At 41.3% G+C, this 68,763-nt stretch overlaps 4 protein-coding genes across 8 annotated transcripts; 2 read left to right on the top strand and 2 right to left on the bottom strand.

Moving 5' to 3' along the window:
* The first annotated feature begins 3,095 nt into the window (after nucleotides 1-3,095).
* Nucleotides 3,096-8,153, top strand: cipca (CLOCK-interacting pacemaker a). Its single transcript, XM_080783066.1, has 4 exons — nucleotides 3,096-3,216; nucleotides 4,080-4,191; nucleotides 4,894-5,054; nucleotides 6,250-8,153. The coding sequence occupies exons 1-4, from the start codon at nucleotides 3,136-3,138 to the stop codon at nucleotides 6,970-6,972; spliced, it is 1,077 nt and encodes a 358-aa protein (XP_080639192.1). The 5' UTR covers nucleotides 3,096-3,135; the 3' UTR covers nucleotides 6,973-8,153.
* Nucleotides 8,154-10,278: 2,125 nt separating this feature from the next.
* On the bottom strand, nucleotides 10,279-12,063 carry zdhhc22 (zDHHC palmitoyltransferase 22; the record flags this gene model as incomplete). Its single annotated transcript, XM_080783186.1, has 2 exons — nucleotides 10,279-10,556; nucleotides 11,511-12,063. 2 exons carry the CDS (start codon nucleotides 12,061-12,063, stop codon nucleotides 10,279-10,281), a joined length of 831 nt encoding a protein of 276 aa, XP_080639312.1.
* A 2,852-nt stretch (nucleotides 12,064-14,915) lies between these two features.
* Nucleotides 14,916-53,562, top strand: tmem63c (transmembrane protein 63C). 5 transcript variants are annotated; one of them, XM_080783747.1, is made up of 23 exons: nucleotides 14,916-14,936; nucleotides 27,405-27,649; nucleotides 33,115-33,194; nucleotides 34,271-34,358; nucleotides 35,589-35,626; nucleotides 36,502-36,644; nucleotides 37,974-38,025; nucleotides 38,122-38,230; nucleotides 38,774-38,847; nucleotides 39,454-39,534; nucleotides 39,622-39,742; nucleotides 39,948-40,081; nucleotides 40,769-40,891; nucleotides 42,352-42,505; nucleotides 43,196-43,302; nucleotides 43,929-44,015; nucleotides 44,491-44,556; nucleotides 44,664-44,826; nucleotides 45,001-45,106; nucleotides 46,021-46,188; nucleotides 46,465-46,577; nucleotides 50,467-50,550; nucleotides 52,054-53,562. In XM_080783747.1, exons 2-23 carry the CDS (start codon nucleotides 27,440-27,442, stop codon nucleotides 52,279-52,281), a joined length of 2,529 nt encoding a protein of 842 aa, XP_080639873.1. In that variant the 5' UTR covers nucleotides 14,916-14,936; nucleotides 27,405-27,439; the 3' UTR covers nucleotides 52,282-53,562. The 5 variants fall into 5 exon arrangements, 3 of the variants coding, with proteins under 3 accessions (XP_080639873.1, XP_080639872.1, XP_080639874.1); XR_013965390.1 differs by lacking the exon at nucleotides 14,916-14,936 and adding an exon at nucleotides 21,874-21,992 and having other exon boundaries at nucleotides 46,021-46,127; nucleotides 52,115-52,129; XR_013965391.1 differs by lacking the exon at nucleotides 14,916-14,936 and adding an exon at nucleotides 21,874-21,992 and having other exon boundaries at nucleotides 46,021-46,127; nucleotides 52,054-52,108.
* Nucleotides 53,563-61,624: 8,062 nt separating this feature from the next.
* On the bottom strand, nucleotides 61,625-63,012 carry ngb (neuroglobin). The gene is made up of 4 exons (XM_080784208.1): nucleotides 62,857-63,012; nucleotides 62,223-62,319; nucleotides 61,969-62,103; nucleotides 61,625-61,852 (listed from the first exon to the last, which is right to left on the bottom strand). Exons 1-4 carry the CDS (start codon nucleotides 62,949-62,951, stop codon nucleotides 61,700-61,702), a joined length of 480 nt encoding a protein of 159 aa, XP_080640334.1. The 5' UTR covers nucleotides 62,952-63,012; the 3' UTR covers nucleotides 61,625-61,699.
* Between the last annotated feature and the right edge of the window lie 5,751 nt (nucleotides 63,013-68,763).

Here is a 68,763-nt window from a genome sequence, read left to right as displayed (position 1 = left end):
AATTCGACTGGTTATCAAGAGTCCCAATACACATTGGTCCTTTGAAGATAGCATCTATTCCTGTTTTCAAATTACAGCAGTTGTAGTTGTTAGATGCATTTCTAATTATGTCCTATTGTTTTAGTTTGGCAGCACCTAGTGGTTGTTTTTGGTGTTAAACCTGACCTATTAAAGACTCACATCTCAGGAACCTCTGTGAAGACTACATTAGATAATTGGCACTGGGTGAAAAGAAAACTGGGTTACAAAAATCGTGGGATAAAAAATTGAGAAAAAATAAAAAAGGCATAAAATTGGTTAAAAGGTGGCCTCAGTGGCCCATGAGGCCTTTAGGCATCACTTCCTGTTGTCAGCCTTTCAATTCATTTGTCAGTCTATGGGCCGGGGCACACCTTAGCGCACAGCCGCTGTATCCATGTCAATCTACAACATATATGTCAAACTCAAGGCCCGGGGGCCAAATCAGGCCCGTGAATGAATTATCTTTGGCCCGCGGGATGATATTTAATTAATATTAGAACTGGCCCTCTGGTATATTGCACGGACCACCATAATACTGTTTTAAATGCATTTACTTTTTTGCTATTTGCCTGGGACGTCCTCCTGACCGCGATGCCCGTGTGTTGAAACACAGTCCGGCCCTCGACTTCTACCAATTTCTTTATTTTGGCCCACCGTGTATTTGAGTTTGACATCCCTGATCTACAAGATCTCCCTCCACACAGCTGGTTCAAATTTAAATGCTTTTGACACTTGCTCTTATCCAAACTTTTCCTGGGCTGTGTGTGCTCCAGTTCCCGTCGATTTGATCCAATAAAAGCCAATGAAACTGGTCAGATGACCAATGATATCCAATGAAATCAACAGCAACTGGAGCACACACAGCCCAGGAAAAGTGTGGATAGCAGTGACTTCAGCTCTTGATGATATGTGCATCATCGTTATTGATCAATCATTTGAATCAGCTTTGTGGAGGGAGTCAGGGAGATATTGTAGGGTAAGTAAGTAGGCAGACTCCTATAGTATTGTTGACTGACATGGATAACTCAAATGAATGACTGACAACAAAACATACACACCCTTTTGCCCTAGTAAGCTCCCTAGGAAATGGGTGTGGAAATGGGTTTTTACTTTTAGGCCAATTTTAGGTGACCGACCATTGTGAACGACTTTACTCCAAAAGGCTTTTGACACCGTAAACCTCTCCATACTGATTAATACGCTAAAAGCAATTGGTTTTGATAACACATCAGTGAGCTGCATGCAATCCTACCTGGAGGAGAAAGATGGTAGAGGTGAACGGAGTGAGCTGTGGCATTCCACAAGGAAGCATACTATGAACTTTACTGTAAATGACATGACATCAGCTTGTGACTGCAATTTGTTCTTGTTCGCGCATGACTCAGCCCTGCTGGTCTCGGACAGAGACAAAAAGGCCCTCAGCTCTGAATCTGCACCTGGTTCGCTGATAACAAACTATCATATTACACCTGGGAAAAACTTAAGTAATTCTCTTAATCTCTTTGGATCAAATAGTAATCTCAGCAAGGCCGATGGGTTTTCAGTTGAAGTGGCGGGTTACAATGTTATCACAGAAAAGACGGAATTACCTATAGGTTCCATCCTGGAGGCAAATCTTTCCTCAAGTTTCCTGTGATAAAATGGCTACCAATGTATTCAAAAAAGGTCAACCAAAGAACAAGATTCCTGTACACTGTGTACAGGCTCTAGATCTCACTGGTCAGCAAAAATACTTTGAAGACCCTAACAGGACTACATGCACTTCAAGGTACCACAGCACCTCAAAGGCCCTTAAAACAAGGCTCCAGACATCCCAAAACAAACTGGTCAAACTACTTGGCCTTACTCCCAGAACCCACCTCACCTAAGGGTTAATGAGAGTACAGCAACTTGCAATGGGTCTGGTCTAAAAGATTCGCTATGGCTACACAAGATACCCATGTACTTTTGATGTACGTCAAAATACTTCCTTAATGTCAACAAAGTCCACAACACCAGAGGGAGTTCAACGAACCATGTTCAACCCAGATTTGGCTCAAACAAGGGGTTAAATTAATTTAGCTCCTATGCCACTCAAATGTGGAACGCCCTACCAACAGCCGTTAAGAAATGTGAATCCCTAGACTCTTTCAAACCGCTCTCAAAGCACTTCGAAACTGGCCCCTGTAAAAAAGTAAATGTCTCCCCCTCTATTTTGAGGGGTTTAATGTTTGTCTTTAGTTCAATGTTTGTTTTGTAAACACCATTGACAATGAAGGGGAAATTTACGCCATAATGTGCCATTTACGTCATATTGTCTCTTTATTGTTAATGGTGTTTATTGTTTGTGTTTGCACCGTTTGTTTTACATCACCATTACAGTACATCACCTAATCACTGTATCACTAATCACTAAAAACTTTAATATATTCGTGCCCCTCACTTCACACGGGTGTGCTTTTTCTATACTGAAGGCCTACACCTTTTCCAATTTTTCAAACTGTGTAGGCTATTTGGTGATTTCTTTTGCATAGATAGATCTATGTGTATATTTGTATGTCTGATGAATTGAAAATGGAGGACCCTAAGGTAAACAAGGTAGTGCAGTTTTTGCATAGATCATTCTGTAATTGAACTGTACCCATTCTGCAATCTGTTAATACAATTTTTAACCAATCAATCAATACTTCTACAACAGCAGTCTAGATCCCATTTCCCAGAAGGACGGTCACTTTGTGATTGGTTAGTCGGTTGTCAGAGTTTTATTTTATTTTTTATAATTTAAATCAGTGTTGTTGCTGTAGTGTACACAAAGTAGATTACACATTTGTCAATGCTGTTTCATTCATAATAAATATTCAATAGTAAATGTTTTATTTAGTTTAGATTTTTATGTCAAGCTAATTTAGCTAAACTAAATGAGGTTGCCTAACAACCAACAAGCCTATCACAGCGCGAACGGGCTATGAGACCTCTGGACTCGACCATACAGCACACGTTTTCCAAGTCAGGCTCGTGAACCAATCGGAACGCTCGAATGAAAGAAAACGACGCAGTCTCCTAGCAACGCCTGCGACCCATTCACGCCGTAAAGTGGAGGGACAGGCGTTGAAATGTGTCATCATCTTCTAATGGATGCTTTATGCTTTTGTAGATGGACATTTGATTTGTAAGACGTACGTCGACCTATTAATAGACCTACGAAAACCCGTACATGTAAGTAAATTAGCTTACCTACACGATTTCATTTGAATTGGGTTGGGAATTGGAAGCGAACTAACGTTGAACCTGCGATGCTGTCATTGTGATTTTTCTTCAGGCCAAGCCTTATGTTTAATATACCTAAAATGAAAAGCAAATATTTACTAGGAACAGTAGGCTACCTGATTTGCTCCAACGTTCACATTTGAAGTCCTGATCAAGTCTGAGGTTTAGCAAACGTTATTTTCATTTGAACTCCCTCGGATGAGGATGACCGGCTAGCGAGATTTCTGTCAAAGTATATTTCACTTTAATTTCATAGGCCTACCATTTACATTTTTGTGAAATGAAAGTGATCTAACAGAATCTTGCATGATCGGAATCGGTGTGTAGATGTGAAATGTGTAGATAGGAACCCGGCCGGCCCGTTCAGAATTGTGAAGTTGACGAAACGTCATGTCAATCCAAGCCCAAACTCGATATGTGGCAGTTTAATGTGACGAGGCCTACATAGCCGACATGAAAGGGCCTATGAATGGTGATGCATTTATTTATTTATTGTTTAAGATATTATTTTCATGGAAAACGAAAGGGTATAAAATCCTATTATAGCTGCATAGTGCATAATTAAATATATCTCCTCAGTTTACATGTAGGCCTATACAATAATTGTATCAGTGCAGTGGAAAACGTATATAGCCTAAATGTCTAGGTTTTTAATGGGTACATTTGGAACAGGGTGTCGATAAACAATTAACTAAGATGTGTAAACCTATCTGTGTCACCTGCAGAATCGTGATCGTGGATAATATTTGAGTTATCATTATCAATGTCAATGTGTTTGTTTGAACCTTTCATTCTCCACTCTCTTGGAACAGGCAAACATGAACAGTTTTACCAAACCAGAGGTCAACGGAGGACTGTTCTCCATGATGGTAACACACCTGAAAACATCTAAGCCTGAATCTGATAGAGATTCTGGTTACTCAGGTTGGTCTCAGTTACTTAGTTATTGATTGAATGAGTGACTGACAAAATGTATAAACAAAACATATATTTGAATTATAATGACAAAATGCATAGAAAATTATATTTATAGCGAATTGATTCAGAGGGCTACCCATATAACATTGATATTTAATGTTTTTGCTGTTGCACATCATCCCTAGGTGATTGCTTCCATTTACAAAAGCCACAGAAGCCATGAGAGCTCACATTTACAGTATGTTACTGTTTGTGTTTGCATGGTACTCATGTTATAGCCGAGATCAGTGGTGTGTTTTCTAGGGTCTTTCGGAGGGTATACCATAATTATTCCCACACACACGCGCACGGGCATGGCACGTGCACATCGAAACTCGATGTTGTAGGTCAAGGAAAACTAAAAATATTTGCTTTGTAGTCTTCTTGTGTTGCCAGACAATCAGAGATCTCTGCGTAATACGTCTGGTGACATCCAAATTCTGGGTGGACACTTGGAAATAAAATAAAAATAATAACTGCATCGCAACACCAATACAAAGACTTTAGAGTGGTCCTTCATGTGATGGTAATAGGATAGGTTGTCAATGCAGTGGGTTTGTCAGCAGAGGTCTTCTTGGCTGTTCAAGCCACTATACATTGAAGTTATAGTTCCTATCATCAGGGGGAGATCTCCGATCCATGACCCATGCTTTTCTTCTGCTTCCGCAGATGCCGGTTCCGAGTATCTGAGTGCAGTTGACCTGACTGATTCTGAAGACACGGGGAGAACCGTGTCTGCAGTGACCCGGGACCAGCCCAGCTCCCAGGTGGCCACAATGGGAGGCTCTTACTCTCCAATGATCATCCTGAATAACTTCATCTTAAAGCAGGTACAGTGTAGTACAGAACTACAGATATGTGTAAAATTCAGGTAATACCCATCGTAATATCGCATTTGTGTTATTAGAGTCATTACTGTGATTGGATACTTTGTGGTAATTAATCCTTTAAGCACTGTTATGTAGTTTCACAACATTTCTGAAATAGTTAAAGATGGAGTTTTGTATTTTTTCATGTGTTTATGAGGTGACAGTACTTCATTAGACCCCTTGGTGTGGTTGTCTATCTTCAAAATAGCCAATCTACAAGCTCCAGCTTGTACATCTGCTATTTACAGTAAAGAAAATAAATTAAAAAACGTTGCCTATAACGGCATGCCCAAAATGGGGACACCAGGTTGAAAGTAGTTAACAATAATGGAGTATACAAACAAGCTTTTTATAGGTAGAAATGAGCAGACAAAATTGGAACTGGAACTGAAATTGAAAGTACTCTCAACTGATTGGCAACACAACTGAACATGTATTGTATGTTTTGAGCTGGAGAGACAGGGAGTCCTCTGTTACTGATCACTATAGCAATGAACAATCAGAATCTAGTGGTTTAATATTTTAACAAAAAAAATCTGACTCGTTTCAGATAGCAAAAGTATTTAGCATTACATTCAAAGAGCTTGTGGGCTAATGAAGTAATAATACCATGGTGAATTACTTACTGTAGTTTTGTTTATTTTAATTTATTGTGTGTATCTTTAGTTTGTTCAAACAACTTAAATGTAATAAAGTAACTCATCATATATTTTTACTTAGCTTTTTACTAAAGCTATATAAAAACAGGCCATCTCACGCCCAATAATTGTCAAGTATTAACAAAGGTATATGATGCTTTTATGACATGATTGAATAGATCACTTGTAGCACTTTTTGTGAGTTTTGGACAATATCTGTAGGAGTATCAACTATCAAAGAAATGTGTTTTTTAAATCATAATTTATGTATTTTGGTCGTAAAGGTCCTGATTAGAAGAATATGCTTTGTGTATTTATTTGCAGGATTAGCTGTAGACAGTCAAACAGACATGGGCAAAAACATGATCTCCACACCTGCGTTCAGCAGAAATAATTATACTTGTGGCATTATATACTTATATATATGTATTTGCCGTCAAATGCAGTGGGTGATATTGCACAGTATATTGATGCATTTATTATATCAAGAGAAACAAAGACATATTTTGTTTCCCTAGACGGATCCTGTGGTTCAAGCAGCAAAGCAGTGGGGCTTTCCTTCATCTGTGGAAATGATACCGCAGTCCCAGGTGGTCCTTCTTCAACCTATGGTTCCAAATGCCAGCAGTAGCTCTCTAAAGGCTGCCTCAGAAAATCACAAAGAATCCAAGACCCGCCTACCCATCCTCAAGTCATATCCCAAAATTGCCCCTCACCCTGGGGAAGGCACATCATCTAAACGACATGGAGCCTTTGCGGTGAGAGGAGGTTCAAGACCCAAGAAGTGTCCACAGCGCCACAGGAGGCACCACCATGGCTATAGGCTGCACAGCTCAGCCAGCCACCGGCCAGTCAAAAACATCTCCAGCGTTGAAGCAGCAATCACTCAAGCACAGACAGCTGACTGCCAGGAGCTGTGTCTGTCTCAGTCTGTCTCACGTGACTTTAAATCGGGGCTAGTAACCAACAGGTGGCAAGATGACGAGCACCAGGACGTCTTCACAGTGCGAAGCAACAAACGAGAGCGTTTCAGTAACACCTACAATATTCTCAAAACGTCTGGTCTGCTGGGGATCACCCTGCGTACAAAACAGCTGATTAAAGAGAACCGGCGCACTCAAAGCCAGCTGCGTCAGCTCAGAGAGCAGACCGTTCTACTGACGGAGGCCCTGAGCAGCGGAGATCCCCAACTTTGGACGAAGCTCCAGTTTGCACTGCAAGAAAAGGCCACTTCACAGTAATGGAGGAGGAACAAAGCCTCAGAGTGATCTCATTTAACACACTAGCACAACTACAAACTTAAACATAATATGAAGCAGAAGTACATCCACTTTTAGATCAGTGTGAGTTTTAGAAGCACGCTTTCAGTTCAAACCCTTGCCTATAATGACATTTTCTTGCCTCTGCTGTTTCAAAATCTAATATCAGTTGTGATAGGGCTGTTGGCTTCTAAGTTGAACTTATCAATTAATGCATGCCTTACAGCCCACATATGGACAAGTAGCTTTCAATTCAATTCAATTCAATTTTATTATAGTGTCAAATCACAACAAGTTGTCTCAAGACACTTTACAACCAACAAAGCTTTAGTAGCTTTAGTAGCAAGTAGTTTTTTTTGTTGTGTACGCCTGGCTTCAATTTGACTACTGTAGAGTAACTGCAACTCTAAAAGCCTGTGTTAAACAGAAAGCTCAGTGTAATGGACACATGTGGCCTACGGTATATTTCTGCCCTATCAAGAACCAATGAGGTTCTGTAGGGAAACATATTTTTACTTCTACTGTTAAAAAAAAAAGAAAAAAGAAAGCTATTTTAAATAAGATGCGATACCATATTTTCGGCTGCATGTTTTCATCTGTGCCTACTGCCTATACTTCACTGTTTTCTCATCATAGAAGAATAAACTACAATTTTATAGCGAATTGATTCAGAGGGCTACGCATAACATTGATATTTGATGTTTTTGCTGTTGTATGTTAATTTTATTTATTTGAAATTTGTTTTGTTAAGTCCATATGATTAACTATGAATTTTCAGCTAGCTCCTTTTTAATAGAGGTAACTTAAAGCCTTGAAATAAGAACATATTTTATTGTAGCAACAATTGCTGTACCTAATTTATTTGCTAGCATGTTCTTTATGACTGTTTTTTTGTTTTCATGAAATTGTATTTATTGAAAATGTTTCTGGCTGACAAATTCAAAACATAATGGTTGTTTAGATAATTTGTGTTGCACTCTAGCAGGAATATGACTGTGATTACAAATTGTAGCACAATTTTACAGCTTGCATCACTGTTTTTAGTATGTCAATTTGTCAAAATGAAATTGGTTTTAACGATTGTCAAGTTGCCAGTGCATTTTGAAGATGTCCATGTGGATGCTTGGCTTAGAACCAAGCCAAGGTTAGTGTTTTATTTCTTTGAGAGCTTAACTTGAAAGACATTTCATTAAAACCTTCAAAGAATATTATGTTCCTGTGCAACATATTAAATTGTGATGGGCTCTTAATGCATTTAGCATCGGTAAACCTACAGTATATTGTAGAAAGGATCATTTATATTGTTCAGGGCAGAACTTCAATTGAACATGAAGGTTGATTTGACCAAAACTTTTTCAAGGGTTACATGACAGCCAGTCTAGCAGTTATATACTGTATATTGTGTTAGGCTTTCGAAGAATGTGGATAAGTGTTCAAACAGACAACAGAGTTCAACAAAGGACAAAAGAGTTCAACAAATGACTGAAATGTTGCTCATTGGTTTTGATTGATTCTGTTTTTTTCCCCCTCTCTTCTCAAGGAAGTTACAGGTCATTACATAGATTCTTTGATTCATTCTATATTTGTTCCACATTTTGCTTCAGTATAGGCTAGTAGCTCAGTGTAGACATGATTATACAACAGAACAGAGCTTGCTTGATGTCTTTGAATATGTTTATTCTTATAACAGGAATAGATAAAATAGTTCTACAAAGCAGAATTCTAGTACAGAATTCCACAAACTACATTTGTGGAATATAATAGCCCCCATAAATATCTCTTCAGAAGGTGTGAGTAAGATGTGAGTCCTTGCTCTGTCTGTTGGGTCAGGGACACAGATGAAGAGTAGTGTATTCGTTTTCTTTGGGGTCAACCTGTTAAGCATGTAAAATTTAAAGATGGAGTGCCACCATTTTTCTCCACCCTAAAACATGATCATCAGGTATTATTACAATATAAGGGGGAAGAACTTTTTCCAAAAAGTGTACAGTATTTGTTAAAATCATGCTTTTATGTGGACACGCCCACCAGTTCATTAAGTATGCCTGGTTTGCCTGGTGGGTGGTGATGGGTGGTGATCCACCTGAACTGAAGCCACACCCACAGCTGTAGTTGTATGATAAAGGGGGAGGGGTTAGGGGAGGGGCTGATAGTGTGGTGTCACTATATTACTGTTTACTTCATTGGCCCGTTTGACTGTCAAGGGTTCAGCCTCCAGGAAGAAACCCTAAATACAAAGTCAATACACAATTGCACATAAAAACAACTCCAGTCTGTCTAATTAAGTACTGTACAGTAAATTGTGGCACTCCATCTTTAAGGTACTTATTTGTTTGACTTTATCAGCTTTCTTAATTGAAAATAGTTATTTTCCACATACAGCAAAGTATAAATTAGGCTTTAGACATGCTCTTATGGCACATCATGGTTAATACCCTGGATCATCAATATAGTGTGTGTGTGTGTGTGTGTGTGTGTGTGTGTGTGTGTGTGTGTGTGTGTGTGTGTGTGTGTGTGTGTGTGTGTGTGCATGCGCGCGTGTGTGTGTGTGTGACGTGTACACACCTGACTTTCATTAAATTAGAAAATACACTGGATACAAAAGACATTGTCACTAAAACTGGTCGCCTATCAATACAGTTTTTTTTTTATATATATTTTTTATCCCACGATTTTGTAACCCATTTTTCACCCCTGTGTCAATCATCTACTCCTACTGTGCCTATCAATACAGTTGTCATGTTTGGCAGTTTTGTGCTGTGTCGACACAATTGCCTTTTTTGTATGCTAAGCTAGCCCTTGATGTCTGATTCAAATATCGTTGTGAAAACTATAACACAATTTTCCTGAATGGCTGATATTGTAGCATTCTATTTATATCTAGAAACCCAAAATATTAAAACCTATAATCTCAGACCACTGCATGGAACACGTGCTAAAACTACTAAAAATAAAGAAAATAAATAGTAAACTTGTGATAGTGTAGTCATTAAATGTTGACATAATAACCTGACATATGTCAAAAGGATCTAAAAATGGATCCACAAATCCTTTTTAATGCTATACAAAAACATGTTTTTTTTGTACTTGAAAATGGAAAATCACTTTACTTTATAATTATGGCTCCTGTCCTTCAAAGGAACGTGTTCTAATGAGTTCATACACTACTGCAGCAATTAATAAACATCCAATTGCATGCTTTTATACCAAATCAAATGAGTCAAACAACAAATGTCTTATAACCTCAGAATAAGAACAACTGAGAATGGTTCACATTTTGGTCATCACTCAGTCCAATTTGTGTGCAGTCGTGTCCTTTGAACATGCCTCCACTGTCTGCACAGGAACTACAAGCCCCAAGATCCAGCGGTTTCCAAACACATCCTTAAGGTTGTCTCTCCAAGGACTGCGGCTTTCAACTAGTTGACCGCGCTGCAGCTGACACCAGGTTTGTCCCCGGGCCACTAGCAGCATCTGCTGGCAACAGAACCCTGCACACACCAGGCCAATGCCCAGCCACACATACAGCATCAGCACCAGGAACAACTGCATGCCTGAGATAACTCCTGATGGGGAGAGTGGAGAGAGTGGACAGACAGAGCATTATGATAAGGTGGTCATGTGAGCCAGATTTCATTTAATCAACTTTGATCTATTCAGTGATTCCCAACCTTTGGGCTGGGGCCCACTGCTGGGCTGTGAGAATATGGCAAGTGGGCACCCAATAATTGGCAAAGCTTTTCGTGACAATAACATTAACATATTAACAAAATGTAACAGCAAAAAATGCCATGGTATTTATTTTTTTAAACCTTGAAAATGTTTCATTGTGATACTGATAAATAAGAACTTAAAATATACTATTTAGTTTAATTGATCAAAGCCGGGTCACGGATTGGTTGATCATTAAAATAAACATGCTCTAAAGATGCATGCAGCCCACCCATATCTGACCACTTAAAGGAGCACTTCAACCATATCTTCATATATAATGATGAAAATGAAAACCAGGTTTTATCATTTCAATTTTTTTTCCTGATATGTGTTCTATTTCAGCATGCTAACTTTCCAGGAAGAGAAAGTCTGTAGTATCTATTATTGGAATCCCCACACCCCAACTGTGAGACACAGAGTGAGTAAATTGCCATATTATAATGAGCATTAGTGAGGACCAATTTATTGATTGATTGATTGATTGATTGATTGATTGATTGATTGATTGATTGATTGATTGATTGGATGATTGAATACCTTATTACAGTTTGCAATTTGTACAGAGTAATGTTTTACAATGATTGTTAAAAGACTAAAAGTACACAAAAAGCTCTAGGGGCTTGTTTCCATTGTGGTTCTGTGAACCAATTATATGAAGATTGAAATACTTAAAGTACTTCTTTATCAGGGCAGCCATGTTAAGTGGGCACTATAGCAAACACTTTTGATATTTTCAAGTGAGCCCTGATCCAGAAAAGGTTGGGAATCCCTGATCATAATTTTATTTTTTAAACTAAACAACCTACCCATAAAGAAGTAACCAGTGGAGAGGGGTAGAAGAGTTAAGAAGGTCAATGGGTTCTCAAAGGAGATGGAATATTCCACAGTAAGATAGGCCACACCAAGAACCAAGGAGTATAAACAAGTGCATGATGTGTAGATGCAAAACATGATGAAGTAACGCATGTTTCTATTGCCAATGCAGTTCCCTGTAAAAAAGCAGTGGTGGTCCCTCTTGAGAATAACCTTCTTACAGAGTTTGCAGAAGTGACGGCCATTGAGGAGGTAGTGGGCGTCCACTCTGTCTGGGCAGTCCGGTGAACATACTGGAATCACAGTCTCATTTGCACTTTCAGAGGGATATTTAATAGTCATGACATAGTTCCCCAACGCATTAAGCATCAGGAAAAGGAAAACGACTGTATGAAGTATAGATCCGGTCAGTGATGTTCCTGGATGCGGGAAAATCGTTGGGATAAACATAAAGAAATGCAAAAGGAATGTGACTCCTGTAGCTGTGAAGAAGTATGTGGGTGCTACAGCATTTAAAAGTCTCAGTTTCAACATCCTGGTCAACATCGCTCTGTGAAAGTAAAGATACAGATGGCATCAATATTTAACAACAACACTGGATTTTTTTGTCTTTGTGTGTCTGTACTCAATTATTATTATTATTATTATTTTTATATTGTTTTAATGATGATGATAACTGTGGGGGGAGGGATGGGATGAGGGAGAAAATGGGAAAAAATGGTATGTTCAAACTGAATTTAAATTGTTGAAACCTGCTACCAATAAATAATGAATTGCATTTTTATAGCGCTTTTCCAAATGCTCAAAGCGCTTTATAATGGTTCATTCATTCATAGATTGGGAAATATATATATTTAACAACAACAACAACATCTATAGGATAACAAACAATGACACTAATAACTGGCTTGCCAGAAGCCTTAATCAGACCAGTAAGACGCGCAAACGCGGGGAAGAGAACGCAGCTGAGACCCTGCAGATCATGTCTGTCTGTCTGTCTGTCTGTCTGTGTGTCTGTCCCGCTGTTACTGTATATGTGGACCTGGCCCCTTCTGTGCCCATATATGGAGCTGTTGCCCATATATGGAGCTGAGTGATTGCTGATGCAACACACTCCATATTTGGACGTATAGCGGGACAGACAGACAGACACACACACAGACAGACAGACATGATCTGCTAGGTCTCATAGTAAGTGCTCACTGCGTTCGCAATAAATGTTGAAGCCCCTGTAATCTGTTATGTTAAGCTTTTTTGAAAGCCGATTAGAGAGGGGATAGATCATCATAATATTTAAAACCAATTAGGCCTAATTGTATATAGCCTATACGATTTAAATCAAAGTTATTTATGTGGAGCATTTTCATGGGGTTTCCCATGTTGTTCCTTTATAAGACTCCTGCATGCATGCATGCATGCATGCATGCCAAAGAAAATGTAGCTCTACAGAACAATAATACGCAGCATTGAGTTCATATGCCCTCCAGGCAAGGCACGGTATGTGATCCTTTCCTTTTACTGTCTGCAGCTGTTTTCTTAATTGTTTGCGTTCCTCTGATCTTCGACCAAGACATGTAGGACAGTCTAATTAAAATGTAAATTTCTCCTTAAATGGAAATACTCAAATTGTGAATGACGACACACTTAATGTAACGTTTATACTGTAGAAAATCGGTGACAGCAAAGTCAGCAAGCCAGACGGAATTGATGGCCCAGGACACACAGCAACCTCCTTACCTGCAGATGTGTCGTGAAGGAGCTGTCCTTTCAGTACCACGCAGCCCAGAACAACTCGTTAAAGCCCGATTCATACTTCGTCGCAAGACGATGTCGCGCGTCGAAAATAGCCGACCTACAAGCTCACAACGCGGCGAGGATGCGGCGCGTTGTGAGCTTGTATGTTGGCTCTTTTCAACGCGCAACACCGTCGTGTGACGGAGCATAAAGTAGGTTTCATTGGTGCCGATGATGCCATGGATCTGTCTTTCATGAGTGAAGCTGCCCGCTCGCTGCTGCGTGGCCGCTATCGTTCGTTAGCGCCGTCTACTGGTCTGGATGCGGGCCTGCGATTTGTTCTTGTTTTTTCGTGGTCGTGGAATTTCACTAATCACACACAGCACAGCACGTCATCTTCAACTAAAAGCTGGTTTTACAATTGGTGCACACAATAGGCTACACATCAAACCCTGTACAGTACAGGGTTTGGTGAGGTCAGATCAACATAAGGAATGTCAGAACAGGTCAGCTCATGGAGATTAAGGGTGGCAGCGGGGGCAGTGTCTTGAGTGTACAGGGTTTGATGAGGGCCCAGGTAGCTGGGCCGGGCCTTCATTTTCGGGCCTGTTGAGAACTCTACGGGCGCTGCTGTATTAATAACTTTGGGCAGGCCCGTCTAGAGTTTAAACAGGTGTCAGTCAAAAGGGAGACATTGAAGAGGAAAGATGGATGGGGAAGGATCAACATATGGAATGTCAGAACAGGTTCTGACTTATATCCATATATGGAGATCTAAGGGTTTGAGGTCAGATGTAGAGTTGCTGGCCAATATTGATGACATCAGGGATCTCCATATATGGGCTTAATTGCGACAGTAGGTCGTATTTACTATGACATCAGGGATCTCCATCCCTGATGATGATGTTGATTATGTCACGTGATGTCACGATCGAGACCTGCATGGGCTGCATGAGATTTTGAGTGATACACACTGACTGATCTGCGGTCCAAAATCTGCTGTCACGACCATTTCTTTAAGAATAGGAAATACCTGCCTTGATACGAGAGTCTTGTCATATCATTATGACCGATGGCCGTCTTACTCTTGACCCAAGGCTTGAAAATACCTTCATAGTGTACGACTGTACAGTATCTGAAACACTCGGCTTTGTTTTAGGAATTGCGGTAATGCCTAATGTCCAGCAGGTGGAGCTTTTACTTTTCAATTCGAGCGCAGTCAGAATTAATATTTTACATGTAGTATAGTAGCTATAGCCTAGTATCCATATTTTGTTTTATATTCAGTAACGCAGGCCCATACAAAACTAAATTCAACCGTTACTAACTTTTCGATGTCGTCTTGACACAACGACGTTGGTCAGATTCATCATTCAGATAGCCTACAATAACGATTTCGCCATAAAACTCGCACATCAAATACCGGTAGGCTATTATTTACTGAGGTTTTTTAATTAAAAAATAAAAAATAAATTAATTGCCCGTACAAATTTATGCAAGGCGGGATATAGCCTCCTATATAGTGCATTGAACATCCTCTTATTCAGCTTTTAACGCAGGTGTTTAATTTAGCCTAGTACAGACGGCCCCCGAGTAGGTGGGAGCTTCTCGTTTCTTGGTGGCAAGCAAACACGGCATCCTCTTCATCTGACGCTATAGGCAGAAGAACAACAACCATTGTCAAGGTGAGCATTGTGAATTCATTTCATTCCACAGGGGGAATACATGGATAGGGATAGTCATTCTGTGGTTTGTTCCGCATAAAATGTATGAAGTTAGACGCTATAGAGAAACGTGCATGGGCGTTATTGACTGTTCGTCCGAGTGCTGCAGTGAATGAAAGGAGACTGTCGAGAAATGTCTCTGTCACAGCAAGTGAATCACGTTACTGTAAATTCAACGGATTCTGTGCAACTACAACTGACAATGCCTCACCGAAGACAGTCACAGGAATTGTTTCAAGCTCCTATAGTGTTATTGCATCGTGGTTTTTATTAAATTTGTTTCTGAGAAGTGTACAAGTGCTGCAGTTGCTGTTCACATTATATGCCACCTACGTGGCGATCGCGTTGACACAATGAGGGGCTGTTGGCACTTTACAATCAGCCCTCAGAGTCAGAGCCCTGTATCAGATTTATATAGTATACAAATACATATACTCCTCCTTCCTTATTGGTAGGCTACGGCTACTCTTCATGTAGCATAACGAATGGTACTATACGTACAGTATATCCCCAGCTTGTTATCTAAGTAATTGGCCTGTCGTTCTTAGTTCTTGCAGGTTGTTGTTGTTGTTGTTGTTGTTAACACTAGGGAACTGGGCTATGGTTTACCAATCTTTCTACACTACCAATTCTAGTTATATTGTATTATTATTTTATTGTAACTAACTGCACCAGGGCTCTATGCTGTAGTACTCGGACACCAAGCCTTATTCTCATTGGGCTTCTGACCTGTTGAATCAAACAATAATTTACACTACTATACTAAAAACTTTGGGTCATGTTTCTGCAATGCCATACAGAAAGCAAACTTTAAAGGCTACTCAATGGCTTGTTTCAGAGAAATATTTCTCAGTTTAGTAGTATATGATAATGATAGTATATGATTTATGCTGAGTAGTACTTCTTTTGACTATACCCCTATATCTCCTGTGTGAATATTATTATTGGGAAAAACAGCAGTGGTTTAAACGTAATTAGGTTGTGGAAGGCATTGACATGTAAAACAAAATGTGTGATGATAACATGATTTCATGCAGTACATCACAATACGAGAATACAAATAAAAATACAGTACATTTACCCAGCCCCACAGGTTACTACTCTAGGCGAGGCACTTATACCAGTGTCCTCTGATGGTAGAAGTGTACCTTACAGAACTACGGCCTGGGTCTGTCAACTGACCAATGAGTCCATTCAGTGAGCGATCCAGCCTGCTCATGAATTTAAATGTCAAGTTAGAAAGGATGCAGGACAATGTTGTTTTGTTAGTCTCCAAGTAAAAACAGTTCAGAAGGGTCTTAGCTGACATTTAAAGATGATCTCTCCCTCACACTTCTGGACCAGATTACCAGTGGACGTGGTCTTCATAATTCTTAATAAGACCATGATTTGAGCATATTGTGGTGGAAGAGAGCTGTTCGTAAAAGTCATGAGAAACAATAAGCCTCTTATACAGACATAAATGTGGTTGGCTCATTTCGTTTAGTGTTTCAGCACTGTATGTATATGGACAGCTCCGTATACAGCACTGGCAATCCACACAGAATAACGGTAGATGAGGTGTAATCTTTTCTCTTTTTTTGCCAATGGATTCCCAGATTGGAAGAGGTGACGTGGCTTGCTGTTTGATTGTGTATTTATAACTGTCTTATATTATAAAGCATTATGGGATTGATTCTGTAGATCATTACAAGAAGAAGTAAATCTTTTGTCTTATTAGGGCACTGTTCTGTAATAATAATGTAAGTGCCCTTTATGTTTGGACTGCTCCTTGTTGTTGCACATTTGCTGTGAGTTGGGATATAAGATATTGTGTCAGGCAATAGCGTGCGAGTATAAACTGCACCTGAGCCTTATATGCTTTGTTTGAATTCAATTGTAACATGATCTGACAGGAATTGTCTCAGTTGTTAACAGATTTGATAGGAAACTTCATCCTGATTTGATTAACACTAATCATGGTCTTGCGTCTTTGCTAATTTTAACTGGCACTGTGGTGTAACCAAATGTGTCCTTGTCTGTGTGCATACTGTAGGTGTGTGTCCTAGATTGCATCATACTATATGAGAGATATAATATTATTTTTGTGACTCATCTCCCCAGCCACATTTCAAAGGCTGCTTGGGCCTAATACACACGGCAGCGTGTACACTTCTGACAGAAAATCTAATTGTAATTGTATTGTGAATCATCATGTGTATTCTACTTTTCCTCTTACAGCAGCTATTGTTTTTAGCAGTGCTAGCATTTCCTGCTAGTCAGCATGGGGGCTATTACAGTGTTAATTTAACACTATGGATTTTACTGTGTACAATGATGCCATCCCACACTGTTATTTAGAATTAGGATAATCACCAGTATAACACGGAGCACAGTGCCATCAGCCTACTCTACCCACAATGCCCTCTTAGGCATTTGGTATGTAACTAACCACCCAGACAAATAATTAAACATTTTGTTGTAATTAGATATGATTCTCTAACGTTTTATCTTTTCAGAATAACTATTTTGCCATGCTTTCACCCTTCTGGTCAATCAGTTTTATAGCTGTTGGGGATGTTTTATCCTTGCTGGTCAGACTGAATTAAATACCACACTGTCTGATATTTATGCTCTTTATAATAATATCACAATTTAAACTTTGGTTAAAACTGGTGTAAGTGATTATTTATTTTGTTAATTAATCACACTAACCCTGGCATAATTTGTTTTGAGGTAAAGTGGTAAAAATAGAAAAGACGCTTTCAAATCGAACTGTGGATGTAACTATTCACTGACAAAGCCTAATGTCACAAACTCAATACTGTAAGTAAGCAGTGAGTTTTTGAACTACATGCCATTAACAGTTTGGATTTCCAACTTAAAAGATTAAACACCCAATTAATCACCTGAACAAATCCATTAAGGCCTCATAGTGGCGAAGACAAAGATTGGGCTCCATACTGGTGAGAGGTGCACCGTATTCAACATTACAGTTGCATGGATAGGACTTTCCTGACTTGAGCTGGTCCATTCATCATACTCTGAGCCAACGATTTTTAAGTGAAAGCCAAATTGATTAGATATCAGGGTGAAGCAATCCGGGATGCCCCTAGGTCCTAACGAGCAGCGTTGTATAGACACAGCAGTCCCCTGGGGCCTCATTGAGCATTCAGCAATTAGAGAAGAGGCAATTGTTTTTGGTGTGCAAGGTAGTATTGGTGGACGGACAGATCGCCTGTTTGTTGATGCATGGACACTGTGGGTTGAAAAACAGCAACAACTTGAATTGTTATAATTCCCATATTTATCTCTCGTGATATGGGTTCATGCGTATGCAGACTGAGCTATGTGATATTTCACATCTGTATTATCCCATTTTGGGCGGGAACCCCTTTTTGGTGTTTCAGAAAACTGTCATTTTCAAACAGACATTTTTAGAATCTGATCTCAGGTCAGAATGGGTTATGTGGTTGAATAGCAAATGCTGGTGGATGCTGACATCTGCGCTGACCCAGCCACATCATCATAGTGTGCAGTCATCACTCCGCTCTTTCAGCCTTCCGTAAGAACCAGGCTGAGCAGAGTTGCTGCCGTGGCTGTTAAACAGTGCTTTCAGCAGCCAGCGTGGACGATCTGTGTATACATGTGTATGTTGTCGTTGTCGGGCAGAAACCTTGTTTGTCCAAAACAGTTACTTGTGTGTGTGTGTGTGTGTGTGTGTGTGTGTGTGTGTGTGTGTGTGTGTGTGTGTGTGTGTGTGTGTGTGTGTGTGTGTGTGTGTGTGTGTGTGTGTGTGTGTGTGTGTGTGTGTGTGTGTGTGTGTGTGTGTGTGTGTGTGTGTGTGTGTGTGTGTGTGTGTGTGTGTGTGTGTGTGTGTGTCAGCCGTGACATTATCAAAGCTCTGGCCAAAAAAATGACGGGATCAGCTGTTTACGAGCACTTGATAAATCCCGTGCAGACGTGAGTGTATGGCAAAACCCATGTTTGACTTTAAAACAGAATTTACATTGATAAATGAGGGCCTAAGAAGGTACTGTAGTGGCAAACAAGAAGTTTGTGGGTGTATATGTGATCTTACCATAATAACAGTAATCCTAATCATATTCCATCATTCAAGGGCCTTTGGATAGAAATGAAACGGACTCCATGCAGTCACTTTCAATTAGTGCTGCAGAGGCTTGAGTGTCTGTGACCAGCTGATGGTCGTTGATGCTTAATTGATGCATCAAGGAAGGCAATATGTTTCTGCACAAATAGGTCTACATCTATTCTAAGATCGCATCTTAAATAAATGTTGTGAAAATGTGTTGTGACTTTAATGGAAAAGTATTAATACATCTAAATGTAAGGTTGCAAATATGCTTATCGTTGTTGTGAGGATGAGGGGTTACCTGGAAAATATTATTCTCCCCAAGGGGTACCTGGGCCAAAAAAGTTTGGGAATATAAAGGATGGTATAAAGGATGAGTGCAGAGAACCACCCTGCCATTGTTGTGGAGGTAGTGACAGTCAACATATTGTGAAACTCTGTATACTTCTCCCCCTCAAGCTGGATCTCTCAAGCCAAGAAACCAACCCCACTATCATCCATATGGCACTATTTCCCACTCCCAGTCCCAGAACAGGCTGTATACTCTCTATCCTCTTGAAGAGTGATTCTCTCATTCATGATGATAACTACCATTCATGATGATAACTCTATCATCTTTCATCCAAAATCCAAAATAATAAAAAAATATATATATTCAAACAAAACCCCTGAGCGTCTTGAATGAGAGCATGAAAGAGTCTCTGGTGACGCATGCTCATGCATTCATAGCTTCCACATTGATTTTTTTAGCTAGACTTGAATGGATATCGTGTTACTGAGTTACTATACACTATCCTCATCTTTATGTTCATCTAATCCATGTGGATTATTGGAAGGCTTTCCTGTGACCTGCGAGAAGTGAGTCAACAACCCCTTGGGAGTCGGTTGGTGTGTGACAGGAAAAGCCAGCCTCTCTCATTTCAACTAGGAACTTATCCAAGCCTGCTAAGCACGCTGCATAGTGGGTTTGGTTTTGACTGTGTGGCCTGCTTTCATGGCAATACCGTTTCATCACCTGATTAACCCCCCATTAGGCGGTGGAGTCCTCAGGTAATGTAAAGAAGAGGTCCAGGGACTCCAAGTCACTCCATGCTGATGCTCTCTTAGGATCACAAATCAATGTAGGACCACAATGGAAAGTCCCCAGGCCAGGACTATTGTGTGTTATTAGTTTAACATTTCTGTCTAATAAAGTATTCAATCAATCAATCAATCATAGGCTCAAGCTTGTAGGTCAGCTATTTTCGCTACTTTTGCGCAACAAACATTATGACAAAAATAAGACTTTAGGTGGATATTACTATCCCACGACTTAACCGAGCTGGAGGTAGTATTATAGTATATTTCTAGTATCCACTGCAATGAAGACTTCACTTTCTGACTCCATATTTCAATAACTGTACCATCAGCGTCTCAGCCACGGTGGTGATATTGTGCACAATATACACAGGAAATGCTTATGCATATTCTAATGTCTTTGAGATTAAGCCGTGTGTTGAGTGTTGACAGCGGAAATGTCAAACCATGAAATAGTTACGTCAGACGGAAGGAGCATTAACAGTGGCTAGGGAGAATGGCACGTTGAGTATCAGACGGTGCTGAAGTTGGTGTTATTTTGGTGTTATTTTATTCATGGTAATTGTCTATTGTCCTCGGAGGCACGCTTTTTTCTTTTACCTGAGGGTGACTGACAGTTGATTAGGCGACGAAGTGCTCAAGTCAATGTGAGTCCACACTGTTATTTATGGCTCATGCCTCTTGACAGCACCACCTCTCCCCCGCATTCTGCCCTTTCCCCGGGCAGTGTAATGAATTTTGAAGATGGCTCTTCTGGTGTCATTTATTAGGTGATCGCTCAAGTCTGAAGATGCGTTTAGTTCATAACCATGTGAACTTGTGTCTTCAGAGATTAAAGAGGACTTCATAATTATGTACTGTATGCCTTGAACTTAATGAAGCAGAAGGCGATGATTACCGTGTCTAGTTGAATGGACAAGTAGAGTAACTATGAACCATGAACCGTAAAAATGAAGGTATGACTATGAACCCAATCCAATTGCATCATGGACCTTGGTGAAGTTATGCATGTGAAAATATCATTGTGAAATAATGAAGTGGCATTTTAAATGTGGAATGTGAGCGAAATTTTAAAGCAGTGTTGATGGTTTGTGCTATTGTACGCTGCTACACGACTAACATTCTCTGTTATATTAACATGTGATGGTTGGACTGACATGACCTCCCTGCTCTTCTATTGAATCATTTTATTTATGAACTAATTAATTAATTATCAAGACATTTTTTTTCTTAATCTAGTGCATTGAGTAGATTTCTGTAGCTGGCCTTGGTTTACTTACAGCTTGCCCTTTTCCCTGCGTCAAACTCATGTTTGTTCAGCACTGAACAGCGTTTTCCTAGTCTCTCCAATGCTAGTCAATTGCTACTACAAATTTCCTAAAGCCTCGCTCCAGGCTGCTATCTGCTTCCATCCATGGTTATGAGAATCATAGAAAACACGGTGATTAATATTCACCTATAGATGAGGGGATGTATCCAGCTGAATAAAAAATTGATACTATCAAACAGTGTGTGCACTGCAGACTGCAGCTTCTGTGTGCATGATAAACCCAGTCAGTGGATATGAGAAAAGGAGTTGGAGAGAGACTGGGAAAGAGACAAAAATCTAACTACAACATGACTTGGCGTACTGTACATGACTGCTGACTTGCTGAGTCATGTATTTGGAACTGTGACGTTGGTACGATTGTGCTGTGATCCATGTTTTAGAGACAGCCTGTCTAGGGGATTTCTGTTCTTTTTCTTGGAGGTGGAAAGAGGAAGGACTCCCACTGTTAGCATCAATAGCCTGGAGACACTACTCCTCTGGCAACCAGATCCAGAGCGAGACAGACACATTTGATGGAAGGGGATGTGAGTCGATAAAGGTGTGTTTGAGCTGCCGTGTATCAAGCTCTTACTTTGTTTGAGTTGAGTGTGTGGTTGCCATCATCAAATTAGCTAATTGTTATGCAGCGCATTTCTGTTAAGTTGTCCTCCACTGTTTAATGGTCACAATTCTTTGAAATTGCTACTATCAGCTCAGCTTAATAGGTGGCTGATGCTCTGCATTCCTGCTATTTAAGAAGAGTGTCTGTGATAATAGAATTCTGTATGTAAATAATATAAGTTGTCACAATTTTCTCTCAGAACAATATGATACTGAGTTTTCTAATCACATTTCTGTAATATGCTGGTTGATTTAGATCTAAAAATAAGTACAAGTTATACTTTGCATTTGATTAGGCTTAAGCATTATTCTTTATGACGCAAGACTTACTAAGACCTACTGTTTCTCTGTGCCATGAGCCCATTTCGTAATTAAATCCTGCTTACCGACCTCTAAAGCAGAATCCTTTGAACTGGTAGAGCCGGTCTGGTGCAGTCTTGTAACATAGAGAAAGTGTGATGCAATGAGGAAGCGGCTGTGACAGAAACGGGTTTTTGTAGATGATGTACTTGAGCTATCTTTATGTCCCCTGCCCAGGGAACATTTGATTCTGATTGTCTGATTGTTTAAGTGCAATCGCAGCTGTGGCTCAGGAGGTGGACGTTTACGAACTGTAATTGTCCCGGCTCTTCTTGGCTTTGTAATTTGTATCGTACCTTCAGCAAGATATTGAACTGCTGCTGATGAGGGTGGTCCCTTGCATGGTTGACTCCACCATTGGTGGGTGAATGTAATGCACATTGTAAGAACTTTGGATAAAAGACGCAGCCCGTTGCATCAAATAGATGACAAGTTGTGTCTGATTTGACCATGTTTTAGATATTTGATGAGACAGGACACCCCATCTCATCATACTGTATATTGGCCAGGACATGATGATTTACCATTCTCTGATTCGTGGTGCAAGTCGGGTGTTGCAGAGTTAACAGAAGCCTTCATGTTCACACCACATGACACAGCTCATTTGGGGAATGCTATCAATGCTTGACAGGGCTCAAGCCCACTCCTGACAGCACATCTGTAAGTGTTTTCAGCAGACACGTCAACCCAATACGAGCTGGGAGTGAGAACGGCACTTCTGCATTCAAGTGTAAAATGGGTAGATGTTGCCCCAACTCGACACTGAAATGAGATGACATATACTTAAATTGAGGCGTTTACAGCAGCATGATGTGATCAAATAAATAATCTATATTAACACAACAAACAAAAAGACATGATCAGACATAATCACACAAGAACAGGGCAGAAACAGAACCATGCATTAAATAAAGAGTTCTCATGCATCATGCAGTCTAATGGCAGTTGGCATAAAATAAAGTTTGTATCGCTCTGTTTTCATGCGCGGAACAGTGAGCCTCTGGCTGAAGGTGCTGGCTGTATCCTACAGCTGGCCTTATATGTAGCCTTTTGAGCCGGTCTCTATTCTATGAACTATATAAATGCAAACTGGATCTGCAGTGATCCAGTGGATTCCTACCATTCCTCCCATGTCACTGTGATTCACCATCTCATGTCTTTGTTACACAACAAGAAGCCTATAATGACGGTCACAACATTCTCTTCTAGATCAAAAACATTTATTGCAAGTTGCAATGGCTTTGTTCCTGTGGTGCTCCAGAACAGCCCCCCCCCCCCCCCCTTAAAGGACTCACCCATTTTCAACCTATCTTCATATAATTGGTTCTCACTAATGCACATTATGAATATGGTACCATTTTAGTATTAGTGATGAGTCTGACCAGGTCTATGGGGATTGGTTGAAATTGGGTGAAGTCGTTTTTTTAATATATATAGTTTAATATATATAGTTATTAATTGATTAAATGATAATCAATCTGTGTAGAAACAGGAAGTCGGTTTGGCTCCTCCGTTTTCTTGGTCCACTTCCTCCCGGGTGCTTCTGTGTGTATTCCTAACAACAACACTACATGTTTAGGACAGATTCTGACAGCAGAATCTGTCTTGAGAGGCTAGTGTAGTCTGTAGCGAGATATATGCTGGGCATGTCGGGGTGAGTGTTGGTCTGCTTAAATAGAATGCACCATTAAGATCATGGGTGTATGTGAGATAAGTGGAGTGTCAATGTCGAGCGTTTGACCTTCCATGCCTAACTGATCCCCAATCTGTATAATTGATGCAGTGATAAATCACACCATGGTGGTTTGCCAATTTGAATTGATTTAGCATCACTGTCTCTTTCTCATTTGAAGACTTCCATTTTTTTTTCTCAGTCCATTCTCTGTTCTCTCTTTGTTCTCTGTTCACTGTTCGTTCTGTCCTCGCCCTGTCTCTGTCTGTCACAGCTCCAGTGAAAGTTGGACAGCAGTGTATTTGACCAGTGATGTAAATCAGTTTTGGCTACATTGCAGCCTCTGCAGAGTACACTACTGTACTGTATTGTGTTGACTCTAGAGCTGAAAAATCTAACTGATACATCTTGATCACATGACCCCAGAGATAATGTGTACCGATTTGTTTTTGGACTAAATCTGTAAGAGTAGTAGCAAAAAGTGTGTTTTAAAGAAAACGCACAATGGCAGAAAATGTTACTGGAACAAACGGGGCCTCTATAAGTTGCATCATGATCCAAGGAATCCAAGGAAAAAAAGATGTTGATTGCATTGTATAGTATAGTAGTATATGGGACACGGACGAAAACATTCTGGGCCATGTCGGCCTGGTGGCGAAAACAACACAACATTCCTCAAAACAGAGGCTAGAATTTCACTTTTCTTCTTAACACATCTGAAAGAAGAGGCATCTCTATGCTGAGGTTTAAAGGCTTTATTCAGCACTCTGCTGTTGGTTATCTTTGGACATTCTGCAGTATGAGGGGCGTCCGTCCACAGCTGGACTTGTATCAACCAGGGGATGTGCATTGTGCAAGCGAGAAGGCTCAGGCCTTGATTCTGTGGTCATGGCAGGCAGCATAAAGCTCCATTTATGATTATTTTATGCTATGTTGCATCTCCAAACCATACGACGGAACATACATTAATTATGACTGTTCCATATTAAAAGTGCACAGGGGTTGTCTTTCTGTGTGGAGTTGTTCTCCCCGACCCGTGTCCCCTAGGGTAGGTAGTAGGTACCCTCACAAAAAAACATGCAGTAATCCTGGTCTCTAAACTATCTCCCCCTGGCCAGCCTGATGTAGGGGAAAGGAACTGTTTGGAATAACGTGTTCCTTCTAGATGCGCTATGTCCAACCAGGGAAACTCCCCCCCTGTCAGGTGAAAAGAAGCAGCTTGGACTCCTCATGCATAGGAGGAAGCATGAGGTCAGTCCTCTGCCCTCCCCAGGTTGGCAGAGGAAGTGTAGTGCCCAGGATCACATTAGATAATTGACACTGGGTGAAAAACCCTGTTGCCAAAAACGGAGCCTCAGCGAGTCAGCAACTCATTCAGTTTACAGAAACCCTGGTGCCAAAAACTGAGCCTCAGCAACTCATTCAGTTTACAGATGAGTTCACAGATAAAAGCCTTGATTCAAATTGATTCTTGGAGCACAAACATGCAGCGTAAGGAGCAAGGCCATTGATCAATATGTTTGCGTTCGTCTACTTAAGTGGGCTGTTTAACATCTTCCTGTCACATATTTCGGGCTGTTGAAGGGTTGGTTCAGATTTTTGGACTTAAAGCTGTAGGAAATACTTGCAATTAATATAGTGGTTGCAAAGGTATTTGATTGCCTGAGTCCCGTGGTGGGAGTTCTGCTCTTGTTTTAGTGTATATTAAGTAGTTCCGGTCATTTGGTGGGAGCCACTAATTAAAAATAAATTAATCCACAATACTAGCGTCATTTGTATTGTTGACCTATTTCTACCATATATTGCAACTTTCATTCAACTTTGACCCCTCTTTCACATGGAACTATGGTTTAGTGCTGCTGCTGGCGTAGTGATACTGGACACAAAAAGACCAGCTATATGGTAACAAAATATGGTGCATAATTTCTGATAATTTGCAGTGAAGTACAGTAGCATACATTTGACCGTGATCACAAACGGATCCATTAAAATAACAAACATTAACCTTGTTACATCTTATATTAGTGTTGTGTTGGATGAGAGCACTGGGGGGAAAATGCTATGGCAAGTTGGCAACAAAGAAGAAATTCGAGAAACACAAAAGCAAACAAAGGAGGGGGATTTGTTGTGGAGATGAGTTATTTTCGGTCCATAAACCTTTAGGCACTCATGGGTACGTCTCTCTGTCTTCATAAAATAGGCCTTGGTCATTATCCTTTCACAGTAAGGTCATTCTGTTGCAGTATGTCAATTCCCAATTTTCCCCACACTTGTGGTGTGTCACTGCTAACCCCTACAGTTGTGCTTGTGGGACAAGCACGTGTCTCCAGTACACATGTCACCAGCCGCCTCTCTTCACCATGACAGTAGGGAGTTTCACCAGGAGGACGTAACGAACACATGCTGACAGAGGAACACTTTATCCAACCCAGGAGGGGCGATCATGCTAGTGACCGACATCCCTACCCGTCTTCCTATCCTCAAACACAGTGTTTGTTGGAACGTCTAGCCAAGCTGGAAGCACAACGTACTATTTGAACCCCAAGGCCAGTGGAGGGCAGTTTTGCCCCTGCACCACCCAAGTGCCCCTTAAACAGTATAGGCAAGGGGATTTCTTTTTTTTGTGATCAAGTTTTTATTTTATTTTTTGTTAAAAGAAAAAGGGGGTTTCCCCCACCCCACAGGTTGAACAGCGAAACAGATAAAAAATTACAATACATCAAAAATAATCACAATAATAATAATAATAATAATAAATAAAGCGAGACAGGTACTTTACCATTTAATTTGAAAAGTAAAATTAAAAAGAAAATAACAGTCATCAGAGATGTTGGCATGATTTAAGTTTTTCTAATGCTGTGGATAAAATGTCAAGTGCGTTTTCTTGTGCCCCATTGGATCGAGCTAAAGAGAGTTCCAGAGAGATCATGTCCATTAGTGAGAGGATCCATTGTGAGACCTCAAGTTTGTGGGGAGGTTTCCATTTTAGGACGAGCAGTTGTTTTGCAGCTGTCAGCCCTAAGAGCAGGAGTCTTCTACGTGGCATTGTCAATGTCAACCCAATCGCTGAATCATCATCATTCAACAGGAAAATATTAGGCAAGAGGGGAATTCTAGTTCCCATTACCTCAGATAGTACTTCTGAAACTCTAGACCAAAAACGATTGACATCTGGACACTCCCACATCATGTGCATGTACGTCCCCAGTTTGTTATTGTTGCATAGGGTGCAAATGGCAAGGGGATTTCTAAAACGGTCAGATGAATGCAACATAATAATATTAATAATCCTTCTCCCTCTCTTTGCCTCCCTTTTAGGAATGGTTGCTTGACTTAACATCCAGAGAAGAACGATGGTGGACTCGGAGCTGTTTGTAACCATGGAATCCCCTGTGGAGGGGAGCGGCATGGCGCTGGATGTCCTGAGCTTTCTGGGTGCCCTCGGGGACGGCAACAGCACAGCAGAGAGGTGTTATCGGTCTCACTCTCGCAGCAGTGTCTTGCAGGGTTTGCCCTTTGGAGGGATACCGACTGTCCTTGCCATCAATGGAATCCTCTGGATGGTACATATTGTCTTATTCTCTTGCACTTTGACTGTTGTAATTGTCTTTATTCTTTGCGCTTCCACTTTTGTTGCTGCTATATTGTTTTTGGTGAATCGCTGTGTGGCTTATCTGTGTGCCAAGACAAGCTCCCCCAGGGGGAAAAGGGGGAAATCCCCCCCCCAAGGGGATTTACAGTATAACTAAAGTTCACTGCAATTTTATTTATTTCTCTGTGTTTCTTGCCTCAAGGATGAGAAGTTCTCTCTGCTCTCATTGAAAAATGTACACTCGTGTGGTCTGAAGTGAGGGGCGCTCTTATTAACATACATCATCATAAATCACTTTCCGTGCTCAGCCAATCAAATCATCACAAATATCATACCGGCCGATCACTTATCTTCAATATATATTTTGTTCAGCCAATCAAATTATCGCTATTGGGTGATCAGCCAATCAAAAGCCAATGTTTGTGTTTACACAAACCCGGAAGGCTGGGCATAGGAGGGGTGTCAGTTACTGTATGTTGGAATGTTGAAAGTCTGTAATTCCATTCTAGAATATTTGTAGGGTTGACAGAGACACACACACACACACACACACACACACACACACACACAGCATTTTGTGTGTGTATTTTCTACACATTTTTCTACAAACATTAAAGTCTATGGACTTTACTCTTTAGAGTAAATTATGATCTCTATGGACTTTAATGTTTGTTTAGGGCAGTAAATTACAACGGAAGATGTCATCTCGCTGATATAAATACATCTTGTAATACATTTTTAATTTTTCTTTTTTTTTCACGGATATGAGAACACCCCCCCCCCCCAAAAAAAATCTAGGTTTCCCTCACTTCACACAAGTGTGATTTTTATGAATCTATAGACGTCCTGTAAATTCACAATGTTTGCATACAGACGTATAATGATGATTCCTCTGTCCACAGACAGCAGGTTTCATGCTTTCAACTGTTGACTCCCTCTGATTGGTTGTCATGTCCTGTGAAGCTTGATCTCTGCACCGTGACATCAGCCTCAATTACCAGCTCTACAGTTTAATTGGCCCGTTTGATTGCCTCCTGGTTGTCGGGACAACCTGAAGGATTTTGTGGCTCTTAATGATGAGAGGAAATCAAATCAAGGGAGCTTTACCCCTAGATCAGTGTTTCTTAGGCCTAGTTCACACGTCTCCCTTCTGGCTCCGAAACTGTGGAATGCACTTCCCGTTGCAGTCAGAACTGCAGCATCACTCCCAATCTTCCGCCGTAGTCTGAATGTTTCTTCATGTTATGTAGAATTTAGAAAGCACTATAATTGCATTGTATGTAGTCCTAGCACATATGTATAGTATATGTATAGTTTATACGTATAGTTTCATATAGAATAGATATTCCACTGTTACGTTCTTAGCATGATAAATGCTTTTTATATATGTGATGTATTCCCATGCTTTTTTGTTCTTGCTTAATGTAAGTCGCTCTGGATTAAGTAAGTAAAGTAAGTAGCCTTGCCGAGCCATGAGGCCCATAGGGCAGGAGCCTATGTCCTGTTTCTGTAGCGTGAGGCAGCTTGATGTACAAGTACACCCCCTGGACATGATGCTAGTATGTCGCAGGGACTTACCCCCAATCCAACCCTTGATGCTGAGTGTCAAGCAGGGAGGCACTGGGTCCCATTTTTACAGTCTTTAGTATGACCCGGCCGGGGATTGAACCCCGACCTACCAGTCTCAGGGCGGACACTATAACCACAAGGCCACTGAGTTGGATTAAGGGCGTCTGCTAAATGCCTAAATTGTAATTGTAAATTGTACCAAACACCAATCAAGCAAATGTTTGGTCGTTTTTTTTGTTTTCTTGAGCCACCACAATGCTTTTCCAATGGGAGTCACATGGTTTGATCAAACATTTGTGTTTGATTGGTGATTGCTGGTGGTGTTCTGCCCCTCCCCCCTCATCAAACACAAATGTTTGATCAAACCATGTGACTCCCATTGGAAAAGGATTGTGGTGGCCCAAAAAAAACTACCAAACATTTGCTTGATTTGGTGTTTGGTACGTGTGAAATTAATGAGGCCTCAAAGTGGGATCCAGGGACCCCAAGTCAGTAACTTGTTACTCTGATAGTGTACAAATGGAATCTTACAGGACAATTTGGTTTCTCACAGTTATGGGGGTCCTTGAAATACAAAATAAAGTTTGAGAGCCTCTGCGCCCATCCCACAGAAACCTGTGAAATAGACAGGAATGAGAAGGAGACTGAACCAGGCATGAGTAGAAACATTCAGACCTGACCGTGAGTGAGAGCAGAATTAATATTCATCCTTGAGTTTCGACCAAGGTTGCCTACCTACTGTAGATGCTTGACTTTGGATCAGTGAAAAAGGAAAAGAAACGAAATGCAACATTCATGGGAGCTTTCCTCCTATTAACCGTGTTGTCAGTTCCACCTCAGACTCAATACTATCCTGGCGTAAAATGAACGCGTGATTTATGCTGTGGTTAAATTCTAAAATTCACCTTCTCTGACCCTCATTTGCATTAAGTCTAAGGTCATCTATCATGTTTCAGCCAATGTGCACTGCCATTGAGTTCCATAACTAAGGCAAAAAATAATTACACTACTTTGTTCCGTAAATAATACATGATTGATCAAGAGGTCTTTCATATTCAAACGGCCGCTCTCTCCTTCTCTCCCTCGTGTTCTATCTTTGTCCTACGATGAATTGCAGTGGATTCTTTGTGAACTGTTCTTCTTATTTACCATTATGGGAGAGGAGGGACTATTCACACTTGACTTAATCTAGCTATTGACGTGTGTGTGTGTGTGTGTGTGTGTGTGTGTGTGTGTGTGTGTGTGTGTGTGTGTGTGTGTGTGTGTGTGTGTGTGTGTGTGTGACGTGGTCGCATGCTGACCTCTCTGTTTCCAAGACAACCACATACTACTCTAAAAGAAGCTGGTGGCTCATTATTGGTGCTGGATTTGGATGTATTATTTCTATGTAGTAGTGGCCCTCTTCAGTCTGAAGCAATGGTGTGTGTGTGGTGGATCAGGTTGTTTGAGCAGATGTGTCATGAATATGTAGTAAAAATAAAGGACCAAGAATTTCATGCGTGTCAAAATTCACACAGCAGTACCTCAAACACCGGACTGCAATCTGACCAATGTCTGACTGACACCTGCAATTACCACAGACAATGGTTACATAGGCAAGAGGCAGTTATCACTTTCTTATTAATGATTAATGATATGTAAATGGGTTTTGTAAATGCAGATTTTATTGTGTAAGAAGCAAGTTATCAGCTTGCTCTACATTGCCGGGGTTATTTCTCTTGACAACACACCATTTTGATCAGCTTGTTCAGGTTTCTGTACCCAGGAGTTATAGCGTGGGTGAAATCTCTCTCTCTCTCTGCCTGTCCACCTCTCCCATTATGAAAGCACTTTTTATGGCAGTGGTAGGCAAACTTTTTCATGTCAAGGACCCCCAATTGATATTTATTTGGCCGCAGACCCCCATCTGTAAATGTTTTGTGCCAGGGACCTCCAGAAGACAAAATTTGTGCTAAAAAAACCAGACAGCAAGCTCTCAGTGCAGCATGAAGTGACACGATGTGAGCTTGTACATCTGCATTTTTTTTTTGAATAGCCAACATATGAAAAAAGTGGTTAAAATAATTGTGATGCTGTATTAACTACTTTTGCTGAGGAACCCCTGATACCCCTGGGGGTCCCCGGACCCCACTTTGAGAGACAGACATCTTTTAATTCATAATGGTGGGTATACTTAAGAGTTTTGCGGCCCTATGATCAGTTTGGATGAACTTGCTGTGCTCAGCAGTCTAGGCGCTTGGCACAGAGGAGCAGATAATTATGCTGCAAGAGCAACAGTTTCTGGAAGCAAAGACACTCTCCATGATTAATTTGATCCAATTCCATTCAACTACGTCACTGTACAGTACTATAAACATCTACTAGTTTCTAACAGAAAACAGTAATTCTAAATAACCACCACACCTGCTGCTAACTGCTAACTCTACGTTAATTAACTGTTAACTAGGCAGGCAGGCGCTGGCTCAAGGTACTGGTGCAGTGGACAGTGGTGCACATTAATTTTGATTCATTCTACCCCATAGTGTGCGTGTGTTCGTGTGTTCGTGCATTCGTGCGTGCGTGCACCTGTATGTGTGAGTGTTTGTATACATTATTTGCATGCATGAATGCATCTCTGTCTTTCTCTCTCTGTATGGGATGCGCAGATGTTTGTACCAGCTGCAAGAATGTAAATAATCTTTATCAACCATATTTTCAGAATTAGGAAAATGTATCAATTTCCTCTAAGTGTAACAGGGTGGACATGTTATGCTTTACCACATCAGTAACCCTAAAACATTGGCTACTTTCTGAAGTCATGATGTTTTTTTGTTTTTTTTTACTTTACTTACCCAGGGTAGTAGCTGAGCAGTGCTCATTTTCAGCAACACCCTGCACATAGAAACACACAGACAGACACACATTAAAACCTGGGAGCTGACCAGTACAACCACAGTCTTATACTGGCCCCTAAGCAGCTCCACTGGAGCAGTTGGGTGTTCAGTGCCTTGCTCAAAGGCACCTCAGCGGTGTTGGATGAGTGATGATCAATCACTTCCCGACCCAGATTTTTTCTACCCGTCCGGGGAATCGAACCGGGCAACCTTTCACCAACAAGGGCACTCCTCTAACACTTACATTTTAAAATAATTTCTAATTTAGATTTAGTTTGAATTTGATTAATTATATTTGTAACTGAAGCTGAATAAACTTGATTGGGTACATGGAATTTTAGCATACCTCTACTCAAATCAAAGAGATTATTTTATATTAATTTCATTCTGAGGTACAAATCTTTTTTTCTATGGTAGAAAAGATTTAATTGTATAATAAGCTTTTAGGATGTTTTTGCTTATTTTACACAAGATATGCTGTATTCTGAGGACACAAATGGCACCGAATACTTCAACAACATTGAGCAGATACTGTTGGTGACCCAATATTAACCATTTAAGACCTGAGACCGATTCTACATATCCCTCTCCCCCTATGTTTGTGCCAGGGACCCCCAGAAGAGAAGATTTGTTAAACAATTAAAAAATGATTCAAAAAATATTCAAACAAGATTTTATTTTTTTATGTTCAAAATACAAGCTCACAGTGTGGCACAAATCTGTTATTAATCTACTATTTCTGGGAACCACAGTTCTAAATCCTAGAGTTATCTGAAAAACTTAATTGCTATATACTTAAAGATTTGGCAATAAGCCAACAATGGCTGATCTACAGGCTCGTTGTGAGCTTGTAGATCATCAATGTTTTCTTTATTTTTTACCATTATGACATGCCAAGAACAGGGACACTAGGGTTCACGTGGTTAACTGTTCTGGAAAGGAGGTGTAGAGTTCAGTTTTCTCTGAGCCCAACTGTTTCTGTTCTGCTTCACAGTTCCTGTTGCTGATCTTCTCATGCTTGAGGAAGGCTGCGTGGGACTATGGACGCCTGGCTCTACTGGTGGAGAATGACAGGTGAAAGTTCCACTAACTCACCCTAAACACATCATGCACACACTACTGGTTTATTCAAGATGGAGTAGAAATTCTCATTTAGAAGAATGCTTGACACCACAGCCTCTAGCTCCCTCTTCTGGTACTAAATGGTACTGCAGAGGCAAATGGTAATGGACTTTGGTCAATTTATGTCAGATCCAAATGGAACCTTATGGGTCTCTAGTTCTGTGTAGTTAAAGTATGCGGTTCAGAAATACAACACATATTGGACACACATAAAGTATGCGGTTCAGAAATACAACACATATTGTGTGGAGGTATCAAAATAAACTCCAGCTCACTCAGCTTCATGGATCCGCAGTCATTTCAACCTGACCTGAAGTCCCTCCTCTCCAATAAGAAGATAATAATAAGATTAGTTCTGCGCGCCTGACTAGTCGCAGCTCTATCCCAGGGTACCAAGCATCTGCAGGTTTTGCCAAGCAGGTGTCATTTGCACTGATTGAATTAGCCTGTTTTAGTCTGTGCCGGGCAGAATGTCTGAGGTGCTGGCAAAGTGGGAAATATTTTCAAACCCCATCTTAACTGTTTTTTTTTTTTTTTTTTTCAAACGGCTCAGCAGCACCATAACGTTTGATTTCTTCTGATCACAGTAGGTGTTATTGCAGTATCCCTCAAGTCATCTTCTCTCTCTGTAGGACCAGATTCAATAATATTGCAGTGCCAATCCTTTCAGATTTAGTTTGCAGAGCTATGCTCGGTAGGAGTGAGGTTGTGGGAAGGGTGATGGATGATTTAAGCAGTCCTACTGGGCTTAATTACACCCTGTGCTGGTTGTGACTATACACCTGTTGTGCATCAAGCCAACCGATGCACACATACCGGTACACACACACACACACACACACACACACACACACACACACACACAAAAGGGGTTGCCGTCCTGACTTCTCTTTTTTGTCTTTTGTCTGCCCAGGTCGGACTGGTTCTCAATTAACATACATACCTACATGGTTGAATAAAGCCTAAACTTTTTTGTTTGTTCTTGTAACAATCCTATTGCTTAATTTTCCGTTTGCTCTCCACTTCAGTCTCACATCTCTGTTTTATGGAGAGCCGAGCGAGAAGGAGAAGTCTCCTTCTGAGTCCAGCCCTTCTGACTCAGAGACCAAGGATATGGTAAGTTAGCTGCAATTTGCAACACTATTTTTTTTTATAATGGGACATGAGTTGCAACACCCTCCATTGACAGCCAATCCATCCAAATAGAAAAGTCCAATCTGCTTGTATTAAACAAAGTTAAACTCACCACAATTGTAGCTGTAAGGCAAGCTGAATTATTCTCTTTCAATCTGCAAAGCGCTTGTTTCATAAAAATCCACTGCAGAAATGTTATGAGCTACTTTCTGTCAAGAACTTCCATGCAGGTGATTATTTTTCTAATTGGATGAATGGGCTGTCAATGGAGGGTCTATAGATTCAACTCATTGTAAAAAATCTAGTGTTGCAAATTGCAGCTAATGGTAAGTATGGCATGATTTGGCATAATAGCATTTCAGCTCAGACACATTCTGGAAGGGCACGGGTCTTCAACTTTTCAAAGGCCATGGTGAATGTAAAACAACAACAACACACACTTCAACACCAATTATTAGGATTCAGTGTACGGAACTGTACAGTAGTGATTGGAATGGTCACCCGATGGCAAGCATTACTTCCGCATTCTTCCTTTTCTTATCTTTGAGCACACACAAATAAATCCAAATCAACTTTGTTAAGAGCATTGTTACCACTGTCTGGTGAAGCATCACCACACTTACATTTCAATGCACACACTCGCATGTGATGAATAAAAATAAATAATAATCATCATCTTAATGCATGTTTTGTAAAATTGGACACCATATGGAAGTTGCAAGGTGATTTTTGCATGTAAGAAACATATCAAGTACATAAACAACCTGCTCTAACCCTCACCCAACCCCCATGTGGTTCGTTTTAGCTCCTACAGTACATGCTCCAAGGAGCTCTGCAGTGGCTTTAAATGGAGTGAAATGAGCAGTAAAATGTCTACTTGTCGACCCTTGCAGAAGAAAAGTCTATAACCTGACTCAGCTGACCCCTCTATGACAGACACCTGTGTGACAAGAGTGATGTCATCCCGTCTGTGTTTATAGACTGCAGTCATTGCCTAATGCCTACACACAGTAAAGTAGTTACAACCTCAGGCTAGACCTATTAAAACTCCTCATTTTTGTCTCTCTGGAGGCCTTGTTTTTATTAAAGTGTTCGATGCAAGCTAGTAGCCAGATGTACTGTGCGCTGACTTCCATACGGATGGGACATATGTAATTTATTGACTTTATTAAGCTCTCCATTGAATGTTTCATGTCATGACTCCTCTTTCAGGGTTTCTGCTCTTGGCTTGCATCACTTTACCATATGAAGTAAGTGCACCAAGTACTACTTTTTAACTGGTTCATCCCTCTCCCTCCTCCTAATTCTCATCGTTTTATTGGCACGCTCTCTTTTAAAGTTGATGTCATCATCAAACGTAACCTCTCACGTTATCCCTCATTAAGCACCAAAAACAAACGAGTCTGGGCTCATGCGACCAGTGGTTCCCCACTGAAATTTTCAACTCGCTCAAGTCTGACTGCACTCAACTGATTTAGCCGCGTAAAAAAGTCTCTTCCCCCTGTGTCCATGGTTTCCATAGTATTATGGTGGAGTGTGGGTGCTTCTGTTTTTAGATGTCATGTTAGTAGCTCAGCCTGGGATCCCTGGGAAAGTGCAAACCCACCCTGTGTGTGTGTGATCTCGATGTGTGGGCTGCCATGGCAGCAGCTAGCATCTCCTGTATTTTTATTTTGTTTTTTTATGACACTGGTTTCCTGAAACTGGGCTGTCCAGGGCAACCACACAACACCAGCTTAGCTGTGACTCAGCTTTACTCACGTTGGAGTGTTTAGCTGTAGACCCAATTGTCTTGGTGGCAGACTGCCCCTTGCCCTGTGTACCCTTGGGTACTAAGACCCATTTCAGTATCATTACATTTACCCCAAGCACTCCTCATTCCTTCTCGTAACTTTGTTCTCATTTTGTTATTTAGTTGTATTATTATATTATATTATTTGTTTTGCTTGACCTCTTTTGGTAAGAATGTTATTTAGAGAGCAAGTTATTTAGACAGATGTTGGGTTTAATGTTTACCTGGTATCCTAGACTCTTTGAAGCACTACATTTTTCTTTTGCTATTCGCTACTGTGTTTCTCACACACACACACACACACACACAACTGTATGCTTCCTGTCTCTGCAGAGACGAGGAGATCCGAAGTAAATGTGGCATTGACGCGGTCACATACCTGTCCTTCCAGCGCCACATCATCCTGCTCATGTCGGTGGTTTGCCTGCTGTCTTTGGCCGTCATCCTGCCTGTCAACCTTTCTGGGAACCTCCTGGGTAATTTGGGGCTTTACGTTGAGGCCCGGTCCACTGTCTGAAGGCCCGGGGATATCCTTAACCTCAGGACAGCCATGCAGGGCACCTTACTGGGAAACTGGCCAGGCCACACAGAAAGACAGACACACACACGCGCGCACACAAGCAAGCACATTCACACAGACCAATGTTATTTTAGTTCACTGGAGGTAAAAACCAAGACTAAAACTAGCGTGTGTGAGAAAAGTAGAGCTACACGGAAACTACCTCTACATGAACTAAAGATGACCCGACCTTGACACACACACACACACACACACACACACACACACACCACACGTTATTTGTGTTCACTGGAGGTAAAACCAAGACTCTAAATGTAGAGATTTAGCCTACTGAAACAACTTTTCCATTGATTGAACAGTTGACACAGAGTACAGTCAAACACTCAGTCCAAAAGGGATATCACCAAAATAAGTCCTTGTGGTCTTGACCCATATAGAGTTCCATTGAACTCTATATGAACTGAAAGAAATATATATACCAGAATGATGACCATATCACTCACACACACTCACTCACTCACTCGCTCACTCGCTCACTCACTCACTCACTCACTCACTCACTCACTCACTCACTCACTCACTCACTCTGCACTTCTAAACACAACACTTTGACACTCAGAGGTAGCACTTATGCAACACTGGCATTTAATCAAGCCCTACCTTGGAACGGGAATCTGCAACAACTTTCCCTTAACACACATGTAGGTGGCAGAGGTCGAGACAGATGATGCACCAGACCATCTGCTAAATGGCAACAGAAATGTAATTTGTCAGTTATGTGTTTTTTCTGTAACAAAGATTGAGTAAAGTCTTGATTTACTGCATACACAATGCAGTAAGACAGGTTGGGAGCGTTGGGAGCTCGTATGTTGGTTCTGTTTGGCACGCAACTACGTTTAAATCGGGCGTAAGTCATGCCAAAAGGAATGCAGACCACAGACTACACTATAGGGCCATTATGGGGTCTATAAGGAGCAGGCTTTTCCACAGCCAGTTTATTGGTGTTGGCTGTCATCTTACGGGCCAGTGTGTGTCACCCTGTTGTAAAAAAGAAAACAACAGCAACATACTTATAGCGGTAGCCATGGAAACATTAAACAAAGGGTGCCCAAACTAAAATATCGCAGTGAGGCGTAACTGCAATGTTTGAATTTAGTGTGACGTGTCTTGTCAAGCAGCTTCATTAAGTTGGGTGGAGAACATTATTTTCTGAAAAGTATTGCCTCATTATTCTTACCTCATCTGAAACTCATAGTGTCAATGTCATATCTCATTATACCGACAGACGACAGTACAGAAACGTTCGGAAGAACAACACTGGCTAACATTAGCTCAAGGTAAGTCTGAATAAAAATAAATGGTAAATGTCATGAATCATCTCAGAACTGTGAACGAGCAGAGACGGTACAGATAGAATGTTCCTCTTTTCGTAGGGACGGCTTTCTGTGGCTTCACAGCGTCTTCGCACTTCTCTACTTCATCATCACTATGCTGTGCATGGCCCACCACGCCTCAAAGCTTGAGTACAGCGAAGACGAAAAGGTCTGTCACTATAACATTGACGATGTTCACACCACAGCCATCTTGCTCTTTCTTGATACCCAACCACCGAGTATGAAGTAAAAGCAAAATACCCATGGAATTAATGTGTGTAATGTTATGTAATAAAGATGGGGGTGTGGTTCATCATCTCATCTGAAAGTGTGATAACCCATTGAGACCTGAGGCCGATTTAAAAGAAAAAGGCTTCTAAATCAGTCAAGGACCCCAAAAATGATCTATGTAATTGGCAGCCGACCCCCATCAGAAAATATGTTGTTCCCAGAAGCAAAGATTTGAGTTAAAAACGTTCGCTCTGAAAGAATATATTCAAAGATTTTAAAAAAATAGCAGATCTACAAGCTCGTAGCGTGGCGTAAATTGCCAGACATGCTTGATTACATTTCCAGAGCGGTGTCACAGTTATATATATATATATATATATATATATATATATATATCAAATAACAGGACATAACATACGCATTTGCTAATTAAAGTTAATACAGTATGAACTGTGGTGGTGTTTTGTGTGATCTGTTGCAGGTGGCTAGAACACTCATGATCACCTCCATACCCAGAGAAATCTCAGATCCAGGACACATCACCAAACACTTTCAGTGAGCATACATTACATTATGGTTTGATTTTGTTTATATTTGCATGTGTATTCTGTTGACTTCATGAACAAACTGATAGTTTACTTACAAAAAACAACCAAATGACATAATCTCCGTTGGATAATAAATCATTCCATTCCATCAAACACTGCTGTTATAGTTATATTCATCCATGTTGTTCTCACGACTCGAGGGACATTATGTTCTGTACTGTAGTTAGATGAACAGTGAAGTGTTCTAGTAACATTGTGAATGCTATGAAACATGCAGGGTTAGTAACAATGTTCTGTTCTGTACTGTACTTACATAAAACATGCAGGGTTAAGGGCCGTTCACACCAAGCATTATAACAATAACTATAAATATGCATTATACCGTAGTACCGCAGAGTTCACACCACATACAAAAAAGACACAGAAGGATATCGTTTACTTTTTAGGATTCCAATGAAACAAATGGAAAAAGTAGCAGATTGACGAGCTCAAAACCTGTCGCTTCGTGCCGCGTTTCGAGCTTGTAGATCTGCGACTTTAGATACTTGTGTGCCGCTGTAGTAATAGTATTATCAAGTAGGACATTGTGACTGACTGTGGCCCTCTCCACCAGTGAGGCCTACCCCAGCTGCACCGTCACCGATATCCGTTTCTGCTTTGACGTGCACAAGCTGATGACCCTCGACTTGGAGAGGTACAGTAATGCCTGCCCATAGAATGCCTGGTCAGCATTGTGGGTTGTGTCATATTATTTACTCTGGTAACTGTGTGCATTTTGCAGGCGGAAGGCAATGAAAGGAAGGCTGTATTTCGCCACCAAAGCCCAGAAGGACGGCAAGATCATGATTAAGACTCACCCATGTGCTCAGATATGCTGCTGTGATGTCTGCGGCTTTGAGCAGGTACTGTAACTGTTGCAGATGGCTGTGTACAATGCCATCTACAACATGTAGTGCAAGTGCATTGTTGCTCGCAGTTCTACTACATTTCCACTGGATGGCACTGCAATCCAGATTTACATTAGAGGGCCAACAATCTGACTACTCTGAGGCATCAAACTGACTGTGAACATCGACACGAGGAAAATAATTGATTCTTTCTCTGCAGGTGGATGCAGAACAGTACTACAGTGAGCTAGAAGAGAAACTGACCGATGAATTTAACGCTGAGAAGAATCGCATCTCCCTGAAGAGGCTGGGGATAGCCTTTGTTACTTTCCGAGATGAGAGGATGACGGCTGTGTGAGTAACATAGGATGATGAAAATGCACATTGGTAAAGTGACAGCCCACCACCGCAGAGGTTGCGTGTTAAAATCCACCGTGGTGCATCCGACTTTGCACAAACACAATTGGCCTGTGTTCAAGTGAGGGAAGCTTGGCAGGGTGGGTGACATTAGTCACTGCACATGTTCCTATAGGCTGGGGTGGGACATGTTAGCGGGAAGTGTTGGAGTAGTACTAAGGTGCTACGGCCCTATCTTGTGCGCCGGCCTCACCCCTTATCCCTAAACCTATTATCCATATTTTACCAAAATGTTTTTCAAAATAGTAAAAAATGGCATCAAAGTTTAGGGATAAGTTGTAAGGCAAGATAGGGCCCAATATCCTCCTGGTGGGGGCTCATCAGTGGCAGGTGAGTCAGTAGGATACAACAGCAGTGACAACACACAAATGTGAGGAATCAATTGGCATAACGAGTAAATTGAGGATAATTCAGATAATGGAAAGGGGAGGGGGACTAAAGCGAATTGAACTCCAAAGAGTGTACATTCTTTGCATTTCAATTAACACTGACAATTTTGCTGTGTACATTTTGTATTTTAATACACATGAAAAAAATAACTGCATGTTTAACCCATCGGGTCAAAATGGGTCAAACCTCTCTATGACTTTAGACGTTGCACATGTTTGCATCTCTATTCTCCAGCATTGTAAAGGACTACGGCCGTGTGCGTTGCCGCCGCAGACCCCAGCAGTCCAGCATCACCACGGTGGTCCAGTCTACCAGCTGGGGGGTGGACTACGCTCCCGCCCCCAATGACATCATCTGGTCAGTATTGACAACGGAGGAAGACACAGTTCTTTCCACTGTCTTTTTCTTTCCGTTATTTCCAGTATAGAAAGTATAGTCGGGCAGGATAAACGATACAATACATAAGATACAGTACAGTACAGCAGTGAGTGAATTCCAGGTACGGATGTCTCATGTGTCTTTGTAAACCGTCCGTGTGTGAATTTAGCATTTTGGCAACTCCGCCTGTTGTGTTTTGCCTTGAAGCTGCTGTCTGTACGTTTTATGTAGCTCTCCCGACATAATTGAAACACTTAACACCCGGGATATGAACTCAGGTTGAGAGGCAGTCCCTGCTTTGCCAGGCGAGATATTGGGCCTGTGAGCTTCAGGCGGGTCTACCTGTCAACCAGTAATGTAAGTGTCCTACCTACCTGACACAAAGTGCTACGTTTCTCAATGGAGACCAGACCACCTCCAACGACTGCACATGAACTAGTTATATTGTATATTATTAATTAACCCATTGACACCGAGAAAGCATCTGTGTCATATAGCAGAAAAATGGCAGACATTATATAGTGTACTCAGATTATGTAACAAGTGAGATGCATATGTATAGGAGATTAACCAAATAAACTGTTTGTGTGTGTGTGTGTGTGTGTGTGTGTGTGTGTGTGTGTGTGTGTGTGTGTGTGTGTGTGTGTGTGTGTGTGTGTGTGTGTGTGTGTGTGTGTGTGTGTGTGTGTGAGTGTGTGCGTGCGCGTGCTTCATGCTGTGTTTGCACATGTGCAACTATTATTCCTTCATTAAAATGATGCGCTGGAGTGTGTTGTACCCAACCTGTTCTCAAGTGCAGTGGAGCACTGTCACTGCCTCCCACACAAGAAGACGGCTGGGCTCGTCTAATTGGGGCTTATTATATCAATATTTGCATGTTAGGGAGCATGCACTTTAAAGCAAGCATCTTGTTGAGTTAAGGGAATGATCCACTGTCTATAATCTGTTGAGATACAGTGTAGTCCATTTATGACAATCTGTTGGCTAATGCAAAACAATTTATATTCTGAGCAATAGCGGCTCAGAAAATGGTCACATTCTGAAGATGACACTTCTATCCTACAATTCCCAGAATTCACTGTGAAGACATTTTATTTCCTGCCTCGACCATATGGATAAGAAACAACAAACTGCAGTGTATTCCTTCTTGACCTACCTTTCGCTTTAAGGCTAGCTATTTCAGTGTCATCTTTTAAATCACTTTTTAGAACCTATTTGTACACTAAAGCCTTTCCTTAGTTTTATCGCATTACTCGTTTATCATGTCCATTTATGTATATTATGCTTGTATATGCTTTGGTTTTGGTTTTATTATTACTATGGATGTTTTTTTATTCCTGGCATTGTAAAGCACTTTGTAAACATTGTTTTCGGAAAGCGCTTTATAAATACAGATTATTATTATTATTCATATACAGTATGTGCCCTTCTGTTTCTAGGGAAAACCTGTCGGTGTGTGGCTCTCGCTGGTGGCTTCGCTGTTGTCTCCTCAACGTCCTCCTCTTCCTCCTGCTGTTCTTCCTCACCACACCCGCCATCATCGTCAACACTATAGACAAGTTCAACGTCACCAGGCCTATGGACAGCCTTCGGGTCAGTTGGATATAGAGTCAAACTGTATGCAAGTGGTATTTTCTGGGATGTTACACGTGTTACTATGTTGTACCGTGTTAACAACTATGTTATAACTAATCTGCTTATGACTTTGAAGGGGCACTATAATGTTATCAAGGTGATATATTTTGCGATTTTATTTTCTTGTAAGCAAAAAGAAAGAACGGGGATTTACATTTGTCACACTCACTGTAACATCCAACATCATGGCACTACTACTACTACTACTACTACTACTTGTGCAATCTGAGGTACATAAAGTAATTCATCTGTAACATAAATAAATAAAATACTGGTAGTGTTTTTGAGAATTGGTTCTCATACCCATAGCCATGTGTCTCTGACAGTGATGTCATTGGAGTAAACTCCAAATCTGTGACTCCCAAGTATCTGGGAAAGACACTCAAGAAACATATTTGTGGAATGGTTATTGTGAAAAATATACCATTGAAAAATGAAGAAATAACTTTTGTTTAAGTGAAAATGTTACATTATATGACTTTAATGTAATGGCCATAGACTGTATGAGCTTGCCACACAGAAGAATGCGTCATGAGAATAAATATTGTTTCTAGAGACTATAATAACTATAATAGATTGTCCCTCCGTGCTACAACTCAATTAAATGATGTTCCTCACATTCTTCCGTACTGTTTGGTCTCCATACAGAACCCAGTCATTACTCAGTTCCTCCCTACCCTCCTCCTCTGGGCGTTCTCCGTGCTCCTGCCCTTCATCGTTTACTACTCTGCCTTCTTTGAATGCCACTGGACCAGGTAGTCAGAAACCACTGTTAACAATGCTCTGTCTTTTCTCTCTCTCTCTCTCCCCAGCATCACTCTCTGCCTTCTGAAATAGAAATATCTGTTCCTCGCTTCTCAAAAATTCATAGTTCAAATGTTTGTCTCGGTTATTGCGCTCAACTGGCCACCAACCCCCCCACCTCTCTCTCTCTCTCTCTCTCTCTCTCTCTCTCTGTGTCAGTCTGCTAGCATTATTATTATTCTGTGCAGGTTGTCATAGAGATGTGCATGTGGGGATAATGATATGCACAGTAGTCTACTAGTCGCCATGCACTGAAGGAGCAGAACAACTGTGAGGAGACAACCTCAGCACCCAGCATCTCTGAGCACCCTTTCCTTACCTAACCACCCCCACAAATGTGCTGTGCAAGCACGATGTACTGTATGAAGCTGAATGCAAATCAACCGTTTACTGGTGTAAAAACTATAGCTTGTGCTAATTTTCCCAGCTAAAAAGCCCTTGAGTTGACTTGTGATTACAACTCATACTGTGTACAGTAGGCTTATATAAAGTAGGAGGTGTATAGTTAGCATTAAGTGTGCAAGGATGCATGTTTTTCTATGAATCTTCCTCACTGATTGTTGTATTTGTATTACAGAACGGGTGAGAACCAGATAACGATGCACAAGTGCTTCTTATTGCTGGTGTTCATGGTGATCATCCTTCCATCGCTTGGCCTGTCCAGGTACAACTAGTATTTAGTTAGTACCTCTAGTTAGGCTTTGTATTGTTGTTCTTATAGCACTGCAGTAGTATAAGTACTGTAATAGTTGACATACAAGTCATTCTCTAAATGTTTCACTCTACTAGAGGCTTAAGACTATGTTCCAACTTTAGTTGTTAAAAGTATGTGGAAACAATTAAAGAGGGGAAAAAAATGCATTTCAGAAGCAATCCAAACTCTTAAGGGCATATCTGTTCATATTCATATTGGGGTAATGACATGATTGGTTTCCAAAGCAGTAGGTAGCCTACTGTAGATTTGTTAGTGGCCATACTCGCCCCCTTTCTAATAATAACAACTACCTTGCATTTAGAAATCCCTGAAGTGAGTACAGTAGTAGTAGAAGCAGTAATAGTAGTAGCAGCAGCACTCTTTGGCATACAGTATATGGTCTTTATTATTGTCTAACTCTGTAAATATTGTATTCTGTCTGTAGCTTGGATGTGTTCTTCAGATGGCTCTTTGATGTCAATTTCTTGGAAGAGAAGGAAGTCAAATTCCAGTAAGACTACATTATTTATCAGGGATAAACACCTCAACTTCTTATATACTGTACTAGCAACTAAACAGACACTTAAATTGAAAGCGAATGATCTCTGTGCGCTGTAGGTGTGTGTTTCTTCCTGACAATGGGGCCTTCTTTGTAAACTACGTGATCACATCCAGCCTGATTGGCACAGCCATGGAGCTCCTCCGTATCCCGGCTCTGATGGTGTACGCGCTCCGCCTCTGTTTCGCCAAGTCCCAGGCTGAACGCATTCACGTCAAACGGGTCGGCCAACCATTTCACACTTATCTCACTGTTTTCATGTGGGGGCTGCGATGGAATGCTGTCTATTGACCGAACACAGTCCTGCGGTTCATACTGTTGCTGTTATGTAACAAAATATTCATGCCGAGATTGCTCCGTCATATTGGTTATTATGTCTGTGTTTTCCCCCTGCAGAACCAGGCTTACGAGTTCCAGTTTGGTCTGCAGTACGCCTGGACCATGTGTATCGTTTCTGTCAGTATGACCTACAGCATCACATGTCCCATGATCATGCCCTTCGGTGAGCATATACCGTGTGCGTGTGTGTGTGTGCTCCTAACACTGTAACCTCCCTCACCTCTGTCGCCTGCCAGCCGGGTGCAGAATGTGTTGCCGTAGTCCCAGACGCTCAGACACAGTGAGTTGCGAGCCAGACACCCACTCCACTCCTGTCTCTGCCCAGAGCTCAACAAGCTGCAATTCACTACACTGCCCTCAGATAGTCATGCACAGCCACAGCACGCTCTGCTGTCCCTTGTGTTTCAATGTGTGTTCCCCACATTTAAGAGAGTATAATTGACAGGCTGATGGAAGTGGAATATATACTACAGTAATTAGCCAGTGCACGTGCGTGCGTTTTCCTGGCATAGGCAACAGTACATTTTTGGACTTATTTGGGATACCTAACCAGCTGATTGGTGAAACATGTCCCCAATCTGATTTTACTCCACAGCCAGTAAAATTCCAGTAAAGATCCTCCAGTTACGGTTTGGCATGCATCTGTTTACATTTAGGGTAAGGGTTAAGGTTAGTTCGTTGTGGTTATGGTTAATGTTCGGCTAAAGGTTAACCCGATCTGTGACCTCCCCCGGATTTTGCAGAAAGCTTTAACACAGAAAATGACGTGATCCTGATGTGACAGAGGCGGTAAACAAAACCACAAACCACGCCGCCTTTACTGCAGACATCTCAATGAACTTATTCCTTTACATTTTTGACGCAGTACTTTGAAATGGGTCAATAATACAGTTTCATCCGGCACCTCCTCTTCTGGATGGCAACGCTATATGACGAGGGAGCTACGGTAGGTAGGTTAGGATCAGAGTTGGGTTTAAAGTTAAATGGGTTAGTTAAGATTAGGATAAAGGGATATGAAATGAAAATGCAATGTCCACAAAAGTTTGCGAAACCTTGTGTGCGTGATTGTGCTCCCAGGTCTCCTCTACGTGATCCTGAAGCACATGGTGGACAGGTACAACATCTACTATGCATACGTTCCTACCAGGCTCAGCCGTCACATCCACAGAGCAGCCATCAGCCAGGTCATAGTGGCTCCCATCCTCAGCATGTTCTGGCTTCTCTTCTTCTCTGTTCTTCGACTTGGTACTTCCTTGTTCTAATCCATGCACATGTAGTTTCATTACATAATATCCAGATGCAGTGGTGGAAAGCAACCACCACTAAATTCATCAAATACTGTACTTTTTACACGTTTTGGTATTTGTACTTGAGTATTTCCAATTTCCATTACTTTTACTTCTACTCCACTAAATCTCAGAGGCAAATATTGTACTTTACTCAACTTCAATTATCTGAAATCTGTAGTTACTAGTTACTGTGTAGATTCTGATTATTATTACAAAACCTTTTATGTTTTAGGCCCAGCGCATCCCATCACCCTGTTCACCTCTGTGTCCCTGCTCTTCTGTGTCACCGCTTCCCTCCTTGGCTTGTGCCTTAAGAAGCAGCTAGACAAGTCGACAAGTTATCAGGTCAGCTATGGAAAGCACTTTGTCACACCTGTGATGTTTTATTAAATAAGGTAATAATACACTAGGGAGTGCTGAAATATTGACGCTGGTTGTAGATCTGCAATCTGACTGTCAGTATTCTGGTATAACACGACTGAGTGTAGGCTACTATTGTGATTATACCACAGTTTTCATTATCAATATTTATTTATCAAAATGTATTTTTGGGGCTTTTTTGGCCTTTATTGATAGAAGTACATTAGGTAGACAGGAAACGGGGAGAGAGATGGCGGGGGGGAGACACACAGCAAAGTTAGTCAGGATCGGGACTTGAACCCGCGACACTGTCATGCTGTCAAGGTGCCTGGACCGCTAAACCAGCCCAGGCCATTCGTTTCCCTTTCTAGCACATCCAAGCTCCTTGTTTGTTAAAGTTGTATGAAGGGATTATTATACAACAGGTCGTTTTGAGGAAGCAATCTGATTGGTTGAAACGGCTTTCTAGCCGTGCTTCAAACCACATTATTTCAACGCTTAGTCAAAACAAACAATTCAGCCGTGCTTTTCTCTCAGAGCGCAGCAGACTCGGCGGCTAGGCTAGCTAGTTTCTGTTCTCTCAGAGCGCAGCAGACTCGGCGGCTAGGCTAGCTAGTTTCTTGGGACATTTGTGGTCGTAGTGACTACATGTCATTGAAAAAATATTATCTTTCAGCGATTCTCTTAGTTTTAAGGGTAATTGTTCCTGCAGCATCGCAGGAGTGCATTAATGACGTTAAACCACCCCCTCTTGTGTAATATTGCTTAATTCTACTCATTTGTGTTGATTGTGGTGCTAACTGGTCATCATTTTCTGTTTAACACTCATTTAAATAAAATCACTTTAACATTGATTGTGACCGCTGACAGCCATTGCTACGTTGCAGGTATTTAATGTAAATAAGACAGAGATACAATATACATTTTATGGTGATGCGATTTTAGGGTCCAGTTATCAGTCTTGGCAGTTGGCACTCATCAGAATCTCTAAGCCAATCAAAATGTGACACAAAATGTGACACTTAGTGGAACTAACTGCGGTAGGATAAATAATAAATGACTAAATTAACTTTATAGTTTAATTGTATTGGTAGTCCATCCTTCCTTCCTCTGCATGAGGAGGATGTAGAATAGATAATGAATAGGCCATGTTCCGACTGGCAACCCAAATCCCATTTGTTAAGATAAGATTGGAACGTTTTGCTCATTTAAATGCACCAAAATGTTTTCCAGCAGGGCTCGCTTGAATTCCTTGAGCAACACAAGTTCACGCAAGTGAAATCCTTAGTCTCGGTGGCATGACCCCACTAGACGCATTGGGATTGGGATCCTGCAGGGTCACGTGGGACCCGACACAAATGTTGCAGGAGTGGGCAGATTTTAAATACCTGCGGGCTGGAGTGGGGAGTAAAGGTTTAGTGCACCTGAAGCATGAGTGGCTGTGCATCACTTTAGCTTGATATATTATGGCTAATTGTAGAGAATGTCATTTCCAAACACTAGTCTTGTACGTGCCCGTCGGCCACCGGCCTACTTGCAACTTGGGAACCTAATAATACCCGTTGTCAACTTGTCATAGCACCCGTTTTAACTATCTGTCTGTGTCGCGTGTCTGTGTCTGTGTGCCGACTCGATACCGGGCACTGCACTCCCTGCGGGGGTGTGGAACGCGTGTGTCGAATTTGAGTCTGTGGGGCAAACGGTTCTCGAGTTACGTGCATTACAACCGTACACACACGCACGCACACAGACAGAGACGTGGCGCATTTATAGTATTGATGATTGTCAATATTCCAGTAGATAATGAGGCAAAAACAATTGGGTCTAATCGAAAAGGTTTATTTGAAGATAATACAAAAATTAGAATAATTCAAAACGATAAGGTATATTATACAAAAATAATAAGTTCAAATAGTAAAGTACAAAGAGTAAAAAGGATATTGCCATACAAAGCAATGATGAACCAAAAAAGAGACGACGTCCTCAGTTTAGTTGGCTATTAGCTGACTTCACCCAACTTGCATCCAGGTTTTATAATTAGCAAGTGAAACACATAAGTCATCTCCCCCAGCACTGATCTTCTCAGAACATTTCAGAACATTTCAGTACTGCCAGAGAAAGTTGACTCGACCTGGCAGTACAACAGGCACATATAACCTCACCAGACCAGCTCTGGTCTGAGGGAGCAATCTGTGGTGTACTAGAACACTGCACTGGTTCAGAGAGAGGCAACGTGTCACACAAAGAGCACAGTGCAGGGTCAGCATGAATACACTTGGTCAGAGGGCAAATTAAAGCATACATAAGCATACATAGGTCAAAGGGTTAATAGAATATACATCCCTCTATATAGAATGATACGCCCTCTATATGTATGATTCCCCAACAATAGTTGGATGTTCCCAACAGTATGTGCATAAACAGCATAATGCATCTATTTAGTAATACTGCCAAGCAGTAAGTACAGCCAAGCCCACTGTGTCGCTGTCCGTGGTGCTGTAATGGCAGTCTGTGTACTGTGTGTCTCTCTCTGTCAGTCTGTCTGTCTCTCGCTCTCACTCACACTCTCATTCTGTGTTTCTGATTAGGACTAAACATCACTTACATTTTTAGAAATTAACTGTGGACAGTTAGAAATGAAACTGGTGCGTGCGGGAATGGTCAGAAGTCCAGCAGGAGTGTGTGGGAGCGGAACTAAGAATAATGTACCATGCAGGGCTCTAGACATCATTTATAAAATAAAGTGCATTTTACATGTATTAAACATTTGATTGCCAGTCGTCTTACCCTCCCTAAACTCAGAACGGTAGATTCTGTCCCTGCTCCAGGGACAGACTACTACATACTTCAGGGACAGACTACTACTACATACTTCCTGGCACTGTACCAAAACAGCCCCCCTCTTTGTGTAAATTAGCCACAATATTTTAAAATGCACCAAAGTATAAATAAATAAATCTCTGCGTCTCTGGATGTAGGAATAAGTGCCACATATCTGCTGACATCAAAGCTGTGCTGAGGGGAAGGGACAAGGTAGGGTAGTTGATGTCTCCAATCTCTAGAGCTTGCACCATCAAGGGCTCTACGTGAGGTGTGGGAGGTGGCATGTCTGTGCATGCTAGCCAGTCGCCACATCTCCACCAGGAGCCCCAGAAGTCACAGCTACCACACTCTTCTCCCTTAGTTTGTCAACAAGAATCAGTTATTTTTAGCACTTGAAGGTATACGTATGTATCTAATATATGAAAAGAAGGTCCTGGGCATAAATCAGTGCTATTGAACACCACCAGACATAGTAGCCCTACCCCTTGCATCCAGCGGCCCAACCCAGTAGTCGTGCACTTTGAGTGGCAGGGGTGTGTATAATCCGAGATTACTAACCCTACTGCTAACCGTAACCTCACACAGAAGCCACGGGTGAGTCTTGTCAGACTCACGTATGGTTAGCGAAAAGATTGTGGCACAAGCAGGTTTTGATACCAGGAGGTGTGAGTTGGGAGTCTACTTATTAGAGAGCCAAGCCACTGAGGCCGGTGCTGAGATGGGGCATTTGGTAGATCGGTTATTTTTGGCAATCGTCACTGTCGCACGACACTGTAAGTTTAAGTTAAGCACTATTCACACCTATGTTGTCACAGTATATAGTTTCCACAGCAACCAATGCAGATAGGTCGACGATGTCTGAATACACAAATCCGATTTGATCACACTTGCTAATAACAAGTCAGTCCTAAAGGTCATATTTGAGAAACAATTCAAAGAAATCCGATTTGCCTTCAGTCTGAGCAAAGTCTTAGAGGCTGAGTTTAGAACCAACTTGTCCTTCTGCCAGTCACGTGACACGTTTGATTCTAAACCCTGCCTTTTGTTCCAGATGTCTGACCACAGTGACCAGCCAGCAGAGGAGACATTGACTGACCCAGAGAGAAGCACTGTGACTTCTACCACTGCCTCCAGTGTACGTACAATATTACATTTTTGAGAGGCGGTAGCCCCTTCTATGTCCAGCTTTGAGGGTTTGTGTAAACACAAACATTGTTTGGAGTGTTTGTGCAATCACGGTCATTGTGTAAACACAAACATTGAAGATGAAGGTGAGGGCGCAAATTGTGATTGGCCGAAATGAGATTATGTATCACTTCACACAGGAGTGATTTTAATAATGGTAATAATGTGTGTGTGTGTGTGTATGTATGGCATCAGGGGTACTCGCCTACTTGGGTGGCGCAGGAGTAAAGTACCTGTACACCACCACCAGTCTAGGGGTTGCAATCCACCACAGTGCATCTGGCTTAGCCATACGCTATACAGCACGAACACAATTGTCCATGTTCAAAGGAGGGAAGCTGTGCATTGAGGGTGATCTTTGATGCTGCACCACAATAGGAGGAGTAGGATGTTGGCACTACATCCTCCCGGTGGAGCTCCACACTGGCAGGTATCGTGAGCTGAACCACAGAGCCAGTACGGTACAGTAGCAGTGGCAACACAGACATGTTGGGGAGAACATTTTAAATGCACCAAAATGTTTTCCTGCAAATGTTTGCTACTCCAAATAAAATAAATAAATATGAGATAGATAACATTAAGACAGATAATCAGGATTCCAATCTGCTGTACCGCGTAACTCTAACCCAATTGCCAACGACTTTTCTTTAAACCTTTTTCTGTAAACCGTAATTGTTGAATGTTGACGTTTCTTAACCAAAAATATGTTTCATATCAATATTTGTAGATGCGGAACATCGCGACTCAACACGGTCCATGTGAAAACTAACCCTAGGCGTAGTCTCTTTGGCAATTGTTTTGTTTTGGTGGTGTCTTGAGACTATATGTGCAGTCCTGGGAACACATCTAAGTTAGTTTCAATCTCTTGTTGTGGTTTACAGTTGCCTGAGAACTTGGGGCATCTTATTTTGGAGCTTTATTGATATTGCTATAGCAATGAATCAGGCTGGACCTGTCTTAAGTTTAAAAAACGATTTTCCCTGAATTGTAATATTTTACATAAATGTTATATAATGTACATATTTGTGAGGCAACAGAAAGGATCATTACTCTCTTCCACAGTCATGGGCATAAATTCAACCTGTCTAACATAGCAGATTTAAGGCCTTTGCAAGTGTGACGCAGGCGGTCTTGCCTGGATCAGCGACGCGTCTCCACATGAGGGGCGCGGGACGTGTAGCGCGACCACTGACCACCGCTGACCACAATCCAGCTATAGCCGCCCGCAGACGTGTGCACGAAACGAGCACGCACACGACAATTTCACAGGACCGTGGCCGCTTGCGTCAACGCCCCTCAACTTTTCCACGTGTCCAAAATAATCGCCCACCTCTCATTGAAAATGAATAACCAAGGCGCATCAGTCGCTTCCCGTCTGAAACTTACTATAGCGTTAATATGATTTCAGCCACTAACATACAGAATGACTTATGTGTCACTCTCCCTTCCCCAGCTGTTTGTGGCATCAGTGTTGCTAGAACCAGAGTTGAGCTTGACTCCCATGCCCTCTCCAGCACACCAGAGCTACGGTGCTATGGCCAATGCTCAGAGCTCCGGTCACAGCCCAGCAGATGAAGAGGAACAGGCCAAGACCCATGAAACTGAGCTCCAGGACCTCCCTGAGCCCCCTGACCCGTACTATTCCAGCCAACTCATGGACAGCCCCGTGGGCTACCAGTAACACCAAATGCCCGCCTGCTAATGTCCCTGTGTCCTTTATGTGGGAAACACACAGAGAGCTAAATGCCACAATGCTGCATTTTCGCCACTGACCTCGGAATCCAACCCAGCTGCCTCAGACCCCTCACACTGGATTTGGGCTGATTGAGAAAGTCCCTTTGAAAGACTTATGAAGCTGTGGTCCCCTCCCGGGGGATAGACTTACGGTATGAAAGCAGGATGCCTGTAGACCTCAAAGTCTCAAAAACATGTCCTAAAGCTGTCTTATGACCATTAACCATGCATTAGTCTCCATGGATAGGATACAGTACATCTGCGTGTAAATGTACCTCTATAGATTCACTTTTGTTCCATCTTCTTTGAGGCCTAATTTGTGGCCTGGCTGGAGTCTCCTGTGTGTAGGTCGACAGAGACACATGTCCACGACCACATGAGGTGGGGGGACAGTTTTGCCCCAGCTTGCCCCAGCAGACTGACAGAGTGGTCTTGCCGTGGGCGGACCTTCTGTGGCAGTGCTCTAGTGGCAGAGGGTGAGGGCAACACCACAAGAAGCCATCTGCACAGTGGGCAGAATGGAACTACACAAAATGTCTACAGAGGCACAAGAAGCCTGACTGTACCTGATTTATTTTCCATTTATTACCATTTTGAGGTCGCAATTTTCGCTCTTTATTCAAATTGACGGTTGTATGTAATGTAATCAATATTGTGGTTTGGGTTGGCAGTTTGATTATTCTATTTGTAGAGCCGTCATCTTTGTTAATCTAGTTTGACATTATGATCGGAGTTAAATATGGCAATGCATTCTTATTTGAAGCAAATTGAGAAATGAGTCATCAGAGGTCTATTCAATTCAGTCAATCTTATCGATGGTTGCCATGGTCGAGGTAGCAGAGCCAATTACACGATAGCACTGGTGTGTCCCCTCAATCTCTGGCACTACAATACGGATTGGCCATATTGATATGTATGCTAGATGTGTGAACACACAGCCAGATTACATTGGATATTTCTTGTTTCTTTTAAAATAACTAAATATACTTATTATATACTTAAATTATACCCATATTCTGGCATCCCAACAATTTTCTGAAATATATAGCGAACTGGAGTTTGAAGGGAATGGTTATGATTTCAGGAGGACAGGACTAAAATCCCAATTGAACAATTATTCGTGCAAATTTACTATCATAATTAATTGTATTTATTTTTTGCAGTTTCCTTTCATTTCTTTTTGATTGATACATCCATGATACATTTCTCACAAATCTTATGAGAATCTGACAGCAAAAAAAGAAAATCGTAACGGTAAAAATACTAACCAAATTGAAAGGTGGATTCAACCGCATGTTGACAGTGTCTGTATAACGGAGAGATTGTCCCTATGCATTCTTCTCAAGGTCATAAGTTCTATGGCTAAACATACTGATCTCTCAAATTACAATAACATGCTGTTATTTGCTAATTTTGACTTCCCAGGCGATGTGAAGGTTTCCATGTCAACCTGAATGTAAACGGAATGTGGTTTGTTAACATGCTGTCTTGCTGTGCCTTGAAGAGAAACTCCCTTTTGTCTGACAATCCAGCATGGCCTGACATATGCTGCATGGACTGAATCTGAAGCGCAGGGAAACCAACTTAAAAACAAACACCTTTTGACAACCCAGATAAGTTTGTATTGCATAGAGGCAAGCAGTAGGCTCCTCTAATGATATTAATGCATTTGTTTTTGAGTATTTAAAAACAATTTATTTAATTTCATTACTTGTCTTTTGAGTGTGTGGATCTGTTTAGATTGTGGCTCGAGGTGCCTTCTCGTGGATGTCCCTCAGTGTCTTTGCGGTGCTTTACTGCTGCGTTCTGTGATCACAAAAGCCAAGTTCTAAGCAAAGATAAATCATTTTGAAAGTTATCTAACCAGTGTCTCTCTTCTATCTTTCCTTTTATTCTCTTTTCTATCTTTCCTTTTATGATTTTTACTTATCCCCATGTTTAATTGGAATTCAGCCATTGACAACATGACTCTTAACGGTTTCCCCCACAGCATCTCTAACAATAGAAAAGCTATTGTGTTCTGAAGTAAATTGAGCAGTACTTCAAAGTCATAGTGCATCAAGTCAAGTCATGAAGGGTTTTATGTGATTTTAATCACATCTTTGTGTGTAATGTGAATATACAGTAGCCTGCGTACTGTATTTTTTAAATTCATGTTTCTTAAATGTATCCCTTGGGAGCACTTTTTCAGATGTGGTTTATGAACTGAAGGGACTATTACAGTGTCTTACAATGTGAAGAACAATGGAAATTGTATTTCTGCTGAACATAATAGCCGACAATAGAAAACAAGAAATGCCCATTGTGGGGTCAGATTTTATAAATACGTAGGATAGATCAGAAATCTTCCTAAAAGATCAGTCTTTGAGCTGCCCAAGTGTGTTCTGGTTTCTGCTTTAAAAGTCTAATCACAATCATTTTCTCCTGAAAAATACAAAATAGATCAGTTTCTATAATGCTCATATAAATTGACTACTGCTGCGATCGTTTGTGAAGAGTACAAAAAAATGAATGAAGATAAAACTGAATTTTCATGGTCCCTGTAACCATACAGTAACAGTAGGATTTTTCCCCCCCTTTTCAATAATATATAAATACTTTTACATTTTATGACAAAGACAAGACAGGAAAAAAACACAAGTAATACACATACCCATTACCTACATCGAACCAAAAGATTATATACAAATATGGACACATTTAGTTTGGTGCTTGAAAGTCTAGATGGGTTAACAACTCCAGAGAAAATTAATGAAAATAAAAGATATGCATATACAATACATACTGTACGTACATACATGCATACCAATAACATACATAACTTTATCCATCAAGGTTAGTGGTATCGCTTCTGTCCAGGAACCCTATGGTCAAGGTGGTAGCTAACTGAGGGCCAACAAATCTCATATGGGTCCCATATTTTATAGAAGGTATCTGTTGTGGAGCGTAGCAGGCAGGTTAGGAATTCCAAAGGCATGCGCACTGCATGATTATTTTGTGCCAATCTTTTTTTGTTGGTGGTTTCTCATTAATCCAAGACAACAGAATATTTTTCCTTAGATTTTCCTTAATGCTTAATTTGCTTTGCTGTACATCTGCTATTTCTGTTCACATACTGAAATCATTTCTGTAGACATTGCTATGTCTATTTGGAAATTCAGTGGTTTTTCCAGACTTTGTCTTGCTGGTAAACTGGTAAATCTTAACTTCTTAATATAGATTTCTCAAAATCATTGACTTGCAGTAAAATGAGGACAAACATTGGCCAGCCAGCTGTAAATGTGGGTTGTTATTTCTCCAAGGTTGAGGTTAAGGGCCAGCTTGTGATTGACCCCCGTCAGCCTGACGGATTTTCATCTGTCAAAAAGTGAAGTGCTGTAATGTGAAATTAAAAAGAAATCAGCTCGTTCCACTCATCCCGTGCCATGAAGTCATTATAATTCTCCGAAGCTGTGGTCTGGTCTCTGCAGGACGGCAGGTTGAGAGCCAGTGTACAGCTGACTGCGTATGGTTAATAGTAGGGGATGTGTTTGTGTACGTACTACAATACTGTATGTTGCTTTCAGGGTTGATGTATTGCTTTCCGGCTTTTTGTCCTAAATGCTGGATTGTTACTGGCCCATTTGGGGCGGAGGACGGTAACTGAAACCTAAAGTTCAATTTTAACATACAGCCGCCCCTCCTGGCCACATGTATACAGACTATACACAAGCATGTACTTTTGCTGGCTATGACTCCTTACACAAATATCAAGTTGTGAATGTGAAAGTTGAATGCCGAATAATTCAAGAATTCTCTTTGTTAATTGCTTTAGGGGAATCGGTGATGTTCAGATAATGAGGTAAACGACTGAAAATAGTGAACAAGAGGTGAAGCAGAGGTATGTTTTGTGAAGGTTATTTTACTACATCTAATACTGTACCCTTTTTATGATGAAGGTCATGGATGGTTCAAGGTTTCTTTATTGTTATTTTTGTGTACGGGCACTAAGGACCCTATTTTCGTCCCTTATCCCTAAACTTCTCTGCCTTTTTGACTATTTTGAAAAACATTAAAAAGTAGATAAGTATTTCAAATGTAAATTGCAAGCTAGTCAACACCTGTCTGCCACTCAAGACGTAGCCTAATTATGGTGTGGTGAAGGGAAGGGGGCGGGGCCATACTGGGTCTATGGGTATTTGTCCTGTAGTACTTGCTTCGAACACACACACACACACACACACACACACACCATTTCAGAACATTAGCATGTTTGTGCATCATTAGCTGACACAGAGAGAGTTTTACGGCAGCCATATTGACAAAATAAGGTTGTGTTCCCTATTTAGCCAGGCTAGCCATTCCCCTGGGTCAACAGGCACAAAAGCAGCACCGTGCCTCCGTTTGAGCTGAATGGAAAGAACCTTCATTAACTGGTAAGATGTCAAAAAGTAATTGCTGCTCCGTTCACAAACTGCACACTTATTAAATAACCATACTGTAGTTACAGATTTATTTATATATTTATTGGTAGACCTTTATTCATCCCGCTCAGGAAGTTGGCTGTTCAGATGGTCAATATTAGCACAGAAGGTGACCTTCTGATTATCGGGCGGCCTATACCCACTCTAAGGCCGCCCTGTCTCGTTTCATTTTGACTCGTTTCATTTTCATTTTCTGAGACATTGCAAATCTAATGTTATGAGGTTTCTCTCTTGAACAGACTGGCTGTCATGCATTAAACCAGACCAGAGACCTTAATCTAAACGGTCCCTGCCGGAGCTCGGGAGACGATGCTAATGAATGCAGGAGCTCGCACTTCCATGATGAACTGACATTTTGAAGCAGTGAGCCTGCATATAAACTAGTCTGGGATCAGCCCCCATGCATACCACAAACCTCATTGGCCCCCAAAGTCACAACAGATGATCGAATGCATTGCATGAACCTCTGCCTTCACCTAAGTCCTAAGGACTGCATTGCAATGCAGAGCAGTATTGGCTATGGATGAATGAACATTAGGTTAGGTAAAGTCCTGAAAGCCCTTTTGTTAACAAAAGAGGAAATTCTGCCCAAGAATCTTATCCTTTGATTCACTCTTTTGATCGCCCTTGTTGCCATGCTTTCACCTGTCACAAAGTGAGTTTATCGTTGTTTAATACAATCAGATATACTGTAGTAGTTTTTTGCCACTCACTACTAGGCATTCCCGCATAACTTCCAGGTATGATGATGATTTCACGACATGTGCACCAATTATATGAAGATAGGTTGAAAAGTGGTGAAGTGGTCCTTTAATAGATTTTAACCTTGGACTGCCTGAAAGGCAACCTACCCCAGCCCAGATGGTCAGAATAGAATCTCTACCTCCTGCCAGAGGCGATATTGTCAGTCCCTAATAGGTCTCAGTCTTTGTGGTGGTGCTTGCCGAAAATAGATGTTCAACAGCAGTCGTTTTCAGTGAGCGGCAGTATTGACAAATTAGCCAATACTGGCCTGTGCCGCGGCTGAGCGGTCCAGGCACCTAGGCCGGTAATCCAGACAGCGAGTCCCGAGCCCGTCAGCCTTTGCTGCATGTCTTCCCCCATCTCTCTCCCCATTTTCCTGTCTAATTACTGTAGTATATCAATAAAGGCAAAAAACACCAAAAGATATCTTAAAAATAAATAAAAGTTGCCAATACCACAGCGTTGCAAAAGTTTTGGTGGCCACTAAACGGCTCTGGTTGACAAATCTAGCCAATTAGTCATAGTACTGCTTCTTGGATGATCTGTAAAACGGATTCATCTTGGTTTCCAACCCCCTCCCATCCTCTATGATTTATCAGCTGATATTGAAGTACCTAGCCCTTCTCTTTCACCAAAACCAAACACTCATACATGCCGCTCTGGACCCTCACAGTTGCTATGACAACGTCCAATCCCCCTTCATTCCAAAACACATTGCAGACTTTCTAAAAATAATGTGTTTTCTTTTCTCACAGGCTCTTCTCCAGAATGTGTACAGCCTTCAGAATCAGCGCTGCAGCTCTCAGGTCCCATTCCCCGGTGTCCATAATGTAGTGGTTAACCTTAACCATATACTGTACTTCATCATAAAATAGTGAAAATAGTACATCTATAAACGCACAAGGCGTTGCATCGCAATGCCTTGTGAGCTTGTAGATCTGCTAACTTTTTAAAAATATTGTAATTTTTTTAACTAGAAGTTCGGGCCGCTAGTATGCCGGCATACTAGCATGCATCAAGTAAATGGGAAATCGAGTGGCAAATCAAGTGGAAAAGTGACTTTGCAAAGTGAGTTTAATGTCGTTTAACGTCGTTTAATGCAATCAGATAGGATTTTTCTGTTTGGATGTATGGGCTACACTTCATTCACCCATTTGGTTAGGGGACCTGAGGCAAGGCCAGGTAAAAACAAAGTGCCTCAGCAGACAAGTGTTGGCCCCCATATTGCTCTGTAGGCGGAAGTAACATTGCATCGGCATGCATAAAGCCAACTTTCATTGGGATAGAGAGTGTTTATAGCATTGGCTGTGCGGAGAGACAGATTAGGGCCATGTCAAATTAGGGCCATGATGTCAACCACTATTCCAGCGGCAGCAACAGACAGTCAGACATCTAGCCCACAGATGCAACGCTAACAGTGATGCATGCAGCCAAACTGAGCGTGTTAATTCTGTTAATGAGGTTTACATCATAAGGTCTCTCAAGTCTCAACCTTTTTATATGTCACTGGTATTTAGCAAACACACTCAATCACACAAACAAGCATTTGTGTACCGTTGCGTGCAAATGAGGATTAAAAACTGGACTGTGTTCCTTGTCAGGTCAGCGTGGAGTTCTAGAGATGATCTTACTGTGACATTGTGCAGTTGCATGTTTAAGTGGGCTGATATGCTTACAGCGCTCTGATATTCAGCCGAGGTTGCCCTCGCTTCTGTAGCCAAGGGGAATTGGCCATTCAGCACACGGCTCTTACATAATGCTAGGGGACATGCATTCAGAGTAGAAAGTAGGAGAAATCATGCATAATATGATTGAACACTGAACATATAGCATTTCAACTATCAGTTATCGGTCGGAGACTGAAACAAACCGATTGCAGGTGAAAAAACACTGCTGAATGTCTTTATTTAGCGTCAGGAAAGCACAAAACATGTTACATAAAGTGTACATTACATTACAAGCTGTTTAGTTGAGAGAGTGCCTATTTGCAACAATACTGTCAAATGGGTTTTCGTTTTTTGGTAAAATAATAGCTAGTGAAATCAGAGCTGCTCATTAGCAGCTGATAATGAGGTAGACTTTGACACACCCAATACGAACAGACCTGGATGTTAAGGAGTTAACAAACAGTTTGTCAATCATGGCTGCCAAATAGAGCTACTCTCAGCTAATTGAAAATAGACATGAGCCACAATGTGCATGAGGCCATGCACTGTTACCAAGAAGGGAACAGCTATAAATACAACACCTACACAGTCAGTTAACAAACAATACACTTGTAACTGGGAAAGCACAGGTTGAGCAGACTATGCAGGGGTATTCACGTTCACAAATAAAGGTTTCCCCACTGAAATGTAGATAATACAAATAAAATAAAGCAAATGCAGCCATTACACTGAATAAAATATTATTCTGGTGGCACTGATTTGCTCCTTTGGGAGCAGCTGAAGTGTCTGGTTAATTATCTACCTTAGTACAGCACACATCACATGTGGTTGTCCTGTGAGACTTATTCTTCTATTCTACAGGAAAAGACACGTAAAGCTAAATATTTTGAGGGCATATATCAGCTCTCTTATCACAGCAGATACACTTCAGAATACAAAAATAAACTTTATGAATGTAAACTCAGACTAAAGCGATAATAACCACGTAGCAGCGGTGTGGCATTATTATCAAATACTTGGCGTATTGTTGCAAAATTACTTGGCATTATAGTAAATATAATGAACCGAGGAAGAAAATGTTAATGTTATATGCCATGACATGTTATAGCAGCAATAATAATTATAATTCACACATAACTGATTATCGCCAGAGATTTGATCTAGATAAATTTAAGGGGAATTTAGGGGAGCACTATCATTGGCTCCCAGTCCCAAACACAGTCCCAGTTTGATATGGTGGTGGTGCAATGTATAGATTATTGTGACCATAATGCATAACGGGTCTTCAAGCCCTGGATGTTTCCCCTCATCTACTTGGAGTAAACGAAACATGGCCGCTGTGTCAATGTGGTCAAGTACTGTTTGGAGCTAGATTAACTAATGTTTAGATTAACAGGCATTATTGAGATGAACTACAGCAAAACTACATCATGATCACACTAATACCAGTGGGACAAAACTGAATAAGTCAAAGTGAAATGATGCTCTCATTTCTTTGAGTTAAGATGTCCGTAACATCCAAACTCTTAAAGCAACAATAACAGTCTAGCAAAGTTAGATATTAACAGTCAGAAACAGTCAGCTCAATTAAGCCCCTATTGATTCTGTGAATAAAGAGGCATCACACACCATGTTAACCGAGGTGCCCATGGATGCCTTAACAGTCATTGAGATCACAGAAGAAGCCATTGAAGATAATATAACAGTTCGTGTCAGTGTCTAGAGTATTTCTAAATGAAAACCCTTTAAGCCCTCTTACATTTATTCAAATATAGCTGATCTAAACGCTCACAAAGCATTGCACTAGAATGTGTTGTGAGCTTGCAAATTTGCTATTTTCAAATAATCTTTCAAAACATTTAAAACATTTTGCCTATAATGATAAAATAGGGATGCCAGGGTTAGTTAATCATTAGATTAAAGGTTACTGCCATCTTAAATAATAAAACCGTCTTAATGGGTTCTGCATCAGGTTTGTAAAGTTTTATCAGAAGCTGCCAATGTGGGCCACAGTAATCATCACAGTTTGATTAGTGTCAGTTTGATTAGTGCCCAAATGTAATATCCAGTGTTTCACTATTGTGCAACTTTTTTAAAGATACATCACAAAGACCACCACGGCTATTGTTGTCATTTGAGTAGATATATCGATGCCATTATATACAAAGCAGTTTGAACTTGGAACAGTTATCGCCTAAAGCCTCGCCCTCCATGTGAGGACCTCATATGATGTTAGCAGAGCCAAAGCAGGCTGACAAAAATCCTCTCCACTTTATAGCAGCAGGGTCAAGTAGCTACAACATCCACAGAAAAAGAAAGCGACATCTGTGAATGTCAATCGATCCAAATATCACTGCTGTGCGTGATTACACCGTACATTCGCAAACACAACACAACCCGTAATCACAGAGGAAATGTACAGCAGCCAAATCAGCCGATCTGCAAAGTTACACAACCTCACTCCATGGCAACTAATGTTGAAGGATTTGGGTCAGTCAGCCTTGTGCTCGCTGTCCGTTGGCCACCCTTGGCTCATGACTGCCTCCACAATGGTGTACAGGTTGAGCCAGGCTTGTTGCATGGAGGCACTGTACGCTTCTCCCAGGCTGCATTGCAGCATGTAGAGGAGGGACTCCCCCACCACCTAAAAAGAAGCACAAAACAAACAAGGGAACACATACAGTGTCACAGAGATGTCATGATACAATTATGGATGGTTGAAATTATTTGATTTGAATTGCTGTTGTAAGATCGTCTTACACCAAATGCCTTGATGCTGACTCCTGCTGTCGCATGCTTCCTTCCCAGTTTCACCAGATAGTCCTTCAGAGCGAGAAGGTTGTCAAGGTTTCTGACGGCTGCATCGAGGACAAGCATCACCTGGAAGCAGATAAGTATGTGCACACACCACAAAAACAAAGAAGAAAACGAATGTACATGTTGAAGAGCTCAATGCTGTGTCTTGAGAGTGAACTGCTGTACTATACAGTGTGTATACGTGTAGCGGAGCTCACCTTTAGGATATGATCTTTTAATTCAGCATTGTCTTCAACATAGGTTAATGTGTCGAAGTTGAAGAGATTGCGGAGTGAAGGTTCCAGCTCAAACATTCTACAACAGATACATACAGTTCATTCATTTATTTAACTATTTCATTTAAGTTAAGCCTCACAGGTCCATTTAACACTTGATGATTTGGCTGTGCACACATGTCACACTATTCAATACTAGAGGTGCATGCATGCAGGCACAATATCCCTCTATAAAAGCTAAATCAGATCTCGTCTTCTCGCATCTTTTTGGCAGCCGCTGTTTCAAAGTAAATTGTAGATTATTGCTGTCTGTCGCCAAGCAACAAGTCAAGCCTTTGGTCTCAAGTGTGCTGTGCAGGAGCCTGGAGGAGCTGCCATAGGTTATCTTCTCTTTACACCTGCGCTACATTACAAGACTGCACTCCAACAATGAACACAAAATGTAGCAGCTATCCTTTACCATGTCCTTCTTGCGTTTGTGCAAAGCAATGCACATGAAGTGAATTAATAATAAGTATCCTCTGCACAGACCAAGTACCTTAACAGTTAGGTTTGTTTTCTCACTTCACTGTCATTCCCATCAATGCATACAACCATGTAAGATGTAGAACATTACCTGTTGAACATGACGACACCATGTGGAATTTTGTTTTTCCCCAGGCTTTCCCAGCTGCTTCGTATCAGCTCCTTGTCCTTCTCTGCCATTGCCATCCTCGCTCTCTGTCTCTTGTGTCTTGTGCACGTGCAGAAGTTCTTCTAGTGGAGCAGAAGCAGCAGCTATTCTAGTGGACCAGATGAAGGTGCAGTTGGAGGAAAGCCATAGCATGATATAGTGACTCCACGAGAGGACACTTCTGCCGACCCACCTGGAGAGCACAGTGGAGCATCAAGCCGAGACAGCGACAGTGTTATACATCGAGAGGTTGGATGCGATCCCTGGCAAAGTATGTGGACGAAGCATGCTGTACGTTGGTTAGAGTACACTTTTTTCTGAACTTCTTATGGCAAAGCCAGACTGTGTGTGTGTGTGTGTGTGTGTGTGTGTGTGTGTGTGTGCGTGCATGCGTGCGTGCGTGCGTGTGTGTGTGTGTGCGTGTGTGTGTGTGTGTGTGTGTGTGTGTGTGTGTGTGCGTGCGTGCGTGCGTGCGTGCGTGTGTGCGTGTGCGTGTGTGAGTCTGTGCGTGCGTGCGTGCGCGCGCGCGCGCGTGTGTGTGTGTGTGTTCGTGTGTATGTGTTGTGTGTGCTTTTGTGCACACAGGGACTTGCCTGACACCCTGATGCACTTGCTCTCTCTCGCTCCACTGCTCCTGGTGCAGTCAGAGGGATACAAGTCCTACCACGCTCTTATCTGTCACACTGACTGCTTGCTCTCTCTCTCTCTCTCTCTCTCTCTCTAACTGATATGCTCTCTCTCCAGAGCAGGGATATTATTCATGCCACTGAAGGAGAAAAAGAGGGATCTCTCTCTTTCGCTTTCCTGAGGCTGCAACGATGAGCCACAGCTCCTCCTGCAGGTGAACTGACAGCGACAGTACCAGGGGGGCAACTTGCACATCTAAACACAAACAAACATGCAAACCAACAGTTGGCCCTTAATTACTTACATCCCATCCCTTTTTTGGGCATGTCATCATTCGCGTCAGTGGTTAAACCCCCTGTCGGTGAATTATCTGCCACCACCTACCACCTAGGCAGATATTATCCCTTACTTATAATTCAGTCATAAGGCTTCATAACACTCATTATAACTGTTCATAATTATGCATAACAACTTATAACAAAAACACTTTATATAACTGATCAAGTTATATAAGTATGTGCCGTTTCCCACTGAGCTAATAATGCATTATTTTATTACTTTAATAAAGTATTATTAGTATTATTTTAATACATCACTGAGGATACGTCCCAGGTGCATCCATGTATGTATTTTGTTTTAGTTATTCTATATATAGTGACTCATAGGAATAGACTACGTGACCACCGGAGAGACGGGTGGCAGCCGGAAAGTAGACGGCACCCGGGAGCAGTATGGGTTGGCGCCCCAGCCTGTGTCTTTCGTGAGGAAGAAGCCCAACAAACCCACGGTGAGGCCTTTAGGAGGGCCATTCAAGCCTCAAGTGGAGCCTGCAGCACCACCAAGGGCAAGGTGGAGCCTGCGGAACCGTTGCGGCTCGAGAGGAGTCTGTGCAACGCACAGGGCCTGACCTGGTGAGAGCAGGAGTGGACCTGGTGAGACGTAGGAGGGGCCCGGACAGGAGTCAACCCACAGAGCCTAGTCCTTCCACGCGCCAGAATGGTACCTCCCAGTCCCGGCAGAGTAGTTCAGGAGGAACGGATTGTGTGGCCCTAAGTCGGGACTTGATCATCCCGGCTGGGTCACCTGAGTGAGGGGTATGATGTTGGGAGACACGAAACCCTGATGACCTTGGGATACATCACTGAGGATACGTCCCAGGTGCATCCATGTATGTATGTATTTTGTTTTAATACTTAATAAACTTTGTTATAAGTTATATATTATATTGTTATGCATATTACATAATTATGAAAATGTATAGCAAGTGTTATGAAGCCTTTATAAATTAAATCATGATGCATTATAGACTCAATCTTTAAGTAAAGTGCTACCAAAGTATATTGGGCTTAAGTAATAAGGGGACTGCCAGCGCATTGGGTGTTGGACTGCAGAATAACCTTTCATTTAAATGTTAACAATAGGTGCTCTCAAGTGGTCTGTTTTCAAGACGGAGTGGTCCATTTGAGGCCTGTATCATCTACTCCGTGGGCGTGTCTCGTTTGACCCTTAGTGAACTTCACCACCGTCTGATTTTATTATACACTGCTTTCATCTTACTGTATATTAATAGAAATCGCGGTGTCCTTGTTGGCACTGCATGGACAACCAGCGGATTTGCTGCCCTTGCACTTTCAGAATCAAACGCGTGGGAATTTTAATATTGTACAGCGGCTAAAATAATGAGCGACCTCCTTGGTGAAATTATGTTGTTGATCTGCTAAAAGAGGCCACTCCTCAAACACCCTGATCATAATATGTGGTGGCCAAACACTCACCCTGTTATTAATCTAAATGAGATATGTTGTTTTTTCCCACACACAGCCCCCCCATTGTAAGGTACTGTAGCTTGTTTACACACTGTAGGCGGCAGTGGAGTGCTCTCACATTCCTTTGCTGTGAATCAGTCCTTACTTTGACTTAATATAATCTCTTGGGCCTTATATACTACGTGTGTGTGTTGATTGATTGATTGATTATTTTATTAGACAATAACATTTTCCAAACAGTACAGGGTACAGTCAAAGCACATTGGTCCAAAAGGATAGCACTGCAGAAAGACCTTGTGGTCTTGTTTCCATTCGGGTCCCATGCATTCTCCAAAACATGATAACTATGCTCAGTGGCCTCGTGGTTATAGTGTCCTCCCTGCGACCTGTTTGACACTCAGCATCAAGAGTTGGATTGGGGCCCGGGTAAGTCCCTGCGACATACAGTACCAGCGTCATGTCCAGGGGGTGTGTGTGTGTGTGTGTGTGTGTGTGTGTGTGTGTGTGTGTGAGTGCACACGACACACACACACACACACATAATAATAATGAGCAGAGGATATTATAGTCTCCCTGTTACATTCTATCTACTATTTGCATTAAATGTTCCTGACTGTATTATTCCTGAGTAGGCAGTTACTGGTCGTTACTGGTCAACATGTTATCTGAACCCCAATCTGAGAACCCATCAGCAGATAAAGGAGATGTGTCAACAGTCTGTCTCAAAAGACTTATCTGAACCCCCAAACAGACATCTTCAAATGGTTACCCTGCAGTCCAAAACATACATTTTCATTGTATTACTTATATAAGGTTATATGTAACAATAAAAGAATCAATTTGGCACTTACTGTATGTACACGATACATCACAAATTCACTTATTAATCGATTAGGCTTTTCAATTGATGGTGTGGCCTCTAAACTGGATGTTTCCAGTAATGTGAGGGACAGCCTTACAGGAGCCTCTCCTCAGGGTTCAGTGCAGCGTGGGGAGGGATGCATGGTTCCCATGACAACCTTATTGGAGCCCTTGAAGCTTTGTCATGTGATGTTTGAGGTGTTGGGATGAACTCTCCGACTATCTGTCACATCTATAGGTAGTATTCAAGGGACCTTTAGCTTAGCAACATCTTTTTTTCATAAATCTTCAAACAAAAGCAAATGTTTGTCACACTTTTATACCATACAGGCCTAGGCATAGAAATATTGTATTTCCTTTTTGTAGATCACTTGATTTAGTGAATTTCTATCTAGATTTTGACCGCCTGTAGTGTAAAACATATAAAAAACACAAAAGTGATGGTAAAATATTTGTATTCAGTTGAATTATGATCGGATGATAGGATTATGATACAGCAGTATGGCCAAACAAAGATACAGGTAAGGATATAATAGAGAACTGAATTAGTAGTAACACTTGTAAAAATATAGGATAAAAAATAACAATATAATAATATAGCTGCAAGCAGCGATAACAAAATCACACCTGTGTGAACTGAGCGGTGCAGGCTGCTCAACAACAACGCTTACTGGCTGCAATATAGTGCTCAGTGTGAATGGCCGTTTTAGGCTCTGCTCAACAACTGACTTTAGGTCACCCAGCGGTATTGCAGCTGTTCATACCCCAAACAGACAGACAGACACACGCAGCCAGTCATTGGATCGGTTAGGTACCGCTCAAAACACAATATGCAATAAGCACAATAAGCCAAAATCCCAGGAGTAGATCGATTTGAACGGTTTCATATAATTCAAAATGGTGGGAGATCTAAGGTCGCAGGTCAAAAGTCAGAACACAAACGTTGTTTGGCATGAGGCGGCGCATATGTGTCTCGAAGTTTTATTGCTGAGTTGCTGAGTAGCTGTCTGTCTGCCTGTCTATGAGTAGCTGTCTGACTGCCTGCCTGTCCAATTCTCCATGAGTAGCTGTCTGTCTGTCTGCCTGTCTATGAGTAGCTGTCTGCCTGCCTGCCAGCCAGCAAGTTGGTTAACAGAAAATAAATTGTTATGGCTGAGTAAAATAAAATACAATAAACACAATTTGCCTGAAAATAGATTACCCAGCTATGACCTTTTTCATGAAAGAAAATGAGTAGTGATATGGCTGACTGAGTAAAATAAAACAATCTACCTGAAAATAGATAGCTATAACTGAAGAGCAATTTCCGCAATTTCCATTTCCGCAATTTCCGCAATTTCCATTTCCGCAATTTCCTCAATTTCCATTTCCACCATTTCCGCAATTTCAATTTCCGCAATTTCCATTTCCGCAATTTCCGCAATTACAATTTCCGCAATTTCTGCAATTTCCATTTCCAACTATTAATTGCAGCTGGGTTTCATCATTCAAATAAAATAGAATTCTGTCCGTTTAGCTATAAAATTATGTCAGGGAATAGGGATACACAGTATATGTCTTTCATTTGCATTGCATCTCCCCCCCCCCCAAGCTTTTATTTTCGTTCGAGTAATAGTACAACTCTAATAGTATTACTTATAATAATGTAATTAAAGATAACTTCATTCAGATTTATTTATTTTTATTTCATTTTCCAGATTTTTTTTTTAATATTTTCATTGGTGGGCCAGTCATAATGGTCCCGCGGGCCTGATGTGGCCCGCGGGCCTGAGGTTGAGTATCACTGGTCTACAGTATACATGTAGGCATGTAGATCTAGGTATAAATATAGACACAAATATGTGCATATAGTAGGAATTATGTACCGATAATAAACAGTAAAGTTTATTAACAATATACTGCATTTATTTAATGTATTCTATAACTGAAAGATCTTAAGACCGCAACCATAATATGATTTTTACGATCTACATGTTCAGACATTTCCATCTGGTTTTGTAAGAAATATATATCCTTAAGAATTCCAGGCAGTTCGCTACTTCAGTACATGCTCACAGAGGATTGCCAATGTGAAAGGCCATTTGATGTGGGAGTTTAGGCTTGGAGCAGACTGGCAGAGCACTGAACTTGCCTTTGTGACAGACATGACCGGTAAAGGCTATTTGTTTAAGTGGCAGTGTGGTTCCAGAAATAACTAGGGACTTTAGTTTGACCAAAGCATCCGAGAAATGTCCATTTCAGATGTTTCCTGTCCTCACAGGACCTGTCCATTGACTAATTATTTGTTATGATTATTCAAACAGAACTAAAAGAAAGGGCCAGCTGACCAGAGTGGCAGTTTTAATACTTAAGCATAAATAAGTGGTATATGATTAGCATGAAGTTTATACGTCCATCAGAGATGTCTTGTTTTAGAATAGAATAAAACAAACTGACTTTACAGACAAAGTAGGGTCAATTAGTCTCAATTTGTTTTGAACTATTTTCTGGCAAATGCAATGTTCATCATGCTCTGAAGTAAAACTCATATTAATAAAAACCCTAGCCTTTGATTTTCTTTAATAATATTTTAATGAGGATAGAATATCATACAGCC

The sequence above is a fragment of the Protomyctophum bolini genome (genome assembly GCF_963924005.1).
Source record: "Protomyctophum bolini genome assembly, chromosome: 15".
NCBI classification, from domain to species: domain Eukaryota; kingdom Metazoa; phylum Chordata; class Actinopteri; order Myctophiformes; family Myctophidae; genus Protomyctophum; species Protomyctophum bolini.
This window is presented reverse-complemented; position numbering and strand designations above follow the sequence as displayed.

Bases quoted from the DNA above. Each gene is read 5' to 3' on its own strand.
- ngb (XM_080784208.1), bottom strand. From the start codon at position 62,951: ATGGCAATGGCAGAGAAGGACAAGGAGCTGATACGAAGCAGCTGGGAA. The intron at 62,320-62,856 runs GTAATGTTCTAC...TATCTGTTGTAG, and splicing joins GGTGTCGTCATGTTCAACAG to AATGTTTGAGCTGGAACCTT. The intron at 62,104-62,222 runs GTGAGCTCCGCT...TGTGTGCACATA, and splicing joins TAAAAGATCATATCCTAAAG to CTTATCTGCTTCCAGGTGAT.
- cipca (XM_080783066.1), top strand. From the start codon at position 3,136: ATGCTTTATGCTTTTGTAGATGGACATTTGATTTGTAAGACGTACGTC. The intron at 3,217-4,079 runs GTAAGTAAATTA...CTCTTGGAACAG, and splicing joins ACCTACGAAAACCCGTACAT to GCAAACATGAACAGTTTTAC. The intron at 5,055-6,249 runs GTACAGTGTAGT...TTGTTTCCCTAG, and splicing joins ATAACTTCATCTTAAAGCAG to ACGGATCCTGTGGTTCAAGC.
- tmem63c (XM_080783747.1), top strand. From the start codon at position 27,440: ATGGTGGACTCGGAGCTGTTTGTAACCATGGAATCCCCTGTGGAGGGG. The intron at 44,557-44,663 runs GTAAGACTACAT...TGTGCGCTGTAG, and splicing joins GAGAAGGAAGTCAAATTCCA to GTGTGTGTTTCTTCCTGACA. The intron at 46,578-50,466 runs GTCAGCTATGGA...CTTTTGTTCCAG, and splicing joins ACAAGTCGACAAGTTATCAG to ATGTCTGACCACAGTGACCA.